The sequence below is a fragment of the Balaenoptera borealis genome (assembly GCF_965194805.1).
Source record: "Balaenoptera borealis genome assembly, chromosome: 6".
NCBI lineage: Eukaryota > Metazoa > Chordata > Mammalia > Artiodactyla > Balaenopteridae > Balaenoptera > Balaenoptera borealis.
The window spans coordinates 6301982-6362929 of record NC_138863.1 but is presented as its reverse complement, the minus strand read 5'-3'; the positions used below and the strand labels follow the sequence as shown (position 1 = coordinate 6362929).

Below are 60948 nucleotides of genomic sequence, written 5' to 3'. Positions count from 1 at the left end.
CTCCCTCGCTGTGACATTCGGGAAGGAAGGGCTTTGTGTTCCTAGTTTGTTTGGCTCACTGCATCGAGGTGATGCCTGGTCTATTGCTGGAGCTCCATCAGGCACCTGTGCGGTTGGATTGAATTAGTCACCACTCTCCACGTGCCCAGTGGCTTCCTCATTAGTGTTTCTCCTCTTCCCTTCTTGGCTGGTTCAAATATGACTCATCCCCAATTAAGCACCTTCCTGCCCTTTTCTTGCACCCCAGGCAGAGGTCACCAGTCCTTCCCCATGTGAGTTTGGAACCTGATTTATAAACTTGACTGCAGCCCTTGCAGCCTGTCCATAAGGTGTCATGGTCATCGTGTAGGGATCTGTCCTCCCACTGGATTAGAGCTCTTGTAGGACAAAGACCAGGTCTTTTTCACCATTTCATTGATTTGTGCACTCAGACACATACACTGTGTGCCTTACCATGCTTGGATATCACCCTAACCCTGTCCCCAGGGATCTTACTGTCTGCAGGGAGTCCTGAGTCTTGGGTGATGACCGGGGCTGTAGTACAGGGGTCCAGGGGGCAGATACGAGGGGTTCCCAACCTAGCTCTGGGGGAGGGGGCAGGAGGGATCCCCAGAACCAGCAAAGCGATAAAGAGGGTTAATGCAGGACAGGTGGGGCTTGTTTGAGGCAGAGGGAACACATGCAGGAGGGGGAGAGTGGTTGAGGGCATAGACTTGAACCAGCTCGCCGGGGTTCATATCCTGACCCTGGAGTATACTTAGACCCCGACCCGCCGATGTTAGCCTTGTACCTGTGGGTCCCTTATTAACTTCCTTTAAGTTCTGAATTCTGTGTTCTCGGCACAATGTTCCACTATGTGGTGATCCTGTGAAATTTGCCCTCACGTGGCAGGAAAGTTTTTGCTGGGGAAGAATGAGAACGAGCAAACACCTCCAGGGAACCAGCCTCATACAGATAAAGAGGATGCGGGCTTCCTGCAGGGGTGCAGGGGACCCGGTGTAGGGGGAACTAGGGCACATCCTAACGGCTCCTTCCCACCCTCAACCCCAGGGTGAATTCTTCACACAGAAGAACACTTGTTTTTATTTTAAAAATAAGCAAAAAGGATATAGCTCCCAAATTAAGAGAGTTAGTATAATGTGTACACACACACACACATATGTATATGTATATATATATACACATAGTGATGAGGTGGGGGAACAGTGTTTGCAGTAATTTTGTGTGGATGGGAGTGAAACCTCATGTGCCATTTGCCTTTCTGCTTTTAAGTGAGTACAAAAGAACAAATATGTAGTGTTACAGCCCTGCTGTGACTCCAGCTCAACGGAGCTAAATAGCGATGGTCTCTGTCCTTGTTTCCTCCTGCCCTTCATCCTCCCCCCAAGGCTCTTCCAGCCCTTTCCTTCCTCTTTGTCTCCCTTCTTTCAGTTCGGCGCTGGCAGATGGCTCTGATGTCTACTTAATTTTTCTCAAAGATGAGTGAAGAATAGAAGCAAGGCTGCCCTTCTAGGCTGATGGAGAGGGCTTTTGCCTCCAATTTCACCTCTCACATCCCCTGGTTCAACCTCCAGGCACAGACAACCCCCCCCCCCGCAAAGTGAAAATCCCCTGGGCGCCCTCGGCTTTGCCTTGAATCTGCTCAGCGGAAGCTGCAGCACTCTCTTATTATTCCAGAAATGGATTTTCTTTCAAGCCCCACTGTCAGTTTCTTTCAGGCAGATCAGGCAGTTTATGGATGCTTAAGGAGCCGTGTGCCTTCAGTGACCCAGAACTGAAGACACTCAGGAGTCCTGGCGCTGGCCGCAGCACCCCCGTGGGTTTCCCTAACAGCCCAGCTCCCCCGGGACAGCCCAGGCACAACCAGCACCCTCACTCCCTGCAGGCCTCCCCCCCACTCTCTACCCATCAAAGCCCCAGGCTGTGACCCCTGCTGTCCTTGGAGTGTCTGGAAGCAAGAGACTCGCATTCCAAGTGAGAGATGTTTCCAGATCAGGAGAATAATTTCCTCCCACTCCTGAGAGCACGCTGCGTTCCAGCTCCAGGATCCCGGGCTGTGTCCCTTCTTCATGAGCTTTCCTCTTTGGATCCTTCTGAAATGAAGGAATGACACAATTTCTCCCCCGATTAAAAAGAGAGGCTTTCGTATTCAGACTTGAGGTGCATTTGACTTGGATGCAAGCATTTTTGAGTTCAGAGAAGGGAGATAAATTCACTTGCATAAGCACTCACTGCCTCTGTATCCAGCGTGCTCAGATTAATTATCAAAGAATGCGGACACCGCGGCTGAGATGCAGCCCTTAAACTTCCCTGTGCTTCGGCCTCCTTATTAGAAAAAGGCGAAGTTGAGCTAAACCCTTACCCAGGTTCTCCCCTCTTTGAAACACCAGCATTTGCTGCTCCCTGGACAGGTGAGCAGAGCTCAGCTTTGGCCAGAACACTGATGAGCTTTCTCTTCTTGGTCATTTCGATTGCTTCGAACTTATTTCTGTAAGTGTGACAGGGACGAGAGGATGGAGATGAAGTGTGGAGTGCTGGCAGTGTTCTGCCCTCTCACCATCCGCCCAGCCTTCAGAGGGTTCCTCAGGCCGCCTCCTGTGGGAGTGACCCCGGGGATGGGAAGATGAGGGGGCAGACACCAGGCAGGCCAGAAGAAGGGAGGAGGGAGGCCTGGACGTGAGAGAGCGTTTACGGAGTGTGGAGGGACTTTGGGTCCTGGCCAACCAGTGTGTGCATGTATGCATGTGCATGTGTGCGTGTGCAAGAGTGTGCATGTGCATGTGTGCATGTACGTGTGTGCATGTGTATGGGTGTGCATGTGCATGTGTGCACGTGTATGGGTGTGCTGTGCATGTGCATGTGTGCAAGAGTGTGCATGTGTGCATGTACGTGTGTGCATGTGCATGTGTGCATGTGTATGGGTGTGCTGTGCATGTGCATGTGTGCGTGTGCATGTGTGCATGTACGTGTGTGTATGTGCATGTGTGCATGTGTATGGGTGTGCACATGTGTGTGCATGTGCATGTGTGCATGTATATGGGTGTTCATGTGCATGTGTGCGTGTGCATATGTGTGCACGCACATACAAACCATCTGGAACCCTCCTTGTTTTCCTCCGTCCCACCGGTCTCTGCAGTGGCCACCTCAGACTACCGTGAAACCTCCGGCTCCCCCTCTACCTCCATCCCCTTCTTTGCTCTTGGCAAACAGCCTGACTTCCTACTCCCCCCACCCTCATTCCCATGGACGCTCACTCAGCCCCCTCTTCCAGATTTGCAGACACCCCCGCCCACCGGGCTGGCTTTTCTCCTTCCTTCCCACTGCCCTTTGTCCCTTCCAAGTCGATTCCTTCCTCCTGCGCTTTGGACTCCATCCCCCGCGCTTCTCAGGAACCTTCTAGGATTGGTTACTCCTCCTCCTCACTTTTCCCTTCTCACTGGAAGTATTTCCACTTGCTTCCACCTTTCCTATCCTCAGAATAGAGCACCCCTGCCCTCCATCTTCCCCCAGGCCTCCTGTCTCCTCCCTCTCACAGTCTGAAATCTCACAGATGTTCCCGGACTTACGGCCTCCGTTTCCCTCCCTCTTGCGCACGGCTGAGCCTCCTCCAGCCAGCCCCACACCCCTCATCTCCCGAGGGTCATCACTGGGCTCCGTGTCTTCCATCTGGTGGCGTTTTCCTGTGACCTCTCTTCTCTTGGCTTTCTGGAACCGCAGTCTCGGGTTTCTCACTGCCTCTGTCAGCACCTTCTCAGTGGCCTTTGAAACTTGCCCTGCTCTACTCCTCTTTTCACGTTGACTTTCCTAGGCTCCATCCACGGCTCTCTCCTCCTGTGCCCGGGTCCCCTCCTTCACACCCACAGCTTCAGCTACCATCCACATGACGCTGATTCCCAGGTGTACGGCTCCAGCCCGTGTTTCCCACCTGAGCTCATACCTGCTCATCGCACTGCCTAGCTAGACTTTCTCCTTACCTTCACTAATGTTTCCTGCGATTGTGCCAGACAGAAATCCTAGCATCACCACTGATGCTCTCTTTCCTCCCACGTCATAGCCTGTCTTTGTACCTGCAAGTATCTTGAGTCTAACCACGTCCCCCCTTCTCCACTTAAATCTAACTTTGTCTCACCTTACTACCCACATCCAAGCCACTGTCTTCTCTGCCTGAACCACAGTCATAGCTTCTGACCCCTCCCGGATCACCTGGTCACCTCCTCGAAATTCTTCTCTGTATCAAGACCAAGGTGATCTCTTCAAAATGAAAACCTGCTCATGTGATGCTCTTGTTCAAAACCCTCAGATAGCTCCCCATTGCTCTTGGGATAATGACCCAGGTTGTTAGCAGAGACTGCAAGGCTAAAGCCTGCTCTGGTCCCATTTATCTTTCTATAGCATCGTCTGATACACGCTCCCTGAACTCTGACACTATTGAGAGGGAAGAGGGATGCTATTAATGATTAGTCTGTGACAACAAGCGTGAAACAGTCAACAGCCTTGGGAAAACTGTGTGATTTCCCCACTCAGGGCTGACATCCTCCCTCCGGCCCCGGGGCCTTTGCTCGTTCTGTCCCATCTGCCTGGGAGTCTCTTCCTTGCCTCGTCACACTTTTGTAGCTCCCACTATGATATATATATAACTCTGTGGTGCCATTGAGCCCTCCTCTGGGGGTCTTCGTCACTGTTGCCGTTTTGCATATATTTATGTGATCTTGGATGTATACTTACGTTCCTGGCTGAAACTGTAATCTCCCTGTCGTCAGGAACCACGTCTGGGTTTGCTCCCTGATGTATATCCAGCAAGCAGCTCAGTGCCTCGCATGTAACTGCTAAATGATGTTCAGTGGGTGAGCGAATGGATAAATCAGGTAATTGCTGGGAGACAGTTACCCATTGGTTTCTCTTCTTTCTGCCCCTCCGCCTTTGTTTCTGACTATTCAAGGATTATCGTATGGCAAACAGCCTTGGAGACAGAGATAATTTCTCCCTTCAGAACAAAGAACAGGCACACTAAGTTTAATAAAGACAATGTCTTCCTCTGGAGAAAAGGGCAGGCAGCCCACAGCCCCTTAGAAAGACTCGGGCTCTCCAAATCAGTGTTCTTCTTCGGCAATGTGATTGACCACATGCGTAGGTATCACCTGGTTCTTTTCATGTTGTCTTGTGGGAATTGGGGCTCAGGTAACCAAAGCAAGAAATGCTGATACTTTGGCTACTGCTGTGACTGATGAATCCCTTGTCTCTGACAGGGGTCTTGGGTCCTCTTCCAGCATCCACGCCAGTCACATGTTGGGTGAAATCTCAGACTTTTCCCAGGGCTTGACATTAACTAGAGTAATTCTACTCTGTCCTTTCTGTATGTTTCTTGGAGTTCAGTATCAACATGTGAACAAATGAAGCGTGAATGCCTTGAGTACCATCCCTTTATCCCTTTTACACAAACGGCATCTCCGGGTGACACTGTGAAGTCAGCAATGTTTTCCTCTCTTTCTTATATGTTCTCTTTTTCTCCTTCTGGTTTTGTAATTTTTTCCCTCCTAGGTCTTTGGTCGATATTCTCTTCCCTTTCAAGTGGTTAAACTAATTCCTCCTACACTGTTAGCCAAATTTTATAGAGGACTCTTAAAGAGGAAACACATTCAAGGTTTAGTAAAGTCTAGAAGAGAAAGCCTTGGATTAGAAGTTAGGAGACAACTTTTAGATTCATTCAGGACGAACTAGTTATCTGAAAATGGACAAGTCATAAAACTTGTTTCCTCGTCTGAACTCACTCACCCATTCATTTAACAAATCAGCTACTGAATTATTTGAAATAAATGACAACATTGCTGCCTTTCAGCGGACTCACCCTCTAATGAGGGAGGCAGACAAGAGAACTTAAGATCCTAACACAGTGAACGATATGATAACAGAGGAAATTCTGGAGAGCCACTGCAGGGCCCAGGGGCTGGGCATGGGCACACGAGTGGTCAGAGTGAGCTGGGGCCTGAGTCGAGTCCCGTCGGCTAAGTGATTGGCCGTGAAGAAGGCCAGGAAAGGGGTTTTAGTCAAAGGAAGGAGAAAGTCCTTACAATTATCTGTTGAGTCTTTTCCTGACTTAACTTGCTTACTAGGCTCTGCCTGTACAAACCTCTTGTGGTGTCTCTAAGGGAGAGTCTTTATCATGTTGAGGGCCACGGCAAGTGCGCCTAGTGGACGGCAGTATAAGAACGCTGTGAAGGGCCCAGCTCCACCGCCAGCATAACCCTACTAAATGGGCCTAGGCTTCTTGTCTGTCAAAAGGGGATCCCATTAGGATCCCACACGGGGTGACAGTGGGGATGTGATTGTTCGACACAGTCCTTGGTTCAAGGCAAACATCCAAGTGCCTGCATCAAAATGGGGGCGGGGGGATACTTTGGAAATCATTCATGTACTTTCTTTTTTGTCTCTTTGAGAACATGACCATTTCCCCAGTTGGCCCAGGGTTCCCATCTGCCGGGGGTGAGAGGCGAGATAAGAAACATCTCAGAATCCAGCAGGGAGGCAGAGGGAATTCTTGGTTTCCCCCGTGCGTGATAGGATTAGACAGCAAGAGGTTAGCCCTGGAAAGCAAGACATTGTCTAGAGGTGGAATTACAAATTCTTTATTCTCCTGTTTTGAGTCTTCTCCCACCAACACCTTCCTCATAGTCTTTAGAAGGAAGACAAGGGCGATTCAGGGCATCCGGTGAGAAGGTGCAAGATTGTCATTATTATTTACATCTATGTGAGTCAATAAGAAGAGTTTAACAGGCTCCGTCACCTTGGGTTGGCTGCCCCGCCAGGAACCAGCAGGAACACAGAGATGTGCTGGCCTCAAAGAGCTCCTTCTCTTCCAATCCTTCAAACAAACGTATGCTTAGAACATGACTGTTCTGAAAATATCCATACCTTATCAAGTAGAAACAAAAAGTAATGTTTCTTATTCATTTCAGAGAGGTACAAAGCCATCCCAAGAATTTGGAAGCATCACAGAAGCTTTTAGATAAATCTTTGGAGTGCGTTCAATGGTTGAGCCTGCAAACATGTCCACTGATTTACATTTTTAAAAGGGAAGTGTGTTATTTTAAAATTATCTGGATTCCTTCCATTGTCATAGAAATGGTATTGTGCTTCCAAGGGGTTGGCACAGGGTTAGATATGGTTAATAGACAGGTAAAAGTCTGCATGCAAATCATCATTCAGTGGGGCTTACTGAGTTCTTCAGTTTTCTTTGCTCTTAAGGGGTGCTTATCTGTTGGTTGTGAAAATGGAAACAGACAAAGGATCTGCTCCGGGTCTGAGTACCTGGAGTTGAGTGGCAAAGATGCCAGTAAGGCAAATCATCGCATTCATCCCTTTTCTGCAGAGGATGACATGTGGAATTGTTGTGCATTTAAAAGATAAAGAGATGATCGCTATTAAATATTTGAAGTATTTCCTCCTAGCCTTGACATTTTAAATTTAATTTCTTTCCTTTCCAAAATAATATTTGACATATTTTAAAAAGCCAGAAAGCTTCACTAGGTTTGTCGTGAAAAATAGCCATCCTTGCCCTACCCCACTCTAAGCACTGAGGCAAACACTTACAAGCCTTTTGCCTATTTGTTCTGCTTTTTTGTTTTCATATTTCTAAATAATTGACATATACTGCTATTTCTTAATTCTTGTGACTTCATCTCGTGGAAGATGAGGACTCAGTTCTTTTCTTCCCTGTCCCCACTCTCACCTCCATGCAATAAACACCTCTCTGACCCTCCATCCTTCCAACTATTCTTGTTCAGTGTGTATGTGATTGTGACCATATAAATATCATTCCCAGCAACACCGCATTTCCTTTTGTGGTTGTCACTAGTGCTCTGTGTCAAATATTGGGGTGACAAATATTTGGGTTTCTATCTTCAGGGTACATGGCAAAACTTTTTTCCTGTTCCCTTGAACTTAGGTGGAATCATGAGACTGGATCTGATTGATAGCTCCAGAGTGTGAATTGCCTGTGTGAAATTCTCCACGGCTCTCTTTATATTCGTCGTTGCTAACTGCCATTGTTCAAGAAGATGGTTGCTCCATCAGACTGGGTCCTTTTGTTACTATGATGAGTAAAGCTCCTTTTCAACCAATACTGAGCATAAGCAAAAGATATTTTACTGTTTTAAGCTACTGTGATTTGGGGGATATTTGTTACCGCACTGTAACAAAAGTTTTCTTAACGTATACATCTTTCTTGAACAAATGCTTGTTTTCCCTAGAAATAACAGTGCCTCATTTAAAGTTTGCTTAAGTTTCTCTGTACCCATCAGAAATACACTAAAAGTATAAATCTCTTTCTTTGTCAAAGACTCTTAATTTCTTCTTTTCTTTGGGATTCTCCATTGAAGGGTTGCCTCCAGCCCCCTACACAATGGTCTTCCTGGAGATCCCCTTCATCTCAGTACTGTGGAGCATAAAACCCCTGGTTCCTGCAACTCAAGATGGCAAAGATTATTCTTACTACTCCAATATCTATTCTCCTAGTTAATGGATTACATTTCCTAGCCTCCTTTGCAGCAGGTGGGCTCTGTAAATTATTTTTGGCCAAGGAGATGTAAGCCATAATGGATGTGACCTTTAGAAAGTGTTCTTAAAGAGAAGAGGCTCACCCTTTTTTGTCTTTTTCTTCATCATGCTGCATGGAATAGAATGTGATGGCTGGAGCTCCAGCAGCCATTTTTAAAAACTTTTTATTTTATGTTGGAGTATAGCCAATTAACAGTGTTATGATAGTTTCAGGTGCACAGCAAAGGGACTCAGCCATACGTGCATGTGTATGTATCCATTCTCCCCCAAACTCCCCCAGCAGCCATATTGGATCATAATAACAAGGGCCTCTTGAAGGAGTCTAGGTCACTAATAATTAATAACAGAGCCACGAAACAAGCACTGGTCTGCTTATTGCCACACTTTTATTTATTTATTAATGTGAGAAATAAACGTCCATCTTATTTAATCTGGCATTAAATTTTGGGGCACACGAGAATGAAGCTGATTCAAACTGATCTTTCCTTTTGCTTAGTTAATTCCCTTGTTCTGGTGAAGCACATCCTCTTAGCCATGGCTTGGTCAAGAAATAGAAGTGATTTTCTATATTCCAGGTACAAAGAGTTTTAATACAATAAAGAAATTGTTAGATCATTACTTCACAACTTTTATATCAAAATTCATTCCAAATGGATTAACTATTTAAATGTAAAAAGAGAAATCATAACACAGGTAAACATTTATGTGATTCTAAGCTGGAGGAAGAACTTCTAAAGATGACACTAGTAGAAACCAAGTTGAGTGGGTTTAAAATAAAAATAAAATCATTTGTAAGACGTAAAACCCTGAAAACAAAATAAAATAATAAATGAAAATGAATAGGAAACTGTGATTAAAACTCAGGGTTGCTGATCAAGGTTCTCTCCTTTCACCAGGATTTCTCAACCGTGGAGCTACTGACATTTTGGACTTGGATTCTCTGTTATGGGGGAATCTGGCCTGTGCCTTGTAGGGTGTCCAGCAGCATCTTTTGCTTCTACCCACTAGATGCCCAGTGACACCCTCTCCTCTAGCTGTTGACAACTGAAAATGTCTCCAGACGTCAAATGTCCTGGAGGACAAACTCACCCCTGGCTGAGAACCATTGCTCTACACCAGTGGTTCTTACATTTGAGTGTGCATCAGATTCCCCAGAGGATTTGTGAAACACTGATGGCTTGGTCTTCTCCCTAGGGTTTGTGATATAGTAGGTCTGGGTTGGGGTTTGAGAATTTGCATTTTCAGTAAGTTCCCAGGTGATACTGAAGCTGCTGGTGTGGGGACCACACTTTGAGAACTTCTGATTTCTACTACTTGGCTTGCAAATAAACATGCTGTCCCCTATAAAGTAAAAGTAACAATACTACTCACATTTCCAGAACATGGAAAAGGATGAGTATCACCCATCCTCTTGACAATGGAGTTCAGGAGTTTAGAAACCAGGCTATTATGAGAAATTAGAAGATAGCTGCAAAATCTGTGGTTTATGAATCAGATGAAGATTTGGTTTATACTTGCTCTAAATTTAGTGATTTTTTTCTCAACTAATATTACTGTAGAGATGAGCAAGATGAAAAGAAACTATCTTAAGAGAAATGATCAAGAGGATAGCAATGAACTGTATTACTCTATGATATGGATGTCCACCCATCTTTACTCAACCTTTTCCCAGTTGCTCATTAAGCTTCCTGTGATAAATTTTGTATAAATTTCCAGAGGCTGCATAAGAAAAACTATACTCTACTCTTCACTTAGTGACACAGAATTTTATTTTTTAACATCTTTATTGGAGTATAATTGCTTTACATTGTTGTGTTAGTTTCTGCTTTATAACAAAGTGAATCAGCTATATGTATACATATTTCCCCATATCCCCTCCCTCTTGCATCTCTCTTCCACCCTCCCTATCCCACCCCTCTAGGTGGTCACAAAGCACGGAGCTGATCTCCCTGTGCTATGTGACTGCTTCCCACTAGCTATCTATTTTACATTTGGTAGTGTATATATGTCCATGCCACTCTCTCACTTCGTCCCAGCTTATCCTTCCCCCTCCCCATGTCCTCAAGTCCATTCTCTACGTCTATGTCTTTATTCTTGTCCTGCCCCTAGGTTCTTCAGAACCTTTTTTTTTTTTTAGATTCCATATATATGTGTTAGCATACGGTATTTGTTTTTCTCTTTCTGACTTACTTCACTCTGTATAACAGACTCTAGGTCCATCCACCTCACTACAAATAACTCAATTTCGTTTCTTTTTATGGCTGAGTAATATTCCATTGTATATGTGTGCCACATCTTCTTTATCCATCATCTGTCAATGGACACTTAGGTTGGTTTCATGTCCTGGCTATTGTAAATAGTGCTGCAGTGAACATTGTGGGCCATGACTCATTTTGAATTATGGTTTTCTCAGGGTATATGCCCAGTAGTGGGATTGCTGGGTCATACAGTATTCTATTTTTAGTTTTTTAAGGAACCTCCATACTGTTCTCCATAGTGGCTGTATCAATTTACATTCCCACCAACAGTGTAAGAGGGTTCCCTTTCCTCCACACCCTCTCTAGCATTTATTGTATGTAGACCTTTTTGATGATGGCCATTCTGACCAGTGTGAGGTGATACCTCATTGTAGTTTTGACTTGCATTTTTCTAATGATTAGTGATATTGAGCATCCTTTCATGTGTTTGTTGGCAATCTGTATATCTTCTTTGAAGAAATGTCTATTTAAGTCTTCTGCCCATTTTTGGATTGGATTGTTTGTTTTTTTGATATTGAGCTGCATGAGCTGCTTGTATATTCTGGAGATTGCTTTGTCCGTTGTTTCGTTTGCAAATATTTTCTCCCATTCTGAGAGTTGTCTTTTTGTCTTGTTTATGGTTTCCTTTGCTGTGCAAAAGCTTTTAAGTTTCATTAGGTCCCATTTGTTTATTTTTGTTTTTATTTCCATTTCTTTAGGAGGTGGGTCAAAAAGGATCTTGCTGTGATTTATGTCATGGAGTGTTCTGCCTATGTTTTCCTCTAAGAGTTTGATAGTGTCTGGACTTACATTTAGGTCTTTAATCCATTTTGAGTTTATTTTTGTGTATGGTGTTAGGGAATGTTCTAATTTCATTCTTTTACACATAGCTGTCCAGTTTTCTCAGCACCACTTATTGAAGAGGCTACCTTTTCTCCATTGTATATTCTTGCCTCCTTTATTGACAATAAGGTGACCATATGTGCGTGGGTTTATCTCTGGGCTTTCTATCCTGTTCCATTGATCTATATTTCTGTTTTTGTGCCAGTACCATACTGTCTTGATTACTGTAGCTTTGTAGTATAGTCTGAAGTCAGGGAGTCTGATTCCACCAGCTCCGTTTTTCTTTCACAAGATTGCTTTGGCTATTCGGGGTCTTTTGTGTTTCCATACAAATTGTGCAATTTTTTGTTCTAGTTCTGTGAAAAATGCCATTGGTAGTTAGATAGGGATTGCATTGAATCTGTAGATTGCTTTGGGTATTATAGTCATTTTCACAATGTTGATTCTTGCAATCCAAGAACATGGTATATCTCTCCATCTGTTTGTGTTATCTTTAATTTCTTTCATCAGTGTCTTATAGTTTTCTGCATACAGGTCTTTTGTCTCCCTAGGTAGGTTTATTCCTAGGTATTTTATTCTTTTTGTTGCAGTGGTAAATGGGAGTGTTTCCTTAATTTCTCTTTCAGATTGTTCATCATTAGTGTATAGGAATGCAAGAGATTTCTGTGCATTAATTTTGTATCCTGCTACTCTACCAAATTCATTGATTAGCTCTAGTACTTTTCTGGTAGCATCTTTAGGATTCTCTATGTATAGTATTATGTCATCTGCAAACAATGACAGTTTTACTTCTTATTTTCTGATTTGGATTCCTTTTATTTGTTTTTCTTCTCTGATTGCTGTGGCTAAAACTTCCAAAACTATGTTGAATAATAGTGATGAGAGTGGGCAACCGTGTCTTGTTCCTGATCTTAGTAGAAATCGTTTCAGTTTTTCACCATTGAGAATGATGTTGTCTATGGGTTTGTCGTATATGGCCTTTATTATGTTGAGGTAAGTTCCCTCTGTGCCTACTTTCTGGAGAGATTTTTTGTTTTTTTTAAAAATAAATTTATTTATTTATTTATTTTTGGCTGTGTTGGGTCTTTGTTTCTGTGTGAGGGCTTTCTCCAGTTCTGGCAAGCGGGGGCCACTCTTCATCGCGGTGCGCGGGCCTCTCACTGCCGCGGCCTCTCCCATTGTGGAGCACAGGCTCCAGATGCGCAGGCTCAGCAGCCGTGGCTCACAGGCCCAGCTGCTCTGCGGCATGTGGGATCTTCCCAGACCAGGGCTCGAACCCATGTGCCCGGCATTGGCAGGCAGACTCTCAACCACTGCGCCACCAGGGAAGCCCCTGGAGAGTTTTTATGATACACGGGTGTTGAATTTTGTCAAAAGGTTTTTCTGCATCTATTGAGATGATCATATGGTTTTTCTCCTTCAATTTGTTAATATGGTGTATCACATTGATTGATTTGCGTATATTGAAGAATCCTTGCATTCCTGGGATAAACCCCACTTGATCATGGTGTATGATCCTTTTAATGTGCTGCTGGATTCTGTTTGCCAGTATTTTGTTGAGGATTTTCGCATCTATGTTCATCAGTGATATTGGCCTGTAGTATTCTTTTTTTGTGACATCTTTGTCTGATTTTGGTATCAGGGTGATGGTGGCCTCATAGAATGAGTTTGGGAGTGTTCCTCCTTCTGCTATATTTTGGAAGAGTTTGAGAAGGATAAGTGTTTGCTCTTCTCTAAATGTTTGATAGAATTCGCCTGTGAATCCATCTGGTTCTGGGCTTTTGTTTGTTGCAAGATTTTTAATCAGAGTTTCAATTTCAGTGCTTGTGATTGGTCTGATTATATTTTCTATTTCTTCCTGGTTCAGTCTCGGAAGGTTGTGCTTTTCTAAGAATTTGTCCATTTCTTCCAGGTTGTCCACTTTATTGGCATAGAGTTGTTGTTATAACCTCTCATGATCCTTTGTATTTCTGCAGTGTCAGTTGTTACTTCTCCTTTTTCATTTCTAATTCTGTTGATTTGTGTCTTCTTTTTCTTCTTGATGAATCTGGCTAATGGTTTATCAATTTTGTTTATCTTCTCAAAGAACCAGCTTTTAGTTTTATTGATCTTTGCTATCGTTTCCTTCATTTCTTTTTCATTTATTTCTGATCTGGTCTTTATGATCTCTTTCCATCTGCTAACTTTGGGTTTGTTTTGTTCTGCTTTCTCTAATTGCTTTAGCTGTAAGGTTAGGTTGTTTACTTGAGATTTTTCTTGTTTCTTGAGGTAGAATTTTATTGCTATAAACTTCCTTCTTAGAACTGCTTTTGCTGCCTCCCATAGGTTTTGGGTCATCGTGTTTTCATTGTCATTTGTTTCTAGGTATTTTTTGATTTCCTCTTTGATTTCTTCAGTGATCTGTTGGTTATTTAGTAGCATATTGTTTAGCCTCCATGTGTTTGTATTTTTTACAGTTTTTTCCCCTGTAATTGATATCTAGTCTCAGAGCGTTGTGGTTGGAAAAGATACTTGATTTCAATTTTCAATTTTCTTAAAATTGAAAATTTCTTAAATTTCAATTTTCTTAAATTTACCAAGGCTTGATCTGTGACCGAAGATATGATCTATCCTGGAGAATGTTCCATGAGCACTTGAGAAGAAAATGTATTCTGTTGTTTTTGGATGGAATGTCCTATAGATATCAATTAAGTCCATCTTGTTTAATGTGTCATTTAAAGCTTGTGCTTCCTTATTTATTTTCATTTTGATTGATCTGTCCATTGGTGAAAGTGAGGTATTAAAGTCCCCTACTGTTATTGTGTTACTGTCAATTTCCTCTTTTATGGCTGTTAGCATTTGCCTTATGTATTGAGGTGCTCCTATGTTGGGTGCATAAATATTTACAATTGTTATACCTTCCTCTTGGATCGATCCCTTGATCATTATATAGTGTCCTTCTTTGTCTCTTGTAATAGTCTTTATTTTAAAGTCTATTTTGTCTGATATGAGAATTGTTACTCCAGCTTTCGTTTGATTTCCCTTTGCATGGAGTATCTTTTTCCATCCCCTCACTTTCAGTCTGTATGTGTCCCTAGGTCTGAAGTGGGTCTCTTGTAGACAGTATATATATGGGTCTTGTTTTTGTATCTGTTCAGCCAGTCTATGTCTTTTGGTTGGAGCATTTAATCCATTTACATTTAAGGTAATTATCGATATGTATATTCTTATTACCATTTTCTTAATTGTTTTGGGTTTGTTATTGTAGGTCTTTTCCTTCTCTTGTGTTTCCTGTCTGGAGAAGTTCCTTTTGTTGTAAAGCTGATTTGGTGGTGCTGAATTCTCTTAACTTTTGCTTATCTGTAAAGGTTTTAATTTCTCTGTCGAATCTGAATGAGATCCTTTTTGGGTAGAGTAACCTTGGTTGTAGGTTTTTCCCTTTTATCACTTTAAATATGTCCTGCCACTCCCTTCTGGCTTGCAGAGTTTCTGCTGAAAGATCAGCTGTTAACGTTATGGGGATTCCCTTGTATGTTATTTGTTGTTTTCCCCTTGCTGCTTTTAATAATTTTTCTTTATATTTTATATTTGATAGTTTGATTAATATGTGTCTTGGCATGTTTCTCCTTGGATTTATCCTGTATGGGACTCTGTGCTTCCAGGACTTGATTAACTATTTCCTTTCCCATATTAGGGAAGTTTTCAACTATAATCTCTTCAAATATTTTCTCAGTCCTTTTCTTTTTCTCTTCTTCTTCTGGGACCCCTATAATTCGAATTTTGGTGCATTTAATGTTGTCTCAGAGATCTCTGAGACAGTCCTCAATTCTTTTCATTCTTTTTTCTTTATTCTGCTCTGCGGTAATTATCTCCACTATTTTATCTTCCAGGTCACTTATCCGTTCTTCTGCCTCAGTTGTTCTGCTATTGATTCCTTCTAGAGAATTTTTAATTTCATTTATTGTGTTGTTCATCATTGTTTGTTTGCTCTTTAGTTCTTCTAGGTCCTTGTTAAACGTTCCTTGTATTTTCTCCATTCTGTTTCCAAGACTTTGGATCATCTTTACTATCATTACTCTGAATTCTTTTTCAGGTAGACTGCCTATTTCCTCTTCATTTGTTTGGTCTTCTGGGTTTTTACCTTGCTCCCTCATCTGCTGTGTATTTCTCTGTCTTCTCATTTTGCTTAACTTACTGTGTTTGGGGTCTCCTTTTCACAGGCTGTAGGTTCATAGTTCCCATTGTTTTTGGTGTCTGCCCCCAGTGGGTAAGGTTGGTTCAGTGGGTTGTGTAGGCTTCCTGGTGGACGGGACTGGTGTCTGTGTTGTGGTGGATGAGGCTGGATCTTGTCTTTCTGGTGGGCAGGACCGAGTCCGGTGGTGTGTTTTTGGGTGTCTATGACCTTATTATGCTTTTAGGCAGCCTCTCTGCTAATGGGTGGGGCTGTGTTCCTGTCTTGCTAGTTGTTTGGCATGGGGTGTCCAGCACTGGAGCTTGCTGGTCATTGAGTGGAGCTGGGTCTTAGCTTTGAGACAAAGGTCTCTGAGAGAGCTCTGGCCGATTGTTATTATGTGGGACTGGGAGGTCTCTGGTGGTCCAATGTCCTGAACTTGGCTCTCACACCTCCAAGGCTCAGGCCTGACACCCGACAGGAGCACCAAGACCCTGTCAGCCACACGGCTTCAAGCTCTCTTTGATCTCTAGAGCAGAATGCTGGCTAAATCCAGTAGACCAAAGTGAGCAAAGCTCTTCCTCTCACCGGACAGATTCCTGGAGTCTCCCTCTCTGAAGTGTTCCGAAGAGCTACTAAAGGAGGTGGGGTGACACAGAATTTTTAACACCTTAGCTAAATAATTTTTGTTAGAACAGCAGAAAGCTGCTGGAATTATTGCTATGTACATTTCTGCAGATCGGAAAAAGAATAATGAAAGAAATAATTATGGCTTGAATTTCAATGGTTGGCTTCTATTTAATCTTCTAGGTTTACCAGTCATGACGGAGCTCTGCAGAGGCATTTTTAGTAGTAATCGCTTTTTAGCACTAATCAGTGGCTGCTCTGCGTGCCCGGTGTCAATGTTTATTATAACCAAATGAATCTGAGAAATAAAATGGTCTATCCTTGCATCAGCAAGCTACAAGCAAAATCAATAGCCCTGTGCTGGCAACATTATTTTATTGTTATCTCCTTAATCTCCTATACTCTTTTGCAATTACTTTCATTATTACTGCTCATTTAATGAGACCCTGGAGTTTGGAACCAGATGGTGTGGTTAGTTAAATCTGGAAGACTTTAATGGAATTGAGTTCAAACCAGGTTAGGAGTAACAGAATCACAAATCTTAGTGGTCATCGTCTCATAGGCATTGATTTGTGTACATTTTATGCACCAGAAATCAGTGCAGGCTTCAAACAGAATGACTCAGATTGAGGTTCAGAGAGACCCAGTGTGCTCACTCACTCATTCATTCATTCATTCACTCATTCATTCAACAAATATTTAATCGTGTTCCTATCTGGGTACTGCAGTATGGCATCAACAAGACAGGCACATTTCCTGTCCTATGGAGCTTATAGTCTACTCTAGGAGAAAGAAAATAGCAAACAGGCAAGCAAGATTACTCTCCCTTGTGTTAAGTGCTAGGAGGGAAGAAGCAGGGAGTTGAAGTGGGGGGAGAGGAGGTGTGAAGTTCAGGTGGGTGGTCAGGAATCTCCAGGACACCTGTGTGCAAGAAGGAAGGTGGCCCAAGATGAGGCCAGGAGCTGCTGGACCCCGAGATGCTGCATGGGCCAATGGGCATTTAGGCACTGAGATTTTCTGGGGATTTTAAATACACCTTTGTGCCAAGGTGCTGATGAATAAGACTTGTAGGAAGAACACCTTTTGGGTGAGGGCAGTAAATATTGATGATTCAGACAGTATGTAAAGTCAGAAGCATGATTTTAAACCTTTGTGCAGAGGGCAGGGAAAGCAGAGGGAACATTTTGATTAAAAATGCCTTACGTAGTAGCAATAATTAAAATTTTGTATCACTCCACTTCCTGTAAGGCATCTCTTTCTTGTTAAATCTACCCAGCATCTCTTCTTCCCTGTCCCCCACCCGCCCCCCTCCTCCTCCTCCATGTTGGTAACAAGGCCCAACCTGCCTCTGGTGAACATCCCTGCCCCACACCACATCCTTGGTAAATGGCTGCAGTTCTCTCCCAGTGGTTTCCTGTCTGCTCTTTCTTCCTGGCCAGAGCCTCCTTCTCTCCTGTTGGGCTCTTCTGCATCTGTCAATCAAAGAGACACAAGACCACCAAAGTCAGGAGGACTGAGCAAACTGCCAAAGTCTCCACCGTCTCCCAGAATTCTCATAACAATTTATGCTTCCCTTGTTGGCACTTATATTTGCCTTGTTTAAGCAGGGTGACCTAGATGATTCGTTCATTTTGATGTTCTCTGGACCTCTTGCCTTTTACACAGCAGATACTAAAAAATATTTATTGAATTGAATTCTTACCATCAGTTGCTGTTTATTGAGCCATTAATTTGCCAAGCTTTCTTCCAAAGGTTTGTTATTTAATTTTTATGTGATGCTTAATTTTATGTGTCAACTTGGCCATGGTGCCCACATATTTGGTCAAGCATTATTGTGCATGTTTCTGTGATAATTTTTAGTTGAGATTAACTCTTAAATCAGTGGACTCTGAGGAAAGCAGATTGCTCTCCGTATTGTGAGTGGGCCTCACCCAATCAGTTGAAGGTCGGAATAAACACAGACTGATCTCCTCAGCAGGAAGGAATTGTGGCAGTAGGTGGCCTTTGGACTCAAAACTGTAACTCTTCCATGGGTCTCCAGCCTGCCAGCCCACGCTGCAGATTTTGGACTCACCAAGTCTCCACCATTGCATGAGCCGATTCCTTAAAATCAATCTCTCTCTCTCTCTGTGCCTCCCTAATAATACACCTTTACATCTAACCATTTATGCCCATTTTATAGGTGAAGAAGCTGAGGTTCAGAGACATTGAGTACCATGCCCAAGGGTACATGCCTGACAGGTATGGAGCCAGGATTCTGATCCAGGTATTTCTGAGCCCCAGGACAATACAGCTTCTTATGCGTGAATTCAAGGAACGAGAGCACCATGAGTTGCATGTAACACAACCTGTATTTACTATAAAGTGTCTCTTCTTTTTAATGATTCACAAACTACCTTGGGATCTTATAGTGCATGAGACTCATCAATATGCAAAAACCTTATCATCCAAGTGAGATACGAAAACGCCCATTAGCAGAGAGGGTTGGTGGACACGGAGGCATGTCACTGTTTTTTATTGCACGTGAACTTGTTTGGCATATTTAAGTCCTGCAGATTAAATTCTCTCCTTTCCAGTCATAATTTCCAGTCTGATCATGAAATAACCACACGATTTTTATGAACAGTCAACTGCAGGATCTTTAGGAATATGAGAGGGAATTAAATAGACAATAATGTAAAATTAACTGTTTTGTTGAAAGTAAGGTTGCATCCCTTCCCTCCAAAAATGAAATGAAAATAAAGAGAAATAGGCAGTCCATGTGGATGAAATTAAAATAGAGAAGAACAAACAGCGCATGTGGAGTCCCCGCCTCTTGATGGCTTTTGCTGCAGGCTAAAGTCCCATGTTGAGGTCCAAACTTCAAAAGTGGCCTCAAACTGTCCCCTTTCCCTAGGAAAAGGCAGCAGTAAATATTGACTGCAGGATCAATTGTCTCTGTTGAAGCCGCAGACCGCTTCAGTTGGAGAGAGCAAGCCAGGTCACACTTGATAAAGAGCTGCTTTCAGGACGACTGGTCACCCCCAAACACATAGACACAATCTCCCAGGATCGGAACTGAAATTATCCTTCCCAGAATGGAGAAGATGGTGATGAAGGTGTTGATTATGTTTGTCCTTGGAACGAACTACTGGTTCCACTACTGTGCAGGTAAGGAGCTCGGGGACAGGCCACCTTCCCTTGATGATGTGAAGCTGTCCTCATCCATGCATCCTGTCTCACTGTATCCCCATGTGTTTGTGAGTCCAGGTTTTCCCGTGTATGACTATGACCCGTCTTCCTTGAGGGAAGCTGTCAGCGCCTCCGTGGCAAAAGTGAATTCCCAGTCGCTGAGCCCCTATCTGTTTCGGGCGTTCAGAAGCTCAATTAGAAGAGTAAGTGCCCGGTATGTCTTCTCTAGTCCTCTTTATACTGCTTTCTGGTTTTTTCTTTTGTCCTTTTTTGGGTTACATGTTAAAAATTTTCCAGTGTAAAAAGATAATAGCTACTCATCTCTTTCGCACTCTTTTTTTTTTTTTTTTTTGATAGAGAAAGGATTTAATTATAATTATTGTCGTAAAGCTCTCAAAGCTACTTCGGATGCCTGATTCTTCTTGCATTTTTCTTCCCTCTGGCCTCATTTCCTATTTCCAGATGTTACCCTCTGCACATCCTGCTTCTGGACCCAAAGCCCCCATGGTTCCTTTTGAGATGTTTTATTAAAAACTGCTTGTTTATTAGAAATGAGACTTTTTCAAGTTCAGCAGTTCTGCTCCTAATACTTATAGGAAATGAATTCTGGCTTTGGAGCCAAAGAAATCCACTTTGCTTTGTCAATTTGGTAATAGTCTGTTTCCTGTTAGCTTGGGGAAATGGGGAAAAGATGAATTTTCATGGGCTTCCAATGACTAAGGCCGTGATTGGCAAAGAAAGAAACACAGAATTATCCTTCCAAGGAAATGAGAAACTAGACTGCAGGTCGCTTCCCTCCCGGCTGGGCCCCGGGTGATTTCACTGCCTGCTCATCGGCCCGTGCAAGGGGGGGGGGGGGGAGCAGAGATACCTGCCAGAGAGTTTAGGTTAAGATGGGCGGTGAGGAGCTTCTGCAAAGTTCCTGGTCCTACAAATGAGAACTCGTTGCAGACAGGCCGCCTGGGAACTGCGAACTGTGGAGATGTGGCCAGGGGTCCAGGTAGCGACTGCTTCCTCGCAGAGGCCAGAAGGCCATTGCTTCCTCTCCACCTTCACGCTCACCTCTCCCATCCCTGCCGGGCACCACCTTAGCACACACCTGGTTAGTCCCCTCTCCTCCTGTGAAGGGCACACAGCTCACGGCTCCATAGCTCCAGTCTCCAAATACAGTACATTCATCTTGACCCATCTCCTTCATAAACTAGCTCAGTTTCTTATTTCCAGATTCCCAGGAAATTAATTGAATTGTCCCAGTTGTCTTTTCTAATTGGGTCATTGGTCTCGAAGATGATACTTTAGCTAGCCCAGAACCAGGCTGCTGTGGCCAGACTGGGGTCACTTGGCCTGGCTGTCGCGGTACGGGAGCACGGCGAGATACGTGTGGTCAGCTGCCAGGTCGGAGGGTGAGTTCCTTCTGGAGGAGGACTGGACAGAATAAAGAACCCCTCCCTCGTACACTGGCTGTTTGGGCTTCCATCTTTTGCATTTAATGAAATCCACGCGTGGTGTGGGGCAATCGGTGTCCTCTTGCCAAGCTTGCAAATGAGTTTAGATTTACTTGTAATTTAGCTAGTGCTTGCTACAGAAGAAAGTTATTAGTTAATTAAGTGAATAAGAGGACAGGTCCCGAGAGAACCGGTTACTGACACCATGGAAATCTGGCCAGTGGAGACGAGCTAGCTTGAGGCGTAGTCATCCAGAGAACATTCCAGTGCCTGGGCCATCTTGGTATCAGACACCTGAGCCCAGACACACAGGCACCTGCAAAGAAACACACCTATGTATGCGGGCGTGTGATCCTTAGTGAGAACACAGAAAGGAGGTGCCCCTCCACATCCTGTACGCTGCTCTTCTATCTGGAATTCTGCCTATTCTTGTTTCTTTCCAGCTTTTTCTCATTATTCAAATTCATTGGCCAAGTTACATTCACCATGTCCCTTCCATGAAAACTTCCTTTCTTTTCCCAATGGAGGGGAAATCCTCCTACTTTGATCTGTCCTAGTGATACATCTTTCTTCTTAGAAGTGGTTCACATTTTGCTTTATTGTATGCGTTAGTCATGCCTTCTATAAGCGCCCTAAAGATGGCCCCAAATATGCCAATTCCCTTCATAACAGTAGCCATTAGCTCCACTCAGAGTTAAGCAAAGTCGTCAGGAAAGAGATGAGGGAACAGATCAGATCACTGGCCCTGAGGGTGCAAAACAATTCACAAAATAGTAATACAAATGAGCTCGAAACATTGGGAAAAATATGTCACTTCTTCGACAGCCAACAAAATCAGAATGAAAATAACCAGGGAATAGGTGAAAGGGAAATCTCAAACACTGCTAGAGAAAATGTAATTTGGTAAAATTATCTTTGCAAGCATGCAATTTGTTAAGCATGTTTATAAGCACGTTAAACATTAAAAATAGCAAATATTTATAACATTTGATCCAATAGTTTCATTTCTAGGAGTATGTCCGAAGGAAATAAGTGGTTTGGTCATGTTTGTGTATGTGCAGGAGGTTTGGGGGAGAGTTCAGTGGGCTTAGGGAGAGGGGTCCGGCCCCGCTACTTTATCCCTGAGTTTGCTTCATAAGCTCAGTGGTTCTCGACCCCGCTGCACATCAGTATCATCTGGGAGATTGAAATACTCCTGATGTCCAGGCAGGATGGTGACTAATTAAATCCCAACCCCTGAGGGTGGGGCTCATATTCTTACATGTTTCCTGGTCATTCTAAAGTGTAGTCAGGGTTAAGGACCACTGGGTTTTACCAGGGACTTGGATCAAATACTCTTGCAATCGATTGTAGGTAACTTAACTCTTGGGCTCCAAGTTTAAAAAGGATGGGAAAGCATGGGGAAATGTGACTTCAGCCATGATGATTTCCTTGTTCCAACATTGACACTAGGCACACACAGACTGTTCCCTCAATGTACACAAGCAGAGAAAGGAAAGGTAGACACAGGCCCTGTGCTGGGGATGAGGAACAGAGAGGCCGGACCAGGCTGTGCTCCCATGGAGCTCAGATACCACTGCAGAGAGAGAGGGGAGGGAGAGGAGGGGAGGGGATGAAGGGGGAATGGGGTGCAAATTATATAAAAAAGTGAAGGTAGTCTCAGAGAGTGGAGAGTCCTGTGGAGAAAATAAAACAGGATGATGGATGGGCCTGGGCCTGGGCTGGGGTAGCTGTCAGATGGGACAGAAGTCTTCACAGAGGCGCCATATTTGAGCTAAGACTCACTCAGTGATGAGAACCTGCAGCCGTGGGAGGACCTCCTGCAGGGGGTAGTTGAGGGGAGGTTTTCAATAAAGTGCAAGAAGACCTTCTAAGATCTCTGCCGCTGTTGTGTGGAGTGGGTGCCAGGAGGAAGCCCAGACAGCAACTGTGGGAAGCAGATGGTGACCAATGGCAACCGAGCCTCTTAGCGTGGGGAGGGTGAGGAGTAGATGGATTCTGGGGCCTTTGGGGCAAAGCCACGGAAGCTTTGGGATCCTTTATGTGTCTATGCCCATTTCTGTCCGTTTCTACCTTTCCTCTTCTTTGCACGTTTTGCTTTTTGGCTTTCTACGTTATGCTAGGCAGCTATACCTGAGCTTTACTTTTTGTCCAATCATAAGGGCTTAGTTTGAAAAACCTAAATGATCACTGTGTTAGTCAGGCTTCTCCAGAGAAGCAGAGAAGAGAGAGGGACAGAGACAGAGATAGGGAGAGATTGATTTTAAAGAACTGGCCCACACTATTGTGGAGGCTTGGTAAAGCCAAAATCTGCAGGGTGGGCAGGCAGGCTGGAGACCCAGGGAAAAACTGACGTTGCAGTTCAAGCCTGAAGGCTGTCTGTTGGCAGAATTGCTTCCTGCTGAGAAAAAGGTCAGTCTTTGTTCTAGTCTGACCTTCAACTGATTGGATGAGGCCCACCCACACGAAGGAGGGTAATCTGCTTTCCTCAAAGTACACCACTTTAACCTCATCCAAACACATCTTCACAGAAACATCCAGATCAATGTTTGACCACAGATCTGGACACTGTGGCCCAGCTAAATTGACACATAACATTAAACATTGTACTCTCCAAAAGGAATTGTTATGGGTTTTTTATGGCTTGTATATTTTTATTTCTTTTTGAAACAAAAAAATCAAAATATACTCACTATAAGGAGTCACAGCATACAATAAGAAAGAGAAAACCAAAAGTAACATTCATTATCCAGCCCTCTGAGACACCCACTACGAACATGTGGCAGGATGTCTTTTTGGATTTTTTCTCTTCATATGTGGGTATAAAATATATTTTTTTAAAAAAACAGGACCACACTGTAACACCGATTGTAAAGGACCATGATTTATTTCAGCCGTAACGCTGGGTTTGGGATTTTCACCAGTTGATTCATTATGGTTGAGTATTTGTGTTGTCCTACCTTTTTCAAAGAACACAGAGCGTAAATTCACTGGCTGAAAGTGAATTCAAATGAAAAAGCAGAGCTATTTGACTTTTCTCCATATTCTGGAAAGGATGCTTAAAAGTGCTTAGAGATGCAAAAAGTTTGCAAAATCATCTCACAGTTAAAATTATCAGTACTCAAACCCCCTGCATTTTCGTCTTTTAAACTAAGCTTTTGTCCTGCCAGTTTGCTTTCATCAGGTTGCTTTACGAAATTGTGGAAGCATGATCTGGGGGGGAGAGCCAGCTTGATGAGCTCCAGCTGAAGAAGTTGTAATTTTTTTTAAGAGATTCAGATTTAATATCTAATATGTAAAAATGATCAGTAAACAGGGTCATAAACAATGGCAAGGCTGAGTTTTTAATCCTACTTGTTTTTAGAAAACTCGGCTTGTATCAGCACTCCTCATCCTGCGTCAGAAAGAGACACAAAGACGCCCCCTCCCGAGCTTGGAGCTGGCCACTTATTTCCAAAGCAAACTGTCCCATTACTCCCTACCTGAAAGAGGTCTGTGCTGTCACAGTGCTGTCACCACCTCTCTCCCCACTGGGCAGTAGGTGAATGTGTGGGTTGACTCAAATTTGCCAAAGGATGGGCTCAAGAACTCAAAGGGAAGGAGTTTTGGGAGCCTGGGGTGGGGTTGGGCAGTGGCGCCCACCTCCCTGCTGCCATCTTGCACCTGTCCCCTTGTGCTCTCCTTGTAGCAGCCATGGTGACTCAGATCTTACCTCTTAGAGGCCTCTGAGAACTTCTCATTGCAATGAGAATGAAATCAAAACTCGTTCCCATGGGCTACGAGACCATTAACTATCTGGCACACTCCTTTCCAACTTCAGGGTGTTTGGTTTTCCTCTTGTTCATTTTGCTTCACCACCACCGCTGGGCTTGTTCTGCCCCAGGACATTGGCTCTGCTTTTTCCTCACACGATGGGCTCCTTCCCATCCTTGAAGTCCCAGCTTAAATACGCCTCCCTTGGGAGGATTTCTCAGGCGCCTCGTCTAAACTATCTGCTCTCCATCCCCACTGCCACGTTGCTTTTTTGCTCCTAACCCCATAACCATCTGGAAGGTCCTTGTTCAGTTTTCCTTAGTGTGTTTGCTGTGTGGTGCCCCACCACCCTGCACCAGGTGGAATCTAAGCTCCGTGGGGTCTTCCCTGCTGTGCTTCGGGTGAAGGACACACAGTGGTCATTTAGTTAAGTCAGGAGATGTCCGTGTCATCAGAACAGCACACCCATCAGGAAGTTTGGAAGGTACCCCCAGTATCCCACCCTTGGTGGAAAGGAGTGGAAAACTGTGTAATCTTGTTCATAGATCTGAACTGATCAACCGGGAAGCGGGGCTGGTTAACACTGTACAGCAGAGATGTACTTGCTAGTTACTTATTTCAGGCATTATTAAGAAAGTATGGAGCATTCTTTTAGGAAAATGACACTTAAAATACTTTGATTTTGCTTTGGAAATAAGTGGCCAGCTCCAAGCTCGGGATCGGGGGGCGGGGGTCTTTGTGTCTCTTTCTGACACAGGATGAGGACTGCTGATACAAGCCGAGTTTTCTAAAAACAAGTAGGACTAAAAACTCAGCCTTGCCATTGTTTATGACCCTGTTTATTGATCATTTTTACATATTAGATATTAAATCTGAATCTCATAAATACGTTGACACTTAAAATAAGTTGATTCTTGTTATTTGAGGCAGTTATATTCCATAAAGATTCTGCGAACGCTGGGTTAGTGAATCCTGAGCCGTTTATCCTGGGGAAGTTCAGGGTTAGGTTTCTGAGAGCCTCTGGTCACAATAGTTCGGTTAACTGATCAATATGTGCCCTTGTTTTATGTGTGTTTCCACTTAAAGACTTATTTAATATACATGGTGACTCGTTACCATTGAGCTCACTGCACCAGCGCTATCCCTCAGGCCTGAACAAAGCTCAGCTAACACGTGTATTTTCTCCGTCAGGCACATCATAGCCTTCCTGTGCTTAGGAAACTAGACAGCTTGTCAGCACTAGGCCTGGGGGCCAATTTAAACAGCAAAATCACCAAGGAAAAGCACAAAAATGAGAAAACCGTGACACAAAATAGACCATGAAATTGACTTGTGTATGGTCCGCTTGCTGAGACAGAGGCTGAGCGTCGCCTTATCTGACCCCGGTCGGGACCATGTGCATGTGGCGACTCAAGTTCTTTGCTGCCCAGCGTGTCTTCATGAATGGCTGTGAGGGCACCCAGTACTGATTGGGGTAGACGTACATTTTAGCCAGTAGGCAGATTTGCAAATGCGGAATCTGTAAATCCTGAGGCTTCAGCAGCAGTGCTCAGCGTGGAGTCAGGACACCCGAGTTGTGGTCCTATTGTCTCAGCAAAGTCTTGTGAGCTGTTGGTAAAGCACTTCTTCCCCTGGTCTTCAGAATGAGGGTGTGGAACTGGGTGATTGCAATTGAAAGCTTTAGTGGTGGGGTATTCTGTCACTTTTTCTCCTCGTGCAGGGAGACACATTTCTAGCGTGTGACCTTCAGAAACACATCTGTGGCAAACTGACGCTTTGTTTTCACGAAGGTCAACATGTTGGATGAGGACAGCTTGACCATGGACATAGAGTTCGGCATCCGAGAGACGACGTGCAGGAGGGGTTCTAGGGAAGACCCCACCACCTGTGACTTCCAGAGGGGCTACTACGCGGTAAGAGTCGGGGGAAAGGCCACCAGCCCAGAAAACAACGCGAGGGAGCACCTGTCTTCCTACATCACTGGGACCTGATTCAAAGCCACACCGAGGGCTTGGCCACTGCCTGGCTTCTGACACCCTTGGAGGCACCACTAACTGTGTTCATGCTGTCCCCTGGGCAGGGGCAGCGTGACTCAGTGGTCGAGGACTCGAGCTCTGGAGTCCACAGTCCTGAGTAATCCTGGCAAATTATTTAACCCCTGCTGCCTCAGTTTTCTGCTGTTTAAAAATAAGGATAATGATGGTTCCAGGCAAAGTGAATACAAAGAGGCCAATAGCCAAGAAAAATCCCAGAGACATTTCAAATTCTATTTTAAATGAATTCAAAATGCCAGCTGTGTTCCTGGTGTGAGGTGCACTGTTTTATAGTTGACTGTTGTATAAAATCTGTCTCCTCCACCAGCTTGGGCTCCATGGGGGTCAGGACCACAGCATGGTCAGTTTCATTTCCCCAGTGACCAGCACATGGCCCCATGCTTGGTTAACCCCAGGGACGGGAGTCACCCCAAATTCAGTCTCCGAGGCATTCTCGTTCAGATGTACGAGGTCTCAGGGTTTTGTTACTTTCTCATTGTGATGTCTGGGTCGTTACACAGGGATGTCAATCCTGAAAAGAGGACCCGTTGTTTTGTTGTTTCGTGAGACTTTTCACTGTGGCTCTGTTTCACAAAGGTCCCAAACCCAAGTGTCACTAGCATTTGTTTCTAATGAAATCTGAGGCCGAGGGAGAGCAGAGCAGAGTCCTTGGGAGACCTTCCCATTTCTTGTTGTTCAAAAGGGAAACCATTCGAGGGACCCCACTCAGTGCTCATGAAGGGAACGTTAGCTTTCCCTCAGGACTTGTAATGTAGCAAAAGCCTAAGACATATTTAAATCATCATTTGTTTCTGCTTAGGTCTTGAGAAATTTTCATTTTGGAAAAATGAAATGTCTCTGTGAATTTTTCCTTTCTGTCTGCATTATTGTGTCAAGCCCTATGGTGTTGCCTGCTTTCTTAGATAGGTCCTAACCATTTTTACCAGCTGCCGGGCATAGAACTCACTGGTTCCCCTTTTCCAGCCAGCGGCTGTTTGCAGAAGCACCGTGCGGGTGTCTGCTGAGCAGGTGCAGGACGTGTGGGTTCGCTGCCACTGGTCCTCCAGCTCCGAGTCTAACAGCAGTGAAGAGGTAAGTGCAGGGGCTCGGCATCCTTTGGGGCAGTACCTACCTCTTAGGGTCTGCCTGGGTCTGTGACAGGCAGGCTGGTGTGATAGAGTAGCTGGAGCGTCACTCAGGTATAGCTCTGCTTACTCAGCTGGCATCTCCCTTTTACACCTGCAATCTCATGTTCAATATCCCTTACTGCTTCCAAGTCTCTCTCTTTTCCTAAGATCAAGGATGTGAGCTTAAAATAACAATGAGCAAATCTTCAAAGTTTTAGATCTAAGTATGCATCTCACTGCCTCTGTGGTTTAGTGGAATGAAGAGGGGCATTTTTGATACATCAGCGTTCATTTACCAGCTCTGCAAGCTAGGTCAGGATATTTAATCTCCATGATCTGAAGCTTCTTCATCTGTTAAATGCCAGTAATAAAGACCACCCGATAGGATGTTGAGAAAACCAAGTAAGTCGGTGGATGTGAAAGATCTGGTCCAGAATCTGACATGTAATAGATGCTTGGTAAATGGCAGGACACATCTTTTTTCCTTCAATTACACTGATATTCATCTGCAATAATACTGTGAAATCAGTAATATATACATTTCTGACTTGGAATTATATTACTTATTTGTCTGTGTATTGACTGCTTTCCTTACTGGAATGTACATCAAATGAGGGCAGGGAATGTTTGTTTTGTCATCTAGGACAATGTTTGATACAGGGTAGATGCTCAGTCAATACTTGAATGAATACAAGAAAAATGAGGAAGAAATTGTCAAGAATATGATATGAGGAGGAAGTTTCTAGACTCTAATTTGGGATAAAAACATAACTATTACGTTATTTGTTTATTCATAATGGATAATATCTTTGACTGCTACTTAAAAAATGTTTCTACCATTATACAGCCAAATCTGTCCAATGACATCTTTCTCTACTTATATTTTTATTAATTTTTTCAAGATTTAAATCTGCAGTGAAAATTACATGAAAAGAGTATACAATTTCAACTTCAAGAATTACACAAAAAAGTAATGTTCCTCTATTATGAACATACCCAGGTCTTACATATTTTATATGGAAGTCCATTTTAGAATTAGGAAGGAGTGAGAAACTCCTGTTGCAGGGGTGTTTTCACTGTTGGAAGGAGAATTCTGCAAAAATGTTCAGTTGAGCATAAGGTTATTGATCAATCTCGTTCTCACCGGCAACGTTTGAGGGTCAATCCCCAGGAGATTTCCGGATCCTATCTCCTTGGTGCTAGTTCAGGTATCCAGGGCCTCGACTCCAGTGAAGTATCCAGGAAGTGAGGCGTGCTTCACAGCTGAAACAATGGCGCACGCCTGGCCAAACTAACCCAGAAGTGACAGGGACCAAGCATCATGTCACAAGCGTTTTGTGCGTATTGATTTTGTGGTTTATATGGGGGAAGCTAGGAGACAGTGGAGAGCAAGAGAAACACTGCTCTGGCTCTTGTGGGGTTTGTGGATGAGTCTGGGGGTGTCCATTATGCAGGGGTTACCCTGACTACCAGGCAAGCTTTCGGGAGCATGTAGCAAGAGGATGCAATAGCGTGTGGGGTCAGAGCGAGCTTTCCCCGGGGGGCTGGAGGGTGGGTGACCTCAGGACAAAGGGCACAGGGTGTGGAGGGGAAGGAGGAGGAGATTCCCAGCACAAGGGAGAGCATGATGGAGTTCCCTGATGTGTGAGAGAAGCTAAGCTGATGGGTAGAAATGGACAGAAATCCATCATGACTGGGAGAAAAATATGAGAAGAGAGGCATAAGGGTGGGGCTGGAGAGGACACCAGCCTGGTCAAGGTGGACCTCATGGGTCATGTCAAGGGTCCTTGGCTTGGGGCTATTCAAGGGTTATAAGTAGGGAAGTGACAGAATAGGTGAAGAACAGACTGGAACTAGGTAAGAATGGATGGGGGCACTGGGAGGCTGGCAGGGCAGAGAGAGTGCCAAGTAGAGCTAGGAGTTAGTGGTGAATGTCGAGAGAAATGGATGCCTGTTCTTCTATGACCTTTAGCACATTAGAAGTTAATAAGTGGCCCCCTAATTTAACCCCTCTTCCATCTCTGATTTGGAAAGTTGATTCTGATTGTTTGCACAACCCACAAACCTATTGCAACTTTCTAACTGCAGACTGAAGACTACTCACTTTTCTTCCAGTCGCAAGTTTTGTAAGAAGACTCTGATACTAAGCTAAGTTAGTCCCGGAAACAAACAAGATTTTAAAATAAACTCCCAGGTTGCTTTGCCTCAAAGATTAGGAGATCATAAAGGATTATGAGGCAAGAAAAAATTCCTTAAATTAAAGGATTCTGCAATTCGAAAGAAAGAGAAGAAAGCAGATGGAGATTTAAAGTAATTCCTGGCAGCACTAAAATAGATTTCTTACATGAAACAGAAGAAAAATTAGACGACAGCTGTAAACCATTTTCAGTGAAATAAATGATGATGCTACAAACATGAAAGACAATTGACTGGAATGGATTTAGACATAGAACAAATAAATCATTGTTGGAAGTAGGGAATAAAAGAAAGAAAACTGAAAAAAAATATCCCAGAGTAATGAACATAAAGGCCACTTGAAAAACATATGTAGATAGTAAAAGAATTTCCAGAGAAAGGAATCTAATGTGAAGAAAGATGGAAGCCATGGAGAATAAGACCAAACATCCTAATTATTACGAAATAGGACTTAGCTCAAATGGAAAATATCTGGTAAGCATACAATGAGAGAAAGCGTCTCTAATATAAAAACATTCGGGTTTTCCACTACATAATTTTAATAAGTATAAATGCTTTGTAAAATGATTTGAACAAATAAATTTCTAAAATTGCTAATATTCTCCTCTCTTAACCAAATAAATATTTAAATTATGGGCAGTTTTTATTTTTACTTTTTTAATTTTGAAAAAGAAGTATGTAGAGAATAAACGATTTCTATACGGCACTTCAGTCAACCACACGATGAAATGCTAACATCTGTAGGATGATGAATGGACTTGATTTTGGACAAATCCTTCTGATTTCAAGTGGATGAGATGAGGTTTGGCTAGAGTTTCAACTATGAGACCCAAAACAGTGCAAAAGGAGAAACTGAGGAAGAGAGAACAGGAATTCTGAGCTCAGGGGAGGAGAGTTACAGGCATTTCATTTATTTACTCTCTTCCATTTCAAATGATAGAAATTCAACTAGAAGTGGCCTAAGCCAAAATGAGATAATTCCCTGGCTCACGTTCCCAGGAAGGAGAGGGAGGAGTTGTCCTCTTGGACAACTCAATCTAGTGACTGTCAACACTATCTGTGCCACATTCAGTTTTTTCCTTCTCCGCCCCTCCTCCCCTTACTGCAGATGAGTTTTCTCCTTGTAGCAGGAGGCAAGACTACAAGCTACTCCAGATTCATATCCTCTAAACTTAGGAGGAAACAGAGCATTTCTCTCTAGCTCCAGCTGGAGGTACCTCTTGGTATTATTCCCGTTGTCCTGTCTTAGGTCATGTGTCCCATTTTCTTTTTCTTTTTTAATAACACTGGTATTGAAATATATTGGGTTGGCCAAAAATTTCGTTCGGGTTTTTCCATACGATGTTACAGGAAAAGCCGAATGAACTTTTTAGCCAACCCAATAATTCACAGACCATACAATTCACCCCTTTAATGTGTACAGTTCAGTGGTTTTTAGTATATTCATAAGGTTGTACAACTCTCATCAGTATCTAAATCATGAACATTTCGTCATCCGGAAAAGAAATCCCAAGACGCCTGACCCTGTTCCTCATTCTCTCCAGCCCTTAGTAACCACTAATCTACTTTCTTTGTCTATAGATTTACCTTTTCCAGCCATTTCATATAAATGGAAACATACAGTATGTGTTCTTTTGTGACTGGTTTATATTAGTTAGCATGTATGGAGGGTCATACATGTTATAGCATGTATCAGTACTTCTTTCATTGTCAAATAATAATCCATTGTATGGATAAACCACATTTAATTTATCCATTCATTAGTTCATCAAAATTGGGGTTGTTTCTACTTTTTTTTTTATACATATCTTTTTAAAAAAAAAATTTATTTATTTATTTGGTTGCACTGAGTCTTGGTTGCAGCTGGCGGGCTCCTTAGTTGCGACATGAGAACTCTTAGTTGCGGCATGCAGCATCTAGTTCCCTGAGCAGGGACGGAACCCAGGCCCCCTGCATTGGGAGCGTGGAGTCTTAACCACTGCGCCACCAGGGAAGTCCCTGTTTCTACTTTTTGACTATTGTAAATAATGCTGCTGTGAGCATTCATGTGCAAGTTTTTGTGGGCATATATTTTTATTTATCTTGGGTATTTACCTATGAGTGGAATTTCTGGGGCGTAAAGTAACTCTATGTGTAACTTTTTGAGAAACTGCCAAGCTGTTTTCCATAATAGCTGTACCATGTTACATTCCCACCAGCAATGTATGAGGGTTCCAGTTTCTACACATCCTTATCAACACTTATTATTGTCTGTCTTTTTAATTTTAGCCATTCTAGTGGGTGTGAAGTGGTGCATCATTATTGTTTTAATTTGCATTTTCCTAATGAGCAATGATTGACTATTTGTATATATTCTTTGGAAAAACGTCTACTCAAATCCTTTGTCGGAATTCCCTGGCGGTCCAGTGGTTGGGCCTCCGCGATTTCACTGCCACCGAGGGCGTGGGTTTGATCCCTGGTTGGGGAACTAAGATCCTGCAAGCTGTGCAAAGTGGCCAAAAAAGAAAAAAAAAAAAATTCCTTTGCCAAATTTTAAATTGGGTTATTTGTCTTTTTTTGTTGAGTAGTAAGACTTCTTTATATATTTTGTATATAAGTTCCATATCAGATACACAATTTGCTGATATTTTCTCCCATCTGTGAGTTTTTTTTTTACTTTCTGTATGGTGCCCTTTGAAGAACAAAAGTTTTAAAGTTTAATGAAGTCCAATTGATCCATTTTTTTCTTTTGTTGTTTGTGTGATTCTTACATTTAGATCCATGATCCATGTTGATTAGGAAGGGGTCCAGCCTCAGTCTTTTGCATGTGCATACCCAGTTGTCTCAGCACCGTTTATTGAAAAGATTATTCTTTCCCCCACTAAACTGTGCCACCTCCTAGACCAATCACTCTCACAAAAGCCAGCAGGCTAACTGGCTGTTCACGATGGAGAGGGTAACATGTAGGTGGCCCAGACACCTGGTAGAAAGGTTGTGAGTCAAGCAGCCACCTTACTTTGTGACTATGGGCTTTCAGTGGCTTCATGAAGACTACTCGTGCACACTTTTTTTTTTTTAATTGAACACATATGGGGACTTCATAGAGAGAAAACTCACAAATTTGACCTAAAAACAGTTGATTTGCAAGTCCACGTAACGAGGTTCCGTCTTTCTCATCCACAACAATTGGGAGTCATTTTGAGTCCAGTGGAAACGTTTTTAGACAATTTAAACTTCATGTAAGTTGCTTTTCCCCACATGCTTTTTTAGACATACATGTTCAATACCATATAAAGTTATTTAATATAATATATTGCCTTATTTCATTAAAAATAAATTATATAATACATCTGAGTCCTCCTGATAATATTTGCATATTTTGCAGTGTCCTTCTTTTTTCTCTCTTTCATGTGCTGATATATACTAATGCCTACATTTACTTAGATGGTTTGGGGGGATATCTTGGGATCCTCTACATCAAGAAACAATTATCTGCTTGGTAAGTTGAGATCTGTTCTTTTTAATATACATATATATATATATATTTTGTGAATCAACTTCATATTGAAGCTCTCTATCAGGGAGTCATTTAAAACTAGAAATATCTGTACATAAGCTTTGAACAATTACAGAAATCACAGAAAATAAACATTTGCTTTTCCTCCTTTCTTAACAGTAGGCAATAATGTTACAACTCTTCATTTAGGCAGCTCTATATTTATGCAGAGCCTTTCCATATATGATTCCATTTCATGTCCCAACATCTCTGCCAATTAGGCAGGACAGGTGGTTTTTACCATAAGAGGGTCCCCCAACTAAACATGCTTGTTCCCTCCTGGGTGCATGACCAGTTTTAGGAGCCAGGTATGCAACAATGTGTAGGTGGAAGGATCTGGACTAAACCTCCTCTGACTGGCTGGGGCTGAATTCTGTAATCCTCCAGCCATGAGACCACAGGTGACCATCCCGTTCAGAATCTTGCTTGGGGGAGGGAGGGCTTTCTTTTTTTCCCTTCTTAAGTGGTCTCTCATTTGAAGTGGTCTCTCATTTGGGTTAGTGTTCTATGGCTTAGGAAACATTTCTGCCTATTGGCAAAATAGGTAAATAGGAGGATTTTTTCTATTGGAGCCGATGGCAGCAAAACTCTTTGGTGATCTCTCACTGCTTCCTTGCTGGAAAAGCGTATTTGTGGCATCAGTAATAAAATCATAGAACATTCCAGAAGTGGGCAGAGGGGGCCTGCCTTATGACTGTTACTGCGTTACAGGTCTCACTCCTGACAGATCCAGAAGTGAGCCATTTTATGAACGGTCACTTGGTAAGTGGTCCTGTTTTCTTCTGTAGGACACCAAACACATCCTTTTCTGACCAAGCCAGACTCTGCTGAAGCCATGTCATAAGAGATAAACCCCTGAAATGCAAAATATTTTAAGGGAAAATGAAAAAAAAGAACAGTCCTTCATAAACCAGTTTTGCAAATCATTGAAAAGCTAACTTTGAGGCATCAAAACTCACTTGAAATTTGTCAGGAATCAAAATATCAAATTTAGCTGAGGAAATCAGCACTCACCTGCCTCCTGTCCCAATCTGGAGCATTTTCTGAGGAACCCAAACTCTTTTAAACTTCTCTTTGCCCTCCAACTTCAACTGTACTTTTCAGCAAGCAGACAGAACTAACAGTTATTTAGTTTCTCCCTTTTACGATCAGTTTTCTCATTTAACCTTCATGACAGCACTGTAAACCAGGTGTATTACCTGCTTACACAGAAGAAATGAGTAACAACTCATGTTGTTTGTTGTAGACACAAAATACTACCTCTCTACTAATTGCTTGACAGTTTTCTCCTTCAGCTTCACAACCATCTTGAGAGGCAGCACTATGTTCCTTCCCATTTTGTAGATGGGCAAACTGAGGCTTAATGAGTTTCTGTAACTTGTCCAAGGCTACACAGCCAATGTTGGACTTTGATCCAGGTAGGGAGGGGCAGAGACAGGACTTAGAGACAGACCTGTCAAACTCTAAAGCCTCTGTTTTTTTCTTGCTGCTTTACAGAATAGTTGTGAAATTTACCCTCTGATCGGAGTTCTCCATTAAAATGAATAACACAGATATTAATGTTTCATTGAGCTCTTTCATTGAGCTCCTCCTTAGGCTTTTTCCTAATTTATTTGAAGTACTAAAGCTTACAATCTGAGGCTTGCTTAAAAAAAGGCCTGTGTTTAGACCTCCTCCAATGTGCCACTTTGGGAGAAATATAGTTATTCTAACAATGTGACCACTGCTGAGAACATTTTTGAACAATTTTTTTAGGAATTAACTTCCGAGTCTAGGGGTCATTCTTTTGAATCTCTGTTGTGATGGAAAACATGTGCTCTTGGATTTAATTTTGGAAACAAATTCAGTTAATCAGATTAATAACCAACTTGGGTGCATTAGTCATCTATTGCTGTGTGTCAAATTACCACAAAACTTAGCAGCTTAAAACAACAAACATTTATTATCTCACAGTTTCTGACGGTCAGGAACCTGGAAGTAGCCTAGCTGGGTGTTTCTGGCTCAGGGTCTCTAAAATGTTGTAGAGAAGATGTTGACTGTGGCTGTGATCTCATCTGAAGGCTTGGCTGAGACTGAGGGATCCACTTCCAAGGTTACTCACATGGTGGTTGGCAGGCCTCAATTCTTCAGGGGCTATTGGAACGAGGGCTTTGGTTTCCTACCATATGGTCCTTTCCACTGGGCTGTCTGAATGTCCTCAAAACATGACAGCTGGCTTCTGCCAGAGAACATGATGCAAGAGAGAGAGAGAGAGAGAGAGAGAGAGAGGAGAATGAGCAAGCAACAGAGAACCCAAGACAGAAGGCACAGTCTTTTATTACCTAATTTTGAAAGGGATATAGCATCACTTCTGCATAGTTTATTAATCACGCAGACCAACCCTGGTCCGATGTGGGAGGAGAATACCCGAGAGTGTGAATACCAGCAGGCCATCTCTGAGGCTGGCTACCACACTGAGAAAATGTCATTTGGGACAAAAAAAATATTATATGGATATAAATTAATGCGACTGATCCTTTTTATATTCCTTGGAAGGTAATTCCAGAGCTGAATTCTAAAAACATTTTGGGCATTGGGACCTTCATTGACGCAGAGGTGCAGCCATCTCAGAGACTGCTTTGAACATGACAATTCAATTTAATTCAACAAATGTGTGTGACAAGCCCTGGGCAGATCCCTCAGAGGACTGAAAGATAAATGTGACAGTCCCTGCCCTCGAGGGCTTACGGCAGTGGGTTCAGCTGTCACACTGTGCAGGCGAGAGTGAGGGAGAACTTGATAAGCAAGATGAGGTCATCGTGTTCTTGGGTAGCCTCTTGGCAGGAGGGGCTCTGGGGGTGCTGGTCACAGTCTTTCTCATTAATTTATAGTCACAGAGTCCATGTTGGCTTAGATTTTGATGTGAATGACAGAGCCTGTATATCCCCTTTCTATCTTCAGAGATCATGAGAAGGGGCTTTCCTTCTGGAAATAGAAGGAACCTGAACCTGTGGCCCAGAGCAAGAGTAAACACTGGCTTTGAGTGACAGCCTTGAGGTAAGGGGACACAGCTAAAAACACGTGTATTTAGAAATAGAAGCTACCAGCAGGGGTTTGGAGGGTGGGGATGTCTTAAAGCTGCTGCTCCCACACCTCCAACGTCTGTAGTCTGCTCTTCAGCTCCTGTCTGGCCTCCCACCTTTTCTTCTCTCCTCCCAGATACTGATCCTCGACTGTCTCTTCATTCTCGCACCCTCAATCTTTTTCCCATGGCTTTTGTATGTGCTGTGGTTGATGTGATCAAATTTCTCTACTCTAAGAACAAAAAACAAACCACAAACAGAACAGCCCCCTTTCTTTGACCCAGTCTCCCCATCTCAGCAGCTGCCTTCCCTCCCTTCTTCCTTCTCTGCTCAGCGTCTTGACAAAATTGTGGTCTACGACTGCTGCCCCCACCTCCCATTCACTTTTCTGCGTTTTGCAAACTGGATAGTAATCTTTCAGATCTCTAGCATCTAATCTGCCTTCCTTTTCTTGATCAGTCATTTCAACCCTGGTGACCATTTGTCTGGTCTCCTTTGCCCAGTCCTTTCCTTCTTCTATAGATTACTGTCATCTCTTCCACTTGGCTGACTTGATCACTGATGTACAGTTGCTTCCAAATACACATTGCTCACCTTACTCTATCCCGAGATCCAGGCTCTTACATCAACCGCCCACTGGATGCAGTTGCCGTGAGCATCCCTGAGCTTCTGAAGCTCAACTAGCCTCCTGTTCAGCTCCCTGTCTTAATAGAAGACATCACCATCCACTGAATTTTCTCCAGCTCAAAATTTTAGAGTATCATTGGCTCTTCTTTAAAATTTTTATTGAAGTATAGTTAATTTACAAGGTTGTGTTAGTTTCAGGTGTACAGCAAAGTGATTCAGTTTATATATATATTCTTTTTTAGATTCTTCCCCATTATAGGTTATTACAATCGTTGGCCCTTCTTTACCCTTCGTCTTCTCCCGACATCCACAGGGGTCCACAGATTTTCTCTGGCTTTAGCCCATCATTTCACCACTGTCACCACTGACCTGTTGCCTGAGATCTTGCCTCGGGTCCTGATTCCACACTGTCCACCTTGCACACTGCCCTCAGGTTTATCTGGGAATGCAGAGGAGACTCTGATCCTTCTCCACTTAACCCCCTAATGCTCACTTCATTTATATAACAAAGCAGAGGCAGACCCTGAGTCAGGAGGAAGAACAGCCTATTTGCCCCAGTGCTGGAGGCTGAGTCCTGGTTTTGCAGACCCACACTGAGCACCACTGCCTCATGCATATATAAATCCCCAGCTACTAGGGACCGGAGCCAAGGCAGCTCTGTCTTTTTAAAGGCTCCCAAGTACTAAAGGAACATGACGAAAGGCACATTTAAAAGGAATCTTTGGATGCAATTATAGGTATGGATTCAGTGTACATTCATTTTTACATACACACACACACACGTTAATCATGAAGCTTGGGCTTTCACAGGTTTTACAGTTTACATAACGCTGTATGCCTTCAGGATAAAGTCCAAACTCCCTAGCGTGGCCTGCAAAGGCCTTCGTGGTCCGGCCCCTGCCCACTTCTCCAGCCTCATCTCTCCCAAGGCCACCAGCCCTGAAGCTCCTGCAAAACTGAAATACCTGCAGTTCTTCCTGCTCAGACCTCTACCTGGAACGTCTACCTGGCTAATTCCTCCCCCTCACTTACATCTCAGCTCAGTGTTTCTTCCCCAAGGGGTCTCCCCACGTCAGAGACACATCCCTTTATGGGCCTCCCTAAAGCCCTCATCACAGGGCACTGCAGTGACCTGTTCCCTCTCTGCTCCGTCTGGTTCCACCAGGCCCCCCCGAGGCGAGGAGGGAGATAATTTCTGTCACCGGCATCTCCCATGGCCCCGCACAGAGCAGGGCACCCCGCAAGCATTCTAGAAGTATTTTTTGAGTGGATGACAGACTCTCACTTTGGGTTCTTGAGCTTCTGTTATCAAAAAATTCAACTAAGCCTAGGATGATAAATTTTTACCCACCGGAATTTGAAAGAGATCAACTGACATTTTACTAAAATCGAAGGGAAATTTACCAGTGAGTCTGTGTTGGATAAAAGATGCAAATGGTAGGTTTTCTTTTGAATCTATACACACCCTAAAAATAAAAACCAGCTTCAGGCTGAAATCAAGAAAGTACTCATCACAAAGAAGCAGACTCAGCATATTCTTTTTTTATAAACTTAAATCATTTCTTTTTGATTCACAGAACATCCTCAGTGGGAGAAAGTAGAATTCTCAATGGACTGGCTGTATGTTATTTATTAATGATTATATTGGATATATATATATATATATATATATATGTATACATATATATAAACGTATATATGTATGTATATGTATACACATACATATATCCCAATATAAATTTATGATCTGACTTCTGTAAAGAAATTGATCACTTAAAAAAATGTCTCCTTAAAGGCAGCACAGACTAAAGGCCAAACATTGTGGCCTGGGCCTGGACATTGACCTTGATGTCCCAGCTGTATCCCTGCCCTCCCCTGACCCTCAGCAGGGCCGGTTCCCACACTGTGCTCTGAGTTTCCTAGAATCCTAAGATAAGGCCAGCACAGCGGGTCCAGTGAGGAGGCCTATCCACTGTGTCTGGAATCCGTTTCCAAGCTTTCTCTGCTACTTAGGAGCTGTGAGAATGACATAGTCCCTAAACTCTCGGGCTCAGTTCTCCAAAGATTTATGATTCTTATTTTATTTGCTTTTGTCCCTGCTAGACCGTGAGCTCTTTTAGGATGTGTTACCTTGTCATCTTTATTATTTTAGTTTAATAACATGAAAAATACGATTAATAATATGTCTATACTAAGTTATTAATAACGATATCCGTTGTCTAGTTCCTAATGCTAAAAATAGTGCCTAGACTATAATAAGGGTTCCCTCAGGTTGAAGGGAAGGGATGAACCAATGTGGGAACAAGTTCAGGACACCTCTTTTCAAACTGTGGATGACATGTTTCCAGTGGGGAGCTTTCTGAAGGCAGAGACTTTGGCTCATCGAGAATCACAGAATCCTCAGAGCTTAGCTCAGTTTCTGCAACAAATTAGGAGCTGAGGAAGTATTTTTGTAATTTAACAACCACTGTTCTAGGATTCTTTCAGATTGCTAGAAAATCATTTAATATGTAGGTGTGGGTAGTGAAAGGGAGTATTTAAACAAAGAGGTCTGAGATTTTTTTTCTTATTTGCTACCCTAAAATAGGAACAGGGGAAAATCAGGTCCCAGCTCTCATGTCGAAAGAAATCTCTTTGAGAGTCTCACACTTTCTTGATCTTTATAGCTGGCCTAGTTCTGACTTTTGCATGACGTAGTGGCCTGAAGGCCACAAACCACACTGCCGTCACCCAAACCACAGCAGCGTGAGTGATACTCTTTCCTTTTTGTTGCAATCATCAATTAGTGTGGAATTCCTAGGCTACGTGTCCAAGAGCAGCAAAGGAGGCAGTTCTTAGACAGGTCTTTTGTCAATAACTGCATGGTGAAAAGAATCAGTCTCCTGATTTTATCAGTTTGTCCAAAAAATATTCATCGAATCCCCACTTCGTTCCTGGCCCTGCACCCATGAAGATCAGAACTCTTAAGGTTGCCTGGGTCTGTGTTTGGACCTTCCACCTACGTTGCCTTATATAAATCTTGCAACCATCTAAGTGAAGTTTTATCACTGTATCTCCGTTTTGTAGATGAGGAAGCTGAGGCCTTGGAGGCCCCTCCTCTCAGAGCTGGTGCTGGATTAGGATTAACTCCCGATGTCTGTCTGTCCCCAAAGCGCCTCTTTTTCTTCCTGGATTACTTGACCTCATGTCAATATCTACACATTTAGAAAATAGCCCAAGAGGGCAAAACCTCAAGGATCATTTGTTTAAGAAACATCTGTCATGTGTTGGGTGAAGCACCTACGGAGTAAAGCACACCTGGAAGGCAAAAACCTGAATTGACTGGCAATGTTGACAGCATACGTACCCGCCAGCGACTACGTAGGGGGGTGACCCTAAAACCTGGGCCTCTTCCGTGAGCCTGTTGAGTGATTTCAATATTCAGAAATGAAGCTTATTAGTCACAACCTCTTGTCATGATCTTCCATGACAGCCCACCCACTGGGGGAGCCAGACACCCTCCCTCCCTGCCCCCCACACATAAGACAGACAAGCCCAGCCAGTGCCCGGAGGTGGAAAGCCGGCCGTGTGTGGCTGGATTTTCTCACCCCCTGCTCTGATGCTCCGTCACTGCACGTGCCTACCAACTGCCCCACCAAGCACAGTGCGTTCTCCTTACTCACTGTAGTGATGTTCTATAAAGTTGCTGCAGACGCTGAATCAGCAAATCCTGAACCATTGCTCCTGCGGGAAATACACGGTTAGGTTCCTACCAGCCTTTGGTCACATTTTGTCCCGTAATCAGTATGCTTGTTTTATGTGTGTGTCTGTTGAAAGACGTCTTATTGAATACATATGGTTGATTCATTGAGACTGAACTCACAGCCAGTGGCACTGTCACTCGTGCCTGAGGGAAGCTCATCTCATGGATGTATTTTCTCCGCAAGGCACATCACAGCCTTCTCACGCTCAGGACGCTAGAGCACTTCAGGACTACACGTGGGGGCCATTTGAAACAGCAAAATCACCAAGAAAAAGTACAGACATGCAAAAAACATGGCACTAAGTAGACTGCAAGAGGACACTTGTTTACGACATGGGATCAGAAACAGCGGGCAGATGGCCTTGAATGAGCTCGTTTGGGAATGTGGGCAAATTTCTGTCACTCTGTGAACATCCTAGAATGACTCAGAAGCACCAGGAATATTGATTTGGAGGTTACAAGTAAAATATGAGCAAGTAGACAAATCTCTGTGACTGATGAGTATCTACTGTACAATGGGCTCCCTACCCTTAGTTTATCCCTAGTTTCTCTGTAATCCCTCTTGTTCCTTTCCATCTGGTCTTTAAGGAAAAGGTCTCTGTACCTGGTGCCTCCACGACCCCCCCTCTCCCTTCTCTCAGGGCACTGGCTCTGCCCTGCTCTCTATCCACCCTTTGTTCCTGCCTGGTCCGTCCATCCCTTTCCTGCTGAACCTCGTGGCCGAATTTGATGCTGATGAGAACTCCCTTCTTCCCTGAAATCCTCTGGCCTCTGAGACGTGGCCTCCTTGGCCCTCCTCTTGGCCAAGATGTCTCTGTTCTTCGTGGATCTCTCTTCTTCCTCCTGCTCCTTGAATGGTGGTGATGGTCACCAGGGCTCTAGCCTTGGCTCTCCCTCCACTCGCCGTCCTCCCTCTCCCAGGTCATCCCAGGCACCCCAGGGCTTTGAGGCCCACCTGTCTGGGGACTATTTACACACTGTCCCTCTAACCTGAACTCCAGGCTTGATTAAACAGCACCCGGATGTTCCACAACATCCTCAGAATGGAATTCTTCCCTCTGGAACTTACTCTTCCTCCTGTATCCAACTCAGCTTCCAGCTCCCCAGACCGGAAATGGATTTGTCTTGGACCTCCTCCCTACCCTCATCCAGCTGTCACTGTGTCCTGCCTGCCCGTCCTTCCTCTGAAATGTTTCTTGGCTCTGACCCTCCTCACCATGTTCTGGCCTCATCACTCTAGCCTGGGGTGGTCAGCATCTTCCTGATGGTCTCAAAAGCCACCTCTGTACTGTCACCAGAGTTATCTTAACATCAGTCCTTACAGGTCAAAGTCCCGATGACCTGGGAGGTGGAATCTAAACTCACTAGTGATTTGGGACACGAGAAATCAGGCACTCCCCGCAATGGTAGGGTCCCTGTCTGTGTCCCTGGTTTCTCTTGGCCTTTGCTTCACATGGAAGACTCACACGTCTGACTGTTCCATGGCCCCCAGTCTGGGTCTGACCTTCACTCCCAGGCCCACTAACCCTGCCTCCCAGCTTGTGCTTGGAGTCTAGCTCACAGGTCTTCTGCAGAAACCTTTTTCCTCAAGGTTTCCTGCACGTGGGAATCTGGAATTGTGTTTACTATTCTGTCCTCTGACTGCCTCTGTCTTCTCTACTTGCCTGTGATTTCTATCTTCTTCTTTTGGAGATTGGGGCTATGCCTTATTAATCTTCATAAGCCCCAGTGGATACTCAATGCACACATGTTTACTGAATGGACGAATAGACGGATGAATGAGTGAATGAATGAATAGTCCTACCTCCAACCCCAGCCCTCAAAAGACCACAGCTACAGCCAGTCTCTTCTTAAGTGGCTTGATTGATTCCCTCCCTCACAGCCTCCCACCACCAGCACCTCCTTAGACCAGACTGAGTCCAGGACCTGGCTGTAGCCTTTCCTCGAGGACCCACTGACCCTTCCCTTTTTGGGACTTGACCTTCCTTTCTGGGCCTTCATCTCCATTCCTTGGACTCCATTACCTCCTCTTCTCCCTGCAGGTGTCTCTCACCCTTTTCCTTGTTCAAGGAACTGACTGCTTTGCATAGTTGCTCTAGTCTCTGGTGCACTCTTGGATTCCGTTTCGAATAGCGCCCAGGAATCCTGGGCCCTGTGCCTCCATAGTAAGAGTGTGAAATGCCACAGGGTCTAATGCTCCCTTTCTTCTTTCTTTTAACAGCAAAATGCATTGGAGGGAATAGAAGGTCCAATGAAGAAAGATACTTTACAAATTGTGTGATTTTTCTTTTGATCAGTTCCAGTCGATAATAAATGGCTTACTTTTCCTCTTTCTTTCATCCCTTGATCTTTTCTTTTTTTTTTTAATAGAAGTAACTCTCACATTTTTAGATGAGAAGCTAATGCCATGAGGAGAGTTCACTCAGTGTGTGTCTCTGCCCGTGGGCCTGCTGGCCCCCAAGGAAAGGCAGTGCCAGGCTGAGCTAGCGCAAGGTAGCGGTGCTCAGGGAGGGAACCGGCTGGAACGATCCCCATGTACACACTGACATCACAAATCAGAGTGTTCTGTTGCCAGATACGCGACCCGACAGACTCCTGCTTCAGGTCCCATGACTATCACTAGGCAAAGACTGAACCTTGCAGGCTTAGTGTTTGTTTAATCCTATTCTCTGCCTCCAGAATAAAGTGACAGGAATGTGTTAGACCAAATGTTTGGGAAAGGCTGATGAATTCAGAGATTGGCAAATTACAGAAATGTAGGTTACTTTATATGCGGTTAATATCTTATTCTGACCATTAAAGACATCACACCTGTCCTCCATGGATGTTCAGGTAAGGACCAGGGTGCTGGGGGTTGCCGAGCAGGGGAGGTGCCACGTAGAGATTGTAAAGATAGAAGGGGTTTCACAATATTGATACCAAAACCTGATAAAGACAGTAGAGCAGGAAACCATAGATCACACTCAGTTATGAAGAGGAGGAGGCAAAACTAATACCATTTGCAAAAGCTATGGCTGAATGCATGGAATATTCTAGAATATCAACTGAAAACCTGTTAAAAACAATGTGACGGTTGAGTAGGAAGACAACCCCCAAACCTCATACATACTAGTCAATTTTATAAGATATAAGACAAAAGATGTTATAGTAACAATAAAAAGAATAATACCAACAAATACATTTTAAAAGAAATATGCAGAACACACACACAAAACCCTTAAACTCTATTAAAGGACATAAAAGAAGATTCAGTAAATGGAAACATATCTTATTCTTTTCTTTCTTTTCCATTACAGTTTATTACAAGGTATTGAATATAGTTCCCTGTGCTATACAGCAAATCTTTGTTGTTTATCTATTTTATACCTGGTAGTATGCATCTATTAATCCCAAACTCCCAATTTATCCCTCCCCCAGATATATCTTATTCTTATAAAGCAAAACTCGAAAGCCTAAACATGTCAGTTTTTTTCTAAATTAATCTACAAAGTTGATATAATTATATTTGATTTAAAATGTCAACAGAATTTTTTTTCATAACCTGACAAGCTGATCTTAAAGTCGAAATAAAACAAGTCGATGGGAATAGCCAGGAAAGTTCTGAAAAATATAGAAGATCGATGTGAGGTGTGGTCTAGCCTTGCCAGCATTTATAAGCTGTAGTAAGCAGAGCAATTCACAAAGGAGCAGGAAGAAAAAGGCAAATTGGAATCAAGGTACAAATGACCGGTAATGACTTAGTGTATTATCCTGACACTTCGTGGAAGCCATGGTAACCGATGTCAGTTTCAGTCTCACTGCGGGGGGACCACGTCTGGGTTTAGGGGTTCTCAGATCCTTCAGTCCTCTCTCTACTGGATCACCAATTGGGGCCCTTTTCTAAGTAAGCGGCTTGGCGGACAAAGACCTCAGTCCCTTGGGTACTTTCTTGGCGATTCCTGCTTTGGCAGAAACCTCACTTTGCATAGTGGGAAAGTTGGCTCACTGGCTCTTGGCCACAACTGAGACTTCACGAAGGATGGGGGCTGAGTGTGGGACCCACATGCTCTGCTCGCTCAGGCGATGTTGTTCCTGAGAACAAACAAAGTGACCTCGTGGCTGTCCTTTGAATGGCGCAGCCCTGCCCTCAACCGTGGGTGGAGGAATGTGGTCACCACTAGCCTTCCCTCCTAGCTCTGACCTCTTTGGGAACAAGACCAACAGCAGTGAGCCTCTCCATAAAAATATCATTGTGCCACTTCTACACACATTGTGAAATGTATATCAGATATTTCAGGGTATCTCCACCTCAAGATCTTTAACTTAATCACATCTGCAAAATCCCTTTCACCATGTAAAGTACCATGTTCACAGACTTTAGGGATCAGGACATAGACATGTTTGGGGAGGACATTATTTAGTCTACCCTACAACCATGGTCAAATTGCCAAACAGCTGTCGCCTATTGAACGCTGCAGACCAGTCAGGCACTTTACATGTATCCCATCCCTTAATTCTTAAAACAGCCCTATTGGGTAGCTACTGATACTACCCCAGTTTGACTGACCGGGGAAAAGATGGCTTAGAAAGAAACTTCTCTCATGGCTGGTAAGAGGCAAACCTAGGGCTTAAATCCCAGCTTTCTGAATTCTGCCCTCCCTTCCCTAAAAAAAATGAAAAAAAGGATTAAATCTTTGGAAAGTCAATCAATGGATTTGAAGTTCTCTCAGTAGATGTGAAGCAAAGGGCATCGTCGCCAGACTGTTCTCTTGATGGACCACTCTGGCCGTCAGGGGCTGCCACGCATGCTTCTTACAAAGCCACTGCCAGTGCCTCCTGCATCCCACCTGCCCCTCTGATAAATGTGCTTTAAGTGACTCCAGGAGCTGATCTAGGGAGCTTGGTTCTCTGAATCTGCCACAGGGACTCCAGGCGGGAGAGGGTGACGAATTGTTTTACCCCAAAACATGCTGTTAAACGCTCACACTGTTACCCGTCTATTCTCTTCTTCCCTAGACCAAAGGTCTGGACTTCTCAGCTGATGAAGTGAGATGAGCAGCTGGGGTTTATTGCAAGTTTTCCTTGCCCAGGACCCTGGCATTCTTTCTTTGGTGTCCAAATGACATTCTCTTTACTATCACTCAACAGAAAATTGGCATCCCTCAAAGCCAAACAAAGCCTACCTTGAAAGAAAAACCAAAATTCATGAACAGATGAGACATCCGAGCCTTATTTTTCTCTGAACTAGGGTACTGGGGAGGTCATGGCTTGGTGAATAAAGAGAAGAAGGGAAAGAAAAACAAGCGACCTCCCCAGGCTCCCGGAGCTGCGGGCACTAGGTGGCAGGATTGGCTCAGCACAACTCTGCGGGCCGGCTTGGTGTTGTCGCCAGGGCCTGGTGACTAGGTCACGGTGAAACCGGGAAATGTGTGTCAGCCTGCAGGCAGAAGCACAGGGGCTGCAGCTGCTGCTTCAGAGGCAGAGCTCTGCGAGGTCCCCGCAGCCGCTGCAGCCTGCCTACTTCTCCCCCTCTCCTCCCCCTCCTTTTTGCTCTGCTTTGTCATAGCGGGTCCCTCTCCTGTGTCCCCTGGCTGGGCCAGGACCTGCTGGGACATCACCCAGTTCAACACCGGTGGCTCAGAGGGCGGGTGTGGTTACTACCTCCCATTCCAAGGCCACTCATTCTCCACTCTAATAGTTAGCTTTTGTGGTAGCAAAACTCACATTCTCAAGGAAGTGTCGTTCGTTGTAAAAGGAAGCTCCACATTAAAACATAAATAAATAAAATTCACGGAAAATCCCACCCATGTACATTTGTCTCTCGAACTCCCTTTAAAATCTCTAAAGAAGATGTGACACATACATACAATGGAATATTATTCAGCCATAAAAAGAAACAAAACTGAGTTATTTGTAGCGAGGTGGATGGACCTAGAGTCTGTCATACAGAGTGAAGTTAAGTCAGAAAGAGAAAAACAAACACTGTATGCTAACACATATATATGGAATCTAAAAAAAAAAATGGTTCTGAAGAACCTAGGGGCAGGACGGGAGTAAAGTCACAGACATAAAGAATGGACTTGAGGACACGGCGGGGGTGAAAGATAAGCTGGGACGATGTGAGAGAGTGGCATGGACATATACACACTACCAAATGTAAAATAGATAGCTAGTGGGAAGCAGCTGCATAGCACAGGGAGATCAGCTCGGTGCTTTGTGACCACCTAGAGGGGTGGGATAGGGAGAGTCGGAGGGAGACGCAAGAGGGAGGAGATATGGGGATATATGTATACGTATAGCTGATTCACTTTGTTGTACAGCAGAAACTAACACAACAATGTAAAGCAATTATACTCCAATAAAGATGTTAAAAAAAAAATTCTCTTGTGGAATCTTCCTCTGACCGAGAGTGAGAAGGCTGGCTGTCTCCACTTCCTTTCTGATCACTCTCAGAGCATAAAAAGCCCTCTGGTTAATTTTAGTCCTAAAGCAGCCTCGTGTCTTTAATGAGGATAATGCCGTGTTACAGGGCATGGATGGGAATCACATACTGATGTACACATATTGGCCTACATCCCATGGTGTAGTCAAAACTCTGAGCCGAGCACCCCATCTTCTCTCCCGGCTGAGCCTGCGGTGGGCAACGGGGCCGGGGCACGGTATTCCATTCTCATCCTGGCCCTGCAAGCAGAGAGGGGGGCCTGGACAATTCTTAGGGGGCTGGGTGGCTTCGTGCCCTGAGACCTGGCATAGGGTAAGGCTGGTTTTGTTCTCCTACTTGGGGCTCTTTGGAAATGCCCTCTGGTCCCTCCCTCCTGGAGTGCCTTGGTCTTGGCCCTGAGCTCCATCTCAGATGGCCCCTGTGACCCCTTGCTCAGCCTTGGGGCATCCTGCAGCACCCGCTGCCTCCTTCTCCAGGTTCCTCTGACCCCTCCGGGCAGCCACACTGGACTGAACCAAATGACCCCATGCCAGCTGTCCTGGGTTGAAATAGTGTTCCCCCAAAATACATGTCTACCCAGAACCTCAGAATGTGATTTTATTTGGACACAGGGTCTCTGCAGATGTAAGTAGTTAAGATGAAGTCATACTGGATTAGGATGGGCCCTAATCTTGTGACTGGTGTCCTTATAAGAAGAGAAAACACAGAGATGGAGGGAAGACATCCACATGATGACCCAGGCAGAGGTTGGAGTAGTGCCTCTGCTGGCCAAGGAAGTCCCTGGATTGCCGAAGCCACCAGGAGCAGGAAGAGAGGATGGACCAGATTCGCCTTCAGAGTCTCCGGAGAGAACCAGCCCTGCCTCTAGAACTGTGAGAGAATAAATCTCTGCGTGTGAAGCCACCCAGTCTGTAGTACTTTGTTATGGCAGCCCTGGGAAATCAATGCACTGGTTTTCCCCCTTAGTCCACATCTGGTCCCAGGAAACAACCACGAGTTGTTTGTGTGCGCCCATCAACCTTGGAGAGCAGGATGACCTCCCACCCCCATGGCAGCCCTCCCCTGGTCCTGCCTTCAAAGCCTTTGGTCAGCTCTTCTCTTGCTCTCGCCACCTCCTGGGGACAGTTGGACCCCTGTCCACAGTCCATTTCCTCTTTCTTGCTGTGGATTAGACACCTGTCTCCAGTATCACCCAGCTTCATCTTGACCCTCCCCCTGGGCTATGGGTTGGGGACTAGCATCCTCTCTCCTCTCCCCCAAGGGTGGGTGCCCACAGCAAGGCCACCATTCTCTCCAAAGAGATCTCTTCACCTGTATCCTCCCCAGAGCCTCTCTCTGATCCTTTACAAATCCGGTCTTGCTAAGAGGCCCAGGTGTTGGGCCACAGGTTCCTTCATTCCCTTTGAAGTTGTGCATCTGGGGGTGATTTGGGGGTTTTTTCACACTCGTTTTGGTTTCCCAGTCCCATTCTAACATCCTGTTACAGGTGTGTATATATATATATATATATATATATATATACACACACATATGTATGTATATAAATATGTTATTACATTGTTGAGGTGCGACTGTACAAAGTTTATGTACTGCCTTTCTAATTGTAATAGGTGGAATTGGGCTCCACCCCCCCAAAAAAAACATGTCCTCACAGAACCCATGAATGTGATCTTATTTGGGAAAAGGGTCTTTGCTGATATTATTCATTTAAGGATCTCAAAATGAGATCGCCATGAATTTAGCGTGGGTCCTCAATCCAATGGCAGGTGTTCTTATAAGAAGGGGGGAGACAGAAACACACAGAGGAGAAGGTGATGTGAAAAGAGAGGCTGAGATTGGAGTCATGCAGTCCCAAGCCAGCGAACGCCTTGAGCCTCCAGCAGCTGGGAGAGGCAAGGAAGGATTCTCCCCTAGAGCCTTGGGTGGGAGCCGGTCCTGCCGACACTTCAGGTGACACCCTGATTTAGGACTCCCAGCCTCTACAAGTGTAGAGGATAAATTTCTGTGGTTTTAAGCCACCCAGTTGGGGTAATTTGTTTTGACAACCTGAGAAAACCAATACTAACTATATTATAAACATTTTTCCATGCTATGAGACATTGTGGTAATTGTTTTTAATGACAGCACACTATTCTGTAGTATAAGGAAGCCAATCAATCCTCTATTGTAAAATATTTAATATTTGAAAATTGAGCTAACTGAATAATAAGGAATTAAATGCACGTGAACATATTTTGAGTATCTGATAATTTCCGTATGAAGGTGTCCTAGGGGTGGAACTACCGGGTCCAAGGATACACCCTTCACTCTGCATGAGCCTGTCTTGCATGAAGCCTGTCATTCAAGGACTGTAATTTCTGTAAATGTTATTTTATGCTAGTTGGTGCAAGATGTGTAATAACCCCGTGACTCACTTATATAGCAATACTTACAAATGCTGTCCTTGTGAACATGAAACATAACCTTCTGTAAACCAGGCACAGCCTAGTACTTAGCCTGTCTGGGTCACCCATCTGATTCATTTTAGTCACAATTAGCTCACATCCCTCAATTTTGGCACCAGCTGTACATTAAAATGTGTTTCTTTGTGCCTTTTCTTTTATTGGTCTCAACTCTAAAAGCAAACCCTGAAATATAGCAAATCATCCTTAAGCATCCAGAACAAATGTGGTTTGGGTCAGCTTCCTCCTCAGTCTTTAATACTTAAAAACATAAACATGATAGATGCTGGAAGTAATGTTATCCCAAGAAGTCTTTGGGTGTCTTTGTTCTGAGGAAGTCAGCATAGAAAAAAACATCACTGAAAACTATATTTTTCTAGACTCAAAGGATTTGGGATTCAACTTGTATTTTGCTGGCATCTAATTATTTTTACCTTGGGAATGTTTGTGAGTATCACTTAACCTTGGTGACATATTCTGGACCATGAGGGTAGTGGGCTAAAGAAACTCTAAGATTTCCAAGATTCTATCCTCCTGCTAACGTTTAAATGGCCCATTTGAAGGGCATTTGCACATTCATTTGTAAGTATTGAGGCAGGCGTGTCTGAACCACATGAAGCCTTCCTATGTACATCATTCAAAGATGGTATCTGGAGTCAGAATAACAATCACAAATCACAAGCTTATTAACCCGATGCGACAGTACCAGGAGCTTACCTTATTTGTTTGGCTGAATAAAACATCTGATTTTTATACAAACTACTATCTTGATACACAAGGTTATAATTAGAGACAATAAGATAAATCATGGAATCATTACCCAACTAGTTATGGTGTCTCCTTTGTAAGTTTATAAGAGATTGTGGCCTGCCATAAGCTTACAAAAAAGATCTATATAATTCTGACTCGGAATCTGAAAATGACTTAAAAAATTGAGTCTAGTAAGAAGCTGATTAGTACAATCAAATAGGAGATTCATTATTAGTTTGTTATCAGTTTGTTATTAACTATTGAATAATACTCCTTGATTCTAAGAGAGAAACATAAACGCGTATGCACGTATACACACGTGTACACACAGCGCATGAGCACACACAGGCACACACATGCACACACACCAAAAAGTATGAAACAGAAGCAGAGTAGCATCCCCACCTGCTTCTTCTTGGCACCTTTGTGCCAGTGCCTCTTCTTTGGGAAGAGATAACAGCACCGTATATGAGGAGGAAAGGCCCGTAGTAGTAAAATTATCATTAAGAAAGATGGTATTTCCACATAACACTCCCTTTTTAAAGGAATTCCTCATATATTTTCTCTTTTAAAAAAATTTATTTATTTAAAAAAAAATTTCTGGCCATGCCACACGGCATGTGGGATCTTAGTTCCCTGACCAGGGATCGAACCCACATCCCCTGCATCAGGAGCACAGAGACGTAACCACTGGGCCGCCAGGGAAGTCCCCACATGATACCCTTTTGAAGTTAATGAAAAGCCAGTACTCACTGATCCTCAAGTTGCCCACTGTATCCCTAAGAAGAGCCAGGGACAATTTACTTAAATTATTTAAATTTATATTTCCTTAATATTATGTCACCGTTTGGGTTTCCTTAATTTTTCTAACTTGGGATTTAAATATTTTTGTTATTTCATAAAAGTTGTTGAGTCTTTAGGGTCAAGTGAAACTTTGGAGAGCATCTGCAGCAGAAGTGTGGAAGTCTTCTATCTCCTCGGAAAACTGGGTCAGCGTGGTCTGAGCCCAGCATGGGACTGGTTCAGAAATGGACATGTGAATCCATGCAGGCCAGGGACAAGCACCCAAGAGTTTGCTGGAGGCTGCTGGACACATTTCCTTGCTTTTCGGGTATATCTTTCTTCAGAATGAAGCTGATGCACGGCGGAGGGCAGAGATGACAGAAGCTGAGATATGGAGCCAGAGCCAGTCGGTTCAACTGAGCCCCAGACCTGCCCTACACCTGCACTTCCAGAGCCGACCCACGCTTCATTGTGTAAGTCACTTGGGGCTGGCTGTTAGGGTTGTGTGATAGGCTATCAAGTTCAGTTCATCTCATTTCAGGCAAGAAACCACAGTCCATTAGGTCATGCCTCAAGTGCTTGCCCACCATCATCAGCTACTTAGAGAAAGACCAGAAACCGGGGCCCAGTCTCCTGATGACAAGCCCACAGCTCTTCCCATCCCATAACCTGTATACACTTGAGCTGACCTTCCATGTGTTTGCCAAGCACACTATGCTTTGGTGGATCGGTGGACCTCTCTGGACTGGGGTCAGGAGGGACGATGGGGTCTTTAATGTTCAGAGAAAATGGATAAAATCAAGGAAGCAATGTTTGCTTGGGAGACCATATCTTGATGACCCAACTTACTGAGATCTTTCTTGATCTTTGCTCAAGCGCCAAGGTGCTTGCCAGGCTGATAACATTTTAGAGCTTTGATATTGACAGGCAAGCTAATTGAGATTCCTGTTCCCCAATTAGTCTTGTCTTTTTTTTTTTTTTTTTTAAATTTAATTAATTAATTTATTTATTTTTGGCTGTGCTGGGTCTTCGTTTCTGTGCGAGGGCTTTCTCTACTTGCGGCAAGCGGGGGCCACTCTTCATCGTGGTGCGCGGGCCTCTCACTATCGCGGCCTCTCTTGTTGTGGCTCGCGGGCTCTAGAGCGCAGGCTCAGTAGTTGTGGCTCACGGGCTTAGTTGCTCTGCGGCATGTGGGATCTTCCCAGACCAGGGCTCGAACCCGTGTCGCCTGCATTAGCAGGCAGATTCTCAACCACTGCGCCACCAGGGAAGCCCCAGTCTTGTCTTTTGATTAGAATATTTCTGCCCCTTGCTGTTGTAATGCTCAGAAAGGGCTTCCAAGATATCCTAAGGATATCTTGCCTGTGTGTTATAGGGAAGAAAAGAAGGAGATAAGAGAAAGCTGTAGTCTGCCCGTCCCCACCATGCCTGGACCTTTTTCTTTGTCCAGAAACAAAGGACGCACTCTTCTTTGTCTTGTTTTCGTAGAACCTGTGATTCCTTCCTCCATAACACACCTTTCTGTTGTTGTTGTTCTGGGCATTACATTAAAGGACAAAGGTATTAGATCATGAATCAGACAACCTGGTTTTAACACCTGGAAGTGACCTTGAGCATGTCATTTCAATGTCACTCTGAAAAACTTAGTGTCCCCAGGCCTCCGCTCACTCATCTGAAAATGAAGATAATAACCCCTGCCTAGCACATTTCCTGCCTGAGCTGCACCCCAGCTCATTATGGGGATCAGTTAGATTAGCTGGGTGCCTACTATGTAAGAGGCACATTATCGGGCTGGGGCCCGGAGTGATATACAAATGTAAATTGTGGAGTGTTATGTAAATGTTAGGTCTTGTTACCTTCATAAAAACACTCATCTGGAAACTACACCAAACATTTTATTTCTTCCTCAACTACTGTCATCTTCCACATCCATAAACTTCCCAGCTCTTCTATTACTCACATTAGTGGTAAAAACAAAATGGCATCCTTTTCATACCCTGCCACCTTCCTCACTGAGCAATAACCATGTCAACTGGAAATATTATAAAGGGCACTGGAGGAAGCATTTATTCTGCAGTCTTGCATCACTGGGTTTTTAGAGTGTCAGCTAAATATTTACAAGTGATTGATGCCCCTGACAATTCTCACTTTTCATTTTCTGTTTAATCAGTCACACGTGGATCAGGAATAACACAAACCTTTACCCTTCATGTAAAGGTTGTGGTCAAAAGAGATTAAGCTGTTTCTGAGTTGTGTAACTCAGAAAATGGCATCATGCTAGTTAAAAGCATCCTTTTATATGTTAGGGGTTGAATTTAGTCCCTTCCCCCCTCCACAAAAAAAAAGATATGTGAGGTCTGAACCCCTAGTACCTCAGAATGTATTCTTGTTTGGCAATAGGGTCATAGCAGGTGTGATTAGTTAAGTTGAGATAAGGTCATACAGGAACAGAGTAGGCCCTAGTCCAATGTGATTAGTATCCTTATAAGAAGATGCCCATGTGAAGACAGACACACAGGGAGGAGGCCATGTGACAATGGAGGCCCAGACTGAGTAATGCGGCTTCAAGCCAGGGAACCCCAAGGCTTGCAGCAATTGCCAGAAGGTTGGAGGAGGTAAGGCAGGATGTCCTTACAGGTTTCAGAGAGATCATGGCGCTACTGACACATTCATTTCAGGCTTCCAGCCTCCAGAACTGTAAGAGAATACATTTCTGCCGTTTTAAGCCATCCAGTTTGTGGAACTTTGTTAAGGCAGCCCTAGAAAACTAATACAGTATATAAGAATTTGGGAAAAGGAGATCTTCCAAATGATGCTGTATGCGTTATCTATTTCTGTGTAACAAATTACCTAAGCTTGAAATAATACATCTTTATTATCTCACAGCTTCTGTGGATCAGGAACCTAAGCGTGGCTTAGCTGGGCTTTCTGCATCACTGTCCCTCACAGGCTGCGCTCAGGGTGTCGGCCAGGGCTGAGGTCTCATCTGAAGGCTCCCTGGGGCAGGATCCATCATAAACTGATGATGTTCTTGGTCCCGGCTGTAGGTGTGTGATGGCAGCAGGGGGGCTCTCAGGTAAGCTCCTGAGACCAGTGATGCTTGTCTCAGGTTCTCAGGGAAGAGAGATAGCCCATCATGATGTAACAAGTTAAGTCTTCAAAGACAGAGGAACAAAGAGTATATTTCCTGATACCAACTGTTACCTCCATTAAGATTACCTGTTTGTTATCTTTTTTTGGAACACATGTATTTTTGGAAATATGTCAAAACAGGTTCAAGGAAAGACTGGAGAAATTAAGTGATCTTACCATTTCCTTTTGTGATATCTTGGGGAAATCAGTGGTGAGATCTCTGTCCTCTCAAATACTGGGATTGTAGGGAAAAGGAAAACAGCAACATACCTGACATTTAGCACAAATTTATTACATGACTGACCCTGTGTTACCTACTCAATTACTTTCCCAGAGGAAGCCTATTAATGCATATATTTATACACACTTTAAGATATCTATTGAGCATCTACTGTATACCAAGTGCTGTGTTTGGCACTGGGAATACAGTAGATAATGAGACAAGTTTTTGGTTGGGCTTTAAATGGCACAAATAATCCAATCCCCTGTACTCAGAGTTCTGAATAGTTTCACTTAGAAACACAAGTTATCTACTAGGAATTGAAACTCCTGTTTTGTTACTGACGGATTGGAAAGACTATCGTTCTACTTGTCCATCAAATTGTAGTGGAGACCCTGGCGAACATTTCTGCCCAGGGCAGCAGCAGACAGGAGAACTTCTGTGGTCTGTGTGCAGGAGAGGGAGGGAAGTGGGAGGGGGAGAGAGAGACAGAGAGACACAGAGAGAAGGAGTCTTGCTTGAAGTCCTTTCCCTGATACCCTCCAGGGAGCAGGTGAGGCGGGTATGGCCAAGGTGGGTGGATGTTTCAGACTTGGCTCCTGGTTAATAGCTCAGTAGAGCTGTGGGTCTCTGTGGGGCACTTTGGAGGAGAGGACCTTCTCCTTGGTTCATCTATGGGGACATTTCTCTTATCTGAATGGCCTCTCTGTATGGCAGGGCAACAACTAATTACCAAGCATCGTCTCCTCTCCTCTCCTGTGAATGGCCCTCCTCCCCTTTGGAGCCCCAGGTCCCGATCCCATTCCTTAGTGTAAACGAAATTGGGATCCGGCTGCTCGCCGCTCAAAAGCCAATAGAGAGGCCAGGTTGGTGGAAAAGAAAGTTTGCTTTGTCTTGCATGCCGGCAACCGGGTGCGGGGGGGGAGGGGGGGACGGGGGGCAGACTCCTGTCCAAAGGGTGACTCACTCCCACTGACAATCAGGGGGCAAGAGCTTTTATAGACGGATGCAGAAACAGCACAGTTCAGCTCTGACCATCCTCTTGAAATTAGTCATGCAGTGGTCTGATCGGCGTCATCTTGATTATTTTAAGTAGTATGGTTAATCTTCAGTACCAGGGTCAGTTTGTTCCCATATCTTTGAGGCCAGTTCTCGGAATTGTGGCAGCTTATGTCACGGCTACAGTCTGGTCATCACGTAGTTAACTTCTTCCACCTGGTGGGGCTTTCAGTATCTACAAGATGGCTCACAGGATACAGCTCAGAATATTATCTGTAGCCCATGAAGAGGAACTAAAGGTCCTTGACTTTGCTTACTGACTAGACTATTATTATTTGGTCTCCTTCGACTATTTTCCTTTGTTTCTGCATTTTCTCACTTCCCTGATTAAACTTATTCTTTGGTTAAAGTTTTTCCACAGACAAAGGCAGGCTGAGGGCATGGGGTGGGGTGGGGGGGGAAGGACCATAGGGCTCTGCTCCATTTCATTAGCTCAGGATGGCACATTACTCTAGTCTCATATCTTTGGGACTCCTGTATGTATGAAATTAAATTTGTTTTTCTCCTGTTAATCTGTTTCACATCAATTTAATTATTAGACTAGCCAAAGAACATAGAAGAAAGGAAGGGAAAACTTTTCCACCTTGATAATAGAAAAGAAAAGTGAACTAGAAGCAGCACAGAAAGAAAGCACTGCCGTTGAAAGCAGATCAAAGGTTATGGGTGACAGGATTGAGAAAGACGGGAAAAATGAAACTAATCTGAGCCAAGAGTTATAAAAGAATTGGAGAGAAGTGAGAAATGAGCAAGACAGACAAAGGAGATCAAACACACACATAATCGATGTCTCTAAAGAAGGTAACAACATAATGGACAGGAACAATATTTAAAGTTGTAATTCAAGCACAATTTCCAGAAATAAGGAAGAAGTGGCTCTTCAGTTTGAAAGGTTACAACATTTGTCCTAGAGGAAAATATTTACATTGGACCATCAATGTGGAGACTCCTCTTGGTAAAGTTACTGAACTTCAGAAAGAAAGAAAGAATCCTTTGGACACATAGACCAAGAGAACAAATGAGCTCTTAGGGGGGAAAATCAGTCACGCTCAGAGCACTCACAGCCTCAATCAGTCCTTGAAATGACAGAGCAAAGTCTACAAAGTCCTAAAGAAAAAACCCGTTGACACAAGAATTTTATAGCCTCCTATGCCTTATGTGACAAATAAAGGCAGCAGCAAAGCATCTTTGAACCTGCAAGAGCTTAGAGAATATCATCCCCATGAGTTGCTTTTAAAGAAACTGCTAGATGACATTCAGCTAGTTGAAAGGTCAATAGAAAAAAATACAGGGAAAAGACCACCCATGAGCGCTGAATTCATTACGCTGTAGGGTTAAGACCAAAGCACTTGGTTACGGGCATTAGAAATGATAGAATCAGTGAAAACCAGCAGACAAAGAAGGGAAATATGTAGCTGGAGAAAGTAAATGAGGGATCTATTCTTCATTACATAACATTTTCTATTTGTTTTTGAATTTTATCCCAGGTGTATTGATTACATATTCAAAAAATAAATAATGCATTTAAAAAAATAACATGAAAAAGATGGGCCAACATTTTAGACTTTACTATTCTATCAATTAGAAGCCAGAAGATGAAATAGAGTCTTGTGCCATCTCAACGACAACCAATGTGGGTGGAGAGAAGCCATCTAACCTCTCACAAAACCAGAAAAAAGGCTGAGAGGGAAAAACAAAGGAAATGTAGCATCCCGTATGGGGTTTCATGATCGACTGGGTATTTTTCTTGTGGCAAACATTCAAACGATCTTTTTACAAGGACACCATATTACACTGGTGTGCAGTTCTGTGGAGGAGGAGGTGCTTGAGAAGCCTTTTCAGATCAAAGTGACTTCTACTGTGGACTTGTGGTCTTTACCCTGTGAGTCTCCTGTGATCCCCATGGCCGGGGAAGGGGAGCAGAATTTGCTGCCCCAAAATATGTGTCTTTGGCATAAGGACTATCTTGAACAGGTTAGTTTTTAAGAAGCAGCAGACACAGAAAAAGCTCTGAAAACCAAGTAGAAGTCATGAAACTCTTATCACTGGAGAAGACAAGGACGTACATCTGCAAGACCACCTTACCCTTGTTTACTGTGCTTTTCCTGATAACCTCCCTTTACTGGCTTCCTAACCCCTAGCATCTTCTCTTATCTTTAGCTGGCGATGGTGTGGTGGCTTGGGCCATTTCAGAGAGTTTTACTCAGTTTTCCTGGGTCTCTCTCACGTATACGGGAGGTATATATGTTATTAGACTTCTGTTTGCCTTTCTCCTGTTAACTTGCCTTTTAACTCCGGGGTGGAGAGGCAGTCTTAGCCAAGAACCTAGAAGGGTAGAGGGAATTTTTTTTTTTTTCTCCCACACTGGACTCGCCCATCATTTTCTTTCTTTCTTTTTTTTTAAACATCTTTATTGGAGTATAATTGCTTTACAATGGTGTGTTAGTTTCCGCTTTATAACAAAGTGAATCAGCTATACATATACATATGTCCCCATATCTCCTCCCTCTTGTGTCTCCCTCCCACCATCCCTATCCCACCCCTCTAGGTGGTCACAAAGCACCGAGCTGATCTCCCTGTGCTATGTTGCTACTTCCCACTAGCTATCTATTTTACATTTGGTAGTGTATATATGTCCATGCCACTCTCTCACTTCGTCCCAGCTTACCCCTCCTCTTCCCCCTGTCCTCAAGTCCATTCTCTACATCTGTGTCATTTTCTGATGGCTCTGCCCTAATCCTGGTTCTAGGGTATTTCAGACAGCATCTGAGCCTCAGTGGAGGACCTGCAGTGACTTAGCCCTGGACGCTGTCTCCATCCTCAGAGTCTCCCATTTCCCCTGCTGCAGCCTCACTGATGTCTGTGTCCTCAGTTCCCTGGCTGGGGCTTCTGTGTTGGTTTATTTTGCTCTGGCTCCTCCCAACTCCTCCCCTAAGAGCACATGGCCTCCTCCTCGAATCCCAGCCTGGAGGCCAAGACTCTGCAGTCCCTTAGGAAGAGATGTTGCCTCACCCCTCTTTGGGTCAAAGTCCCCTCACTGGGGCACCTCAACTTTATTTTACATTTTTTGTGCTATTTTTATGTTAGGTTTCTTTTTGGTGGTGTTGGTATTGTTTGAAAACTATCGATACCTTGACCACCCCAAGCTCCACCATAAACCAAGTTAACTTTACAACTTCTGGCTTGAATGAGTAGGTTTTCTGCCTCACGCTAAAATCCCTCCTCCTCTTCCCTTGCTTTCTGTTGGAACAATAAATCACCAATTCTTATGCCTCATTAAATGGTTTATTCATAGAGTTGTCGACTGAAAAAAAATGCACAACCTAGAAGTTGAGAATTATGTTTCATTTGGCAGACAAAACTGAGGACTTAGGCCTGGGACACAGCCTCTCAGACGCTCTAAGCCACTGCTCCGAAGAAGCAAGGGAGAAGCCAGGACATACAGCAGTTTGTGCAACAAAGAGCAGCTAGTCGGAACATCAAAAGATTGCTGTTAATTAAGGAAAACCAGACATCTCAAGTTAAGGAGATTAGCGCTTTTCTATGTATGGGAAGATGCAAGAATCTGGCCTCACTGAAATCATTCCTTTGATACGCACCTCAGCTATTTGGGGCCAGCATCCTGTGTTTTCTCATCCTGAGTGTCCTCAGGTGCAACTTCAGGGGTGGCTGCAGAAGCCAATTGCTAGATGGGGGGCATCCTGCCTCTATCCTGAGTTCCCTTAGGGCTCACCGTAGGGGCGGTTATAATGTGGTGACTCGATGGCTACAACATCCTTTGTCTACTGATATGGCAAGCAATATTTTTCATTCACATAGTGCATCTCAAACTTTGATGTGCATGAAAATCACCCGGGGTTCTTATTAAAATATAAATTCTGTTTCGTTTAGGTCTGAGCTTGGACTTGAGATTCTTATTGGGGGAGGAAAAAGTTGACCCTTTTAGGGTTCCTGGCTGGGTCTGAAAAAGACAGATGAGCAGGAGGAAAGCACACAAATATATTTACTGTTAAGTTTTACATAACATGGGAACCTTCATAAGGAAATGAAGACCTGAAGAAACAGTTAAACCTGAGTCTTTTTGTACTGGGTTTGATGAGGAGTGAACAGTAGTGTAGAAATAAATATAAGTCAAAAAGTGCGAGGTAAGTGTACAAACTAGGGGAAAATTAGCAACCCCTTTTGTTCAGATTCTCCTCAGTGTTCGTTCGGAGAGAAGGATGCTTCTTTCCTCAGGGCATAGGGAAGGCACCTTTCACATGAGGGTTCTGTGTCCAGGGGAGGAGGGTGAGGGTCAAGGTCAAAGTGACCTTGCTGTTTCTGCTGTTTTCTCAAACTCCTTCAGCTAAAAATACTCAATATGCCAAGGTTCCATATTTGGGGGTAGCACGTCTTGCACCCCATCCGTCTGTACTTCTGACAAGTTTCCCAGTGGTGATACCAGGCACTCCTTGGATGAAGGCCACACTTTGAGTGGCAGGGATCTCTATGGTTTCACTTTAATTACAACAGCAAGACCTCGCTAAATGGCTTTACTACCTAGAACAAAACAAGGCCCCTACTCCTTAGTATTTAAAATGTCAGCCCTTATTGCTCCAGGGTCTCTGTTCTTCCTTTGGGCAAATAGATAACTCTGCAATTCAGATTGACAGTGACTTTGAGTCCTGTACACTCAAACCCAATGACAAGCTATTACACGCCCCATTACAAGTTACCGATGTACCACAGGTAACCTAACATGTGGTTCCACATTTCTTTAATGAAGTCTCATCGGGGCTGGCTTCTTCATTAGGTATAGAAGGCATAAGGTACGTGACACTTTTAGGAGCCCAGGAAAATGTTTACATTTCTTGTAAAAATCAGAAGGAAATAAAGAAAAAGAACTTTTAGTGTTGAATAAAATGGTTTAGTTTTTAATCCAGCCAGGATTATAGTTGTCTTTAATCCCAGTAGAGTTGTAAAATGTAAGTTTTAATATTTTTTTGTGGAGTAGGGGCCCATGAAAGTCATAATGTGGCCCTGGTCACATCCTCACGGTCATGAA

The 60948-nt window shown here is 43.8% G+C and overlaps 1 protein-coding gene across 3 annotated transcripts; it reads left to right on the top strand.

The window, feature by feature from the left end:
• Positions 1 to 19280: 19280 nt before the first annotated feature.
• On the top strand, positions 19281 to 43435 carry SPP2 (secreted phosphoprotein 2). Of its 3 annotated transcripts, XM_082397640.1 has the most exons (8): positions 19286 to 19560; positions 19660 to 19784; positions 26570 to 26692; positions 27797 to 27904; positions 33559 to 33613; positions 34382 to 34432; positions 36611 to 36706; positions 43323 to 43435. In XM_082397640.1, exons 1-7 carry the CDS (start codon positions 19488 to 19490, stop codon positions 36694 to 36696), a joined length of 621 nt encoding a protein of 206 aa, XP_082253766.1. In that variant the 5' UTR covers positions 19286 to 19487; the 3' UTR covers positions 36697 to 36706; positions 43323 to 43435. The 3 variants fall into 3 exon arrangements, with proteins under 3 accessions (XP_082253767.1, XP_082253766.1, XP_082253768.1); XM_082397641.1 differs by lacking the exon at positions 34382 to 34432 and having other exon boundaries at positions 19281 to 19560; XM_082397642.1 differs by lacking the exon at positions 27797 to 27904.
• The last annotated feature ends 17513 nt before the right edge of the window (positions 43436 to 60948 follow it).

What these genes read in the sequence shown, in the direction of transcription:
- SPP2 (XM_082397640.1), top strand. Translation starts at nt 19,488, where the DNA reads ATGGAGAAGATGGTGATGAAGGTGTTGATTATGTTTGTCCTTGGAACG. An exon ending in TCAGAAGCTCAATTAGAAGA is followed by an intron (nt 19,785 to 26,569) that starts GTAAGTGCCCGG and finishes GTTTTCACGAAG; the next exon opens with GTCAACATGTTGGATGAGGA. An exon ending in TCCAGAGGGGCTACTACGCG is followed by an intron (nt 26,693 to 27,796) that starts GTAAGAGTCGGG and finishes CCCCTTTTCCAG; the next exon opens with CCAGCGGCTGTTTGCAGAAG.